Genomic DNA, 72089 nt, shown 5'->3' on the forward strand with positions numbered 1-72089 from the left:
AATATTTTCCAAGCATCAAAGTCTCCCAAAATCATAATACATAAACATGAGGATGTGTATGGTAATGCCTTTGCCTTCCCGTGGTCATCTGAAGTACCTAAAACAATAACCCAAAATTGTAAGACAACGCGTAGTGAGTTACCCAAAAGTACCAACACCTAGCAGATAACATATACAATAACAACATATACTGGGTCCACAGCTAAAGGATAGGATTAACCCTGAGCCCACAAACTAAGTATGGCTTTCCCTCCGGGCACACAACTTATATATAGCTTACTCCCTAACCCAAACAGTCATCGGACTGAAATACCCTCAAGCACTCAATATGAGTCTGACATACCACATATTCCTCAACTCGTATCTGGAATGCTCTTGAAACCTTAGTATGTGTCTGACATGCCCTACCCGACCCTCAGCTCATATCTGGAATGCTCCAGGGTTTGTTGGCTACAACACAAAGCAGTACAACCTCAACCCAACACAATATGTCGACATATAACTGATTACAAACATATATAGATAATCATGCAGATAATCACACCACATTTGGGACAAAAAGGACCAAAAATCATTCCAAAACAAGATCTAAATGAAACTTCACCAAGTTCAGAACTCTATACCTCAAAATGGTACCAAAAGGTGGTGTGATCCTGGATCTAAAGAGCTTCACTCTTCCTTGGTCGTCTCTCCTTCGTTCCTTCTTCTTCAACAACATAAAACACACACACACACAAGCTTAGAAATGCTTCACAAGATGGATTAGGGTTACAAAAACATTTCAAGAGGATGGAGGCTGATGAAGTAACGGTAAATGAGGCTATAATGGGGTTTAAATATTAGCCAAACCCTAAAAATTAAGGTTTGCATGCCTGGAATGTACGTCCTGTATACATATGTACGCCCTGCGTACTAGGGTGCGCCCTAGTACGCTCAACATACACATGTATGCATGGCGAACTCCCCAAACTCCTAAATTACGAAAATGCCACTAGGGCCTTCATTGCACTTATTCTTATACTTAGGGATCAAAATGCAATATAATAAAATTATATGGTCAAAATTAGAAGTGCCTTATCATGGGGATGTTACGATTCTCCCCCACTTCATATACACTTTGTCCTCGAAGTTGGCTGCAACGAATAACTCTAGATAATCCTCCTATATCTCGGCCTTCGACTCTCGCATCCACTCGGAGCCACTCCGATGCTGCAACTATACCTTTACCAAAGGTATCTCTATGTTGCATATGACCTCATATTTCTTTCCAAAATAGTTATCGGCCTCTCAACATAGTTCTGACGATCATCGAACTGAATATCCTCCAACGAAATCATTACATTGCTATCCAACACACACTTTCAAAACTGAAAGACATGGAAAGTGTTGTGGATCTCACTAAGATCAATCGACAAATCCAACTTGTAAGCTACCTTGACAACCCTGGAAATCACCCAAAAAGGTCTAATAAATAGGGGACCCAATTCCCCCGTCTTCCTAAACGGTACCACACCCTTCCAGGGCGAGACCTTCAGGAGCACCATATCGCCAACCTGAAACTCCAGCTCCGATCAGCGCCGGTTGGCATAGCTCTTTTGCTGAATTTGAGTTGTCTGCAGTCTCTGCGAGATCTGTAGAATAAGCTCCATGTTTGGAAGGAATACTTAGGTCCTTCCCATGATCTTACAACCAACCTCTCCCCAACAAACTGCGGTACGACATCTCCAACGATACAAGAGCTCAAATAGCGGAGCACCAATGATGGAGTGATAATTGTTGTTGTAGGAGAACTCCGCAAGAGGTAGGTAGGAATCCCAAATCCCACCAAGATTAATAACATAGGCCCGCAACATATCCTCAAGGGTCTCAATAGTCCGCTCACTCTGGCCGTGAGTCTGCAGATGACATGCAGTGCTAAAATGTAACCTCGTGCCTAGTTCCTCATGGATTTTGTACCTGAAATGGGAAGTGAACCGAACATCTCGGTCTGACACAATAGAGATCGGAAATCCATGACGACTGACAATCTCCCTGACATACACATCGGCCATCTTTTTGGCTGAGGAGCTCTCACGGATGGCAAAAAAGTGGGCACTCTTAGTCAGTCGATCCATGATGACCCATATTGCATCCAAATCCTTGTTCGTCTTCGACAACTTGGTGATAAAATTCTTGGTGATATGTTCTCACTTCCACATGGGAACCTCTAGAGGTTGCATCTTGCCATACGGCCTCTGATGATCGACCTTGACTATCCTACAGGTCAAGCACCTCTCGACTTACCAAGCTATCTCCCTTTTTATGCACGGCCACCAATAGCTCAATCTCAAATCCCGATACATCTTGGTGGCTCCCAGGTGTATAGAAAAATGAGACTTATGAGCCTCATCTATAATAATCTGCCTGATTGCACCAGAAACTGGAACCCAAACCCGACCACACCGGGTCAATAACCCCCTTCCACGGATGATAAAGGATCCCACAGTCATAGTCCTTGACTACGTCCAACCACCTGCACTGCCTCATGTTCAAGTTCGGCTGATCCATAAGATATCTCAAACTCTTGTGATCCGTGTAAACAGTACAACGAACCCCATAAAGATAATGCCTCCAAATCTTTAGGGAAAACACCACTGCCCCCAACTCCAGATCATGCGTGGGATATCGCATCTCGTGCGGCTTTAGCTCCCACGAAGCATAAGCGATCACTCGTTCTCTCTGCATAAGGACCGTTCCCAAACCGATGATGGATGCATCATAGAATACCATAAAATCCACAACTCCCTCCGGAAGGGTGAATATCGGGGCCTCACATGATCTTTGGCAAAGAGTCTCAAACACTGACTGCTACTCAAGGCCCTATTGGAAATCCATCCTCTTCCTCATCAGATGAGTGAAGGGTACTGTAATCTTGGAGAAATCCTGAAAGATCTCCGATAGTACCATGCCAAACCCAAGAAACTCTTGATCTATGAGGAAGATTTTGGAACCTCCCACTGCATCACTGCCTCGATCTTGGCCGGATTGATCAAAATCCCATCCTGGTTAATGAGCTACCCCAGGAACTGGACCTTTTGTAGCCAAAAGTCACATTTTGAGAACTTGGCATAAAGTCGATCCCGCCTCAAAACCCCTAAAATCTCTCGAAGGTGCTCCTCATGCTGCTCTTTGGTCATGGAATACACCAAGATATCATCAATAAATACAATGAAAGATCGGTCTAGCATCGGCCTATATACCTAATTCATCAAATCCATGAATACAGCAGGCGAATTAGTGAGCCCAAATGGCATTACTACGAATTTGTATCACCCATAACAAGTCTGGAACGCAGTATTCTCCATGTCCTCCTTTCTCACTCTCACATGATGATACCCAGACCCGAGATTGATCTTGTAGAACCAAGATGCACCCTGCAATTGATCAAAGAGGTCATCAATCCATGGAAGGGGATAACGGTTCTTTACCTTTAACTTGTTCAACTCCCGGTAATCAATGAACATCCAGTACAAACCATCCTTCTTCTTAACCAACAATATCAGCGCTCCCTACAGAGAATTGCTTGGTCTGATGAACTGCTTTCCTAACAGCTCCTAAAGTTGAGAGGACAACTCCTGCATCTCAGGTAGTGCCAAGCGGTACGACGCCTTGGCAATCAGAGCTGCACCTGGCACTAGATCAATCCTAAACTCAACCTGCCTCTCGGGAGGCACACCAAGTACGTCCTCAGGGAAAACATCAGCTAGGGAGATTATTCAAGAGGAGGTTGTTTCCATTGTTCGGGGTTGGGATTGACTGAGGAAAACTCTTGCATCTTTAGCATTCTCAAATACTGAGTCATCTAAGCTTGCTCTGAAGTAGCAAACTTAGGGAAAAACATGGCTCTCTCCGTAAACATCTTGATGATCTACATCACCGAATCAGTCCCCTGTCTCAAATTCAAGTACTCCTGGGCTAACCTCTCCCGCCCCACTGGAGAAATATATCTAGAATGGAACATCTCTAAGAACTGCTCCCAAGTCACTGTAGTCCTCTGCTCGGAGAATACAAGATAGTAACAAGTCTCTAGCAATCCTTTGTTCAGGACAACAGAGGGTTCAGAGTTCACTTGACCTTTTGGCCACCTGGACAAGAGAAACTGAAGAAGCATCCCTCGATGTTAGACAGCCAACTCATGGATATGATCATATCTTGAACTCTATCATATGTCAGGGGCTTCGTATTTTTAAAGTCCCGATACTAGAAGGCTCTCCTGACGCCAATCCCTGCAGTAGTAATGGTTGCGGTGGCTGCAACAGAAATAGTCTCCAAAAGTGCAACATATCGGTCGTCAAAGAAATACATCATAGCGGTCTTGATAGACCCAAAAAGCTCTGGTGTCTGACCCCGAACAATGCAAACAACCTCCTCTTGAATAATCTCCCTAACTTGATCCTCAGTCAATCCCGACCCATCTTGGCTACCTGTCCCGGCTCCTGATCCAGATCCCGTCTTGTAATCGCCATAGTGAAAATAAACTAGGGAGATATAAGATAAAATGCATATAACACCATGGGGACCAATTCAACAAAACCCTAGGGATTTTGACTTCCCTTTTACGCGTATAGGTCCTGCGCTTTCAGTAGTACGGGCCCGTACTACCTTCCACACCTACCCATATTTGTCTCAGAGTATTATCACAACATCCCTAACAATACACACTAGGATACATATACACTCTATCCTCAGTTCCTAGAGGAAAGCTAAACATTACGCGACTAGTCGGCTGACCCTACACAACTCACCCATGAAACTTCCACCAACCCTAAAACACTCGTGTATGCTAATCGCACATAGCACTACAGTCGAATACCTGATTCTACCCTAAGCCCTTCATCAAACAAGAACAGGAAATAAGGATAAATCAAGCATTCTCAGGCTATAAAATATTAGTTATGTAAAATTTTGATGCATACACTAAACAACTACAATAATGATGTCAATTTTATAGAAAGAAGAACCCTACGCAACCAGGCATCATATACTCAAGAAATTCTATCATGTAATTCCTGAAGATCCCTAGCCTATCACTAGTATTTTGTTCTAACATATCCACAATATCAAATAACACTATGGTAATTTGGGTTCTACTTACTGGTTTCGACTAATCGTACACATCACATCCTCTTTTTATAATTTTGACAAAACTTTAAAAATCATTTTTATAACCTTTTCATTAGTTTGAGACTATATTCACACGAGTGTTCCTCCAGTTCACTCAGACCAAGGCTCTGATACTAACTTCTAACATCCATAAAAATCACAAGAAACTTAAACTTTTAAAATCAACCCAAATTCATAATTGTTTTATAAATCATTGTTTTCAAAATATTTTCAAAACATCAGAGTCTCCAAAATCATAAGTTATAAACATGAGGATATGTACGGTCACGCCTTCACCTTCCCACGATCATCCAAACTACCTGAAACCATAACCCAAAACTATAAGTCAATGCTTAGTGAGTTACCCCAAAGTACCAACTCATAACAGATGACATAGACAATATCAACATGTACTGGGTCCACAACTAAAAGACTGGATTACCCCTAAGCCCACAACCTAAGCTTGGCTTGCCCTTGGGGTCCACCACTTATGTTTGTCTTGCTCCTTGACCCAATCAGTCATCAGACTGAAATACCCTCAAGCCCTCAGTACGTGTATACCATACCACCTGATCCTTAAATCGTATCTAGAATGCTTATGAGCCCTCAGTATGATTCTGCCATGCCCTACATGGCCCTCATGTCATATCTAGAATGCTCTAGGGTTTTTTTAGCTACAACACGAACAAGTACAACCTCAACCCAACACAATATGTCGACATATAACATATAACAAACATATATAGATAATCATCCAGATAGAATCACAGGTAGTCCCACATATCTAATAGACCAGTATATCAGCAACTAGCGTATAATCATGTAGATCTATTCCATACTCAACATATATGTGTATAGCAGGATATCAATCCAATGGGCCACCCTTGATGCCTTTGACCCATTAGTAAAGTGAGGAAAACTCACCTCACAGATGGGACAAAATTTGATGAGGTCTCGACTTCGAATCTCAGATCTAACCGTCACTTATCTAACCAAATGACCAATCATAATCAAAATCCAAAATACCCTTAGGTCAAACCTGGTCAAAGTCAAATTAAAACTGGTCAAATCAACTAAGTCAACTGAGTCAACCCATCCGAGTCAACTAAGCCAAGTCACCACAGAGTGAGTACGTGGAGCGTACTCTAAATGTACGTAGGGCGCACTCAAATGTTGACCACCATCGGGGTGGTTAACCTCGTACGTGGTGCGTACTTTAGGTACACGGGGCATAGTCCCAAATGCCCAATTCCTTTATTAAGAGCTTAATGGCTTAAACTTTTATGTCTATCTTTGAGATCCAAAGCTAAAATACCCTCTAGAGTCATAAAGTTTCCAACTTTATGACTTTGCATGCCCATTAAGCACTTAACTCAACTTCTTATCCATTAAGACCTTTTAAATGATGCATGGAGCAAAACTAACCGTTTGGAATCCATTTTTATGACTCAAGAGCCTTCCAAAGGTGTGAAAGAACAACTTAATGGGTCAAGAACATGCTATGTTCATGAATCTCCACAATTAGGACAAAAAGGACCAAAAATTATTCCAATACACGATCTAAATGAAACTTCACCAAGTCCATGACTTTATACCTCAAAATGGTGCCAAAAGGTGGTGTGATCCTGGATCTAAAGAGCTTCACTCCTCCAAGGTGGTCTCTCCTTCCTTCATTCCTCTTCAAGAGCACAAAACACACACACTCAAGCATAGAAATGCTTTACAAGATGGATTAGGATTGCGAAAGCATTTCAAGATGATGGAGGCTGGTGAAGTAAGGGGAAATGAGGCTATAATGGGGTTTAAATATGAGCCAAACCCTAAAAATTAGGTTTTGCATGCCTGGCACGTACGCTTAACGTACACACGTACGCATGGCGTACTCCCCCAACTCCCAAATTACGAAAATGCCACTCGGGCCTTCATTGCACTCATTCTTATACTTAGGGACCAAAATGCAATATAATAAAATTATAGGGTCAAATTTAAAAGTACCTTATCATCGGGATGTTACATTATTGAAGGGAGATAACAAATTGTGTAATGGAGATTTGTGTTTTGATGAAGAAATTACTATTCGAGTAATTGTCTCATAATAACTTCAATCTTATGTCTATTCCTTGTCCTCCAAAAATTTAAACTATTTATTTTGCTTGTGCAGGAATCAACATGGCATGGTTTTACGAAGGAAAATATTGAAGATAAGGGTTTAATATTTAGGGTTGATCCCGTCGATTGTGTGCGTGTCTAAATTTCTTCATCTTCATTAAACTTCATGTGTCTAGAATTTCCATTTTTATATATTAGTTTAATATTTCTCAGATTTTGAAAGTCGGATTTGCATTTTAATGGTGCGTATCTCGTTGTGGGGGTGATGTTCTTCATAAATGTATGATGACGATGGGATGTGTTCTTCATGAATGAAATGTAATTGCCACGTGGCTTTTGCAAAATATATATCTTAATTACTAAATGCCATGTCAGGAGGGGCAAATCGCTTCGAATCCATCAAAATGGTGTAATTGGCAGGTAAAATGTAACTTTAAGGACTAATTGCACAAAAATTTAATGACCAATCTGGGAAAAAGACAAAACTTTCTTGTGCATTTTCCCTTTCTACAAATTAGCGAAACAGTCCTTATTTTTTTCAACAGAAAATGAAAAATTATCGTATAAAATTAAATGATCGAGATTTTTCTATTCAAAAAATAAATATTGAGATTAAAACGTAAACTGACTTAAGATTTTAGAATTTTATCGAAAATTTTCTTTCTATATAATATGGAAGTTAGTTAAATACTTAATAATAATAAGATTAAACTAATGTTGCCAACTTGTAAATTTGGCAATGCAAGTATTCTTATGAAATTGGAAACACAAAAAATGATATGTTAATTTCGCAAGTTATTTGCACACTATAGCTATATTAAAATTTCTATTTTCGGACTTTTTTTAAACGGCTAATCCTAAACTACTCCTAAATTTGTATATGTTTCTAACGAGAATTAAACCCTCAACCTCAAGAAGAGAAAGCAACACCTCATATCGTTAGGCTAAAAATCCTTTGGTCGGACCCATTTCCAAATAATAAATAAGAAAGGATTTATTCTTATTTGTTTGTAAATGAATATTATTCATTCAAACTTCCGTTTCCCGTTTTTTTACACAGCCACCAAATATCATAAATCAAATAAGTAGAGAGCTAAACCAAACTACATGAAGTTTGTATCAAAAAAGAATTTTTTGCCAATCTTCCTAACCTAACATTCAAATTTTTTGCATCTTCAAAATATGCTAGCATAAAATATAATCAAAACAAACTCAAATAATAGTAGGGTAGTAAGTGTGGACAAAATAATCCATTTTTTTTTAAATAGCACTAGAGATACCTCTAAGATAACTTGTCTGCCCCTTGGTGGAACCACAACTTTAGTGCTTCAATCGGGTTCTTCGGCCCGTTATTTCCTCTCTCTTTGTATATTCTCTCTCTGTGTGTGTGTATGTGTGTGTGTGTGTGTGTATATATATATATATATATATATATATATATATATATATATATATATATATATATATATATCTTGAATATTGTGCTTCTTTACTTGTACCATATATTGGTTTGTATGTTTTTTAATTGAATGGGTTGAGAAAGATACTATTTTCATGTATTGTGGTTTCGGAAAGATGGAAAAAAAGGAAAAAAACCGATGTTAAGCTGATGTAGGAGTTGATTGAGTGGGTTGGAAGAGTTCCACTCCCTCTATCCTAAGAACCATGTTGTCTTGCCACTTTTTTTATGAAGTGATTTTAATGTTAAAGAGTATACGATAGAAATATGGCTAGACCACTGAAATGGATATTCCATCACAATCCAATTTTAAACAACTCAAACATACTCAAACTAAAATTTAGGGAAAATGACAATCACAATGTAACAACATAATCAATTTTTTTTTTTTTTTTTTCCGAATTTGGTTACTAAAGTTATATTTTGCGCATTAGTCACTAAACTTACACATTTATTGTAAATTACATTATTTTAAGACTTGTGAAGGTTCACGCGATTTCTTGGCTTATTGGAAATTAAATTAAATCAAGATTTTATTTTGTCATTGCTATGTATGCAATGTTATGAGATCCATAAAAATTAGTTCTTCTTCTCTCAAACTAGGTGCGTTCCGTATTTCGGTTTTGAATAACTCCACAATAGTACCCCTAAGGCTATAACAACTTCCACTGCAACCACCTCCATTGTGACGTATTGCCAATTTCACTTCATCCTCCTCATCCACTCTGCCAATCCACTTAAATGAAGAATGTAATCTAAGTACGCAACTAATGTGAACCTGCCTAAGTTGACCAGAAAAAGCTTTTCCACACAAAGAGATAGAAGACACCGAATTTAGGGTCAATTACCCAGGTTAAAAGCTTATTCCAACATAGAGATAGAAGACATAGATTCTTGTTGAGTTACTGTTATGAATTTTGGGCTATATTTTGGGCTATTTTCGGATCTTATAGAGGTTGGACAAAGAATACAAAAGAGAAAATAATATCAGGACGGAATAGGACGTGAGCATGTAAGTCAAACTTGCCAACCAGTCTATGCGACTCGTATAAAATTTACTCTTGGGCTCATGTATCCCACGTAAGCCACTCATGTGACCCACGTAACCAATCACAGGAGTAATTTTCTTTTCACATGTAGAGATGCTATATGTGGTATGGTTGGTGCCACTTTCACCGGATCTCAACTAGCAAGTTGTGGATAAGTTATTGAAGCTTGTTTATTTCATCATGTAATTTGAAACTCTTGATGTTTGGTACAATTAACTTTTTTTTGTTTTAATCTTCTGTGGCTATTTTTTTATTGATCAAATTTGGAAGTAGTCTATGAACATTTAGCTTATCTTTGAAGGATCTATGAACGTTTAGTTTCTTATCCATGAATGCATTGTAGTCATTCTTATGTTTTATTCAAGAGTTTAAATATTTAAATTATAATAGTTAGTTGTTTTCTTGATTACTTAATAGATCTTTAAAACAATTAGCAATAAATGGTTTTTGTGGATGTTTTCATCTCATTTTTAAACCACGAAATTTTGTTCTCCAAAGTATAAGTGTAAGTTTTTGACTTCCTTTGGATCTGGTGATTCTTAAAGAATAAAGCTAATCAAATTTCATAAAACACGTGCTAGTTTGGTTTATGAATTTGATTAAGATGTGTTAAGAAATTCTCTAGCCATCATATATTTATGAAGAATCTAGGTTACTCAAGCTTTTGAGATGTTATAACCAAATTATATTAAATTACAAGTATTACACCATAATGCCCAATGATAAGTTAGTTACTTTATTAATTAATATCACTTGTTATTTACTCACTTGCATCATTCACTTTTTTTTGGTCAAATTTAGATTTTTTAAACAAACAACTAAAACTCCCATATTTTTACTTAAACATTGTCACAAATTACTTTCACGAATAGTGTCACACCAAGTTCTAGTTAAATACTTCTTTTTTTGTTATGGGATTCAAGTTTAAAAATAAAGGCTTTTCGATCGCTACGACGTGGTGATGATAGCTCCAATGACGTGGTGTTAGTCATTAAAAACGTGCAGATGAGTGTGCACAATGATGTGGTAATTTATTGGCCACGATGTGGCAATCATTTTATGTGAAATCCTAATTTTGGGGTTTGTGCCACTATTTAAAGGAGGTGAGGGCTAAGGTTTGCACATCCTCATCCTCCATCACTCCCTTTCACTCTCAAGAAAACCTTATCCTCCTTGTTGACATTTGTGAGTTTGTGGGGTGTTTTGGTGCCTTAATAAAGAAGAAGGAAGAGCTTTTGGAGCATAGATCCAGCTTGCAAGACTCATCACCATCTTCTAGCACATACTCTAGACCTTTGTGAGTATTCAAGCTCCAAGCTTTATGATTCTATGTGCTTAGATCTAGACTTTCATGTATTATTATCCATATTTAGGCTAGTTGGAGTGTTGGGATTCTATAAAGTTGGCAAATTTATGGATCCTAAGTGTCCCTTTTGTAGTTAAAAATGCTAGATCTAAAATTTGGTAGAGTTTTGAATTATTGCATGAGGTTTTGACCTCTTTTCACCATTTATGCCCTAACTTGAGCTCAAGACTTTCATAGGACATGCATGTCCATTAGGCTTTGATTTCTATGACCCTTTAGGCGTAAGAAAGCCTTCTGAAAAGTATGGATGAATGTTGTAAAGGATTAAGAGCTTAATGAATTATACTGGCTAGAACGACTCCTACGATGTGGAGGACTGACCTCTACGATGGGGTGACAGATGACTTCGTGACTATTTTGTCCTATAGTCCTATAATGTGGCAGAATCCTGGCTATATCGTGGCGACCGACTGTGTGGCCTTTGACTAATAACTTTGACTTTGATCTTTGACTTTTGACCACATTGACTTTTAGGTCAACTTGGGAGATTTAGGACACTAGATTGAGGAATTGTCTCTATTTGATGAATATGTGACTTGTAGTACCGTTTCTTTTCTTCTAGTAAGTAGTGTGGATATCTGATAGCTGGGGAGGTAAGTTTTCTCCATATACTTTGTACTGCAGTATGTGTCCTTGCGCATAGAATGTTGTTGTGCTGTAATAATCTGCTAGACTAGTAGATCTACTATGATTACATGTGCTTGCTTGTTATTGTTTTGGTGCATATGTTGACATAGTGTGGATGGGTTGAGGCGGTACTACTTTGTACTATAGGCCAACATACCTGGGAGCGATCCAACTATATGCTACAGGCTCAGGAGTGGTCCAGCTTTATGTTGTAGGACCAGGGGGCGGTCCAGTCTTGTGATGTAGGCTCGATGTTCAGGCATTGTATATGTATTGTTGTATGAGTTATTTTGGGGAACTCATTAAGCTTTAACTTATACTTATGGATTTAAATGCTTTTACGTACTTTAGATGATCGGAGCAACGCGAAAGCATGATCATACACATCTTCCTGCTGATTTATGTCTTAAGAGATTATTTTAATACTCTAATTTCTAAGGATTTGTGTTGAAAAAAATGTTTATTTATCTTATGGTTTTATGAAAATGTCTTTTAAAAATGGAAACAAAAAATTGCAAGGTTTTTGGGATGTTTCAAATAGATCATATAGATTTATAAATTGAACCACCTTTTTGTATTGACCAGTCGCCACTATACACTTAAAAATGTGGTAGAACACATGGTTTACACTCTTATCTCAAGATGAAATGTCAAGGTGGTGATTATGGATGACTTTAATGGAGTTAGATTGATTCTTAAGGTTTTAGTCGATGTTTCGTAACAACCAAGCTGACATCTTCAATGACTTTATCCGAGATTTTGAGTAGGTTGATATTCCTTTAGGAGGTTATTATTTTACTTCAATAGATAAATGTGCTAACAAAATGAGTAAGCTCAATATGTTTTTTTTTTTTTTTTACTTTCCTCTGGTATTCTGGATGTTTTTCCTAATCTTTCTAGGCTAGATCCTCATCGACACCTCTCATATCATCGACCCAATATTCTCAGGGAGGTGAATACTAATAACTATGGTCCTTTGTCATTCTAGATGTTCCATTCTTGGTTGCTTGAAGATGACTTTTAGGGTCCTATTTACGATTCATGTAAGAATGATGGGTTTGTGCATGAAAATGGTATTTTTTACATTCAAAATTTAACTTAAAGTGCTAAAAAATAAGTTGAAGGTGTGGCATTTTCATAACATAAATTGTGTTGGTTCCGTAACACACCTTACTATGTTACTGTAACACCCTATTTCGAATTGTTTCATAATTTGTTCGTGACCGAGGACTAGTTATCATATGGCTTCGGGCCTTATGGTAAAAAGAGATTTAGACCACTTTGGATGTGGTTAATGTATATTAGGTGATTCGAGAGTTCGGTTGGTGCTATGGAGCCTAAGGGTATAACCGTAAAGTGATAGTTCAGGCCTTTTATGAATTTTGGATTTAAGTTCGAAAAGTTTTACGGAAAAGGAAAATTAATAGGGTTGAAGAGCATTTGATTACCTTTCCGTGGATACAAGGATTGTTGAATTCGGATTTGAAACGAAGAAGTTACGACCGTTTGAAATTTGGACGATTTTTGGTTAGGTATGTACGTTGGGCGTACAGGGAGTGTGCTAGGCATAAATTCAGTACGCTAGGCATACGCGATTAGTGCCCAAACCCTATTTTCGTGGATTGAGCCTTATTTTAGCTCCATAACTTCCCCAAACCCATTCTATTCTTAGTCTCCACCTCTCCAACACCATCCATTGAAACCATAACACTAGTTTGAGCCTTGTGAGCAAAAAAATGTGTTTTCAAGTGCTTTGGAGTGCTCTTGGTACACCTTCAAGAAGAAGGAACTCATTGAAGAATCCCTTGTTGCAATGGAGCTTGTAGATCCAGACCTTGTTCATCTTGATCTTTCTTCTGGAGGTATAAAGTTTGAATCTTGATGATGAAATTGTTAGATCTAGCTAGTTTTGGGTGTTATGAGCTTATCTAGGGTTTCCTGACTTCACTATAAATAGGGTTTTAACCCTAGAATTTTCGTCCATTGGTTTTTAGAAGACCTAGCCAAATTTTCGGAGCTTTTCTTCTCTTTTCTCAATCATCTTCCTTTTCTAGTGTTGTGTGTGAGCCATTAGAGGCGTGACATTTGTGGTGCTTGCTCTCAAGGCTTCAACAACACAAGGATTTACATTGTTATTACTATATAACAATCAATGTGTGATTCTTATAACCCTAATTGTGTATTTTTTATTATATACTAGTGTTCTAGGGTTTCTATTTTGTTGTTCAATTTGTATGTTCAATTAGAGAAAACATAGATCAATTTTTTAGGGTTGCATGCACACATAGGATTTATATGGTTTACATAATACCCGTCAATTTTTTCATAAAATCATAAGTTTTAATTAAGGATTTTCTAATAAAAGAAAAGGGCTTGGTGTGTGCAATCAACCGAACTCAATTAAGTGATTCCCAAAATACCCATACATACTTGTTATGTTATATGTTATGAGAATTGCATGCCAGATTAGGGATAAGGATCTGCTTAGGATTTCGTGCTAGGAGAGATGCCTTTATATACCTAATTGTTTAAGCTTTTAGAGTTGTATGCTAGTATGGATTTCATATGAGTGGATGGATTGGCCGGTATGTGATCCCTTGTAGCCTAAGAGGAATTGGATGTTATACTAGATTTGGAATCTTTCTTAGTAAGAAGTAAGTTTGAGATGTCCTATGTGTGGTTATGGCTTGGAGTGTTACTGCACAAATGTTGCTTGATTTGTGCTTTGTGGGACTCTTGATGACGTGAGTTAACTATTAAGTGAATATGTTAAGTCACATGTTGCATAGGTTAAATAATCTCAGAGTAACAGATTTGACCCTAATGCAAAGCTCGCGTTTGAGTCTAACCGTTTTGGGGATGAGTCTTTTACTCGAAGGATTATCTAAGATTTGTTACATATGATTGTAATCATGAAGTTGTTAACTAACATAATTGGGATTTCTTCAGCAGTTGATAGCAGGGTGAGGTTGGGAACCTAGGAGAGCCTAGGATTTGTTGTAGTGGATTGGTTGCGCTGCTTAGCGGGTATCTGAAGTATCAGTTTGAAAAGGTGATTTGGATGATTCAGGATGATTCTTGAGTAAAGTATGGATAAATGTGACGGTAGTATTGCGCCTATACTACAGAAAGCACATGATCCATCCTCGACTCGAGGAGAGTCACTAAGAATCTAGGAAGCCGGTGGGATAAGGATTATTTTGATATGTTTTTATGATGTGTATGATTGGTTTTCAAGATTGGTGATGATCACGCGTGGAGAAGGTTCAGGTTTTGGTTCAGGCTCAGGTGATGAGCCAGTTGGTGGGAGGATTGTATGCTTTTGAGTTTGTGTTGGATTACAGACCTAGAAGGTGCCTTCCACACTAGTCCTTATCCCATAGGAGCCAAGGTTAGGTTTCCCTTGGATCTCTTGCATCATGCTGCAAAGAGTTTTTAGGAATTGATTGTACAATCTATTACGCTTACTGAGTTGGAGACTATGTCTTGGAAGAGTTTGTGACCAAGTTCGGGGAAGAGGTTGTGCCAGCTATCATAGTACAGTTGTTGGAAAGGGAGTTTACGAGCATCTTAGGGTACAAGACCCTGAATGATGTGATTGTTGGCACCCATAAGCAGGAGATTGATTTGGAGCACCTCAGGAAGAAGAAGTCAGAGTAGGTTCAGACCACCGGGGGGAGGGGGGAGGGGGGCTAGGCAAAGAGGCCCAAGACTCAGGATCAACGGGTGAGGGGTAAGCAGGGCCGAAGTCGGTGCAACGGGTGTGGGAAGATGCATGGTGGGGTTTGTTAATCTAGGGGTATGGGTTGCTACAAGTGTGGAAGGATTGATCATGTCAGCACGGATTATCCCCAGGGGATGAGCCTATTATGTTTTCACTGCAACCAAGTGGGCCACAAGAAGGTAGATTGTCTGGAGTTAATAAGAGGAGCAGTAAGGGTACCTGCTCTAGCCACTCTAAGGATTATTGATGGTTTCGAGGACAGAGTGGAGGTTCTTGTGGTGATGAGTCGAGCATTGCATTCAAGGACTGAGGGTATCCGAGTTCCATCATTTGACTTTGCAGGCTATGTGTGATTTTATATATATATTTTTATTGCTCAATTTTTAAATTTATAAAACTGAATTTATCGTAACTAAGCTAAAACACACACTAGGCAGTGGACCTAATCGTGTAATAGTACAGTTGTGGTAAGAACATGTATCGAACACTAGGGGAATGGTGATGAATTAATTTGATGTGTTTGATTATAAGTTACATAAACACACGAAAATAATAGGAAATGTTTTATTACATACTCAAATACCCCTTAACATGAAGTATTGATAAACTGACTAGAAAACAAATCTCTTTAGGTACTTTGGTTTAGATCAATTACATCTCAAGTTAATGGTTAACTACCGATATAATAGATATTTATTCGTTATCACCGATTCCTAATATGACTTGTGTCATGGTCACGACTACTAATCCTTTGATTTCAACATAATTATTAATTCATTGATCAGGTGAACAAATAATCATGCAAACTAGTATTCAGTTCGTGTTAAGCATGATTTAATCTTATTTGACCCTAATGGTCATAAGAGTTAAATCATGCAGAGAACAGTCATTCTACTCATACACACACATTAAAGTTCACAACTTTATTTCCTAACCCTAGGTTACGGTCAAAACACTAGTCATAATCACCAATGATCATTGGACAACTCTGATTCAAATTAACACAGTCAGACAGACATGTAAACTATATCAATTCAGAAATAGGGTACAAAGTAATGACCTTTAACACATATGGATCTCCAATCAAACTTTGTAAAATAAATTGAACAAGACTAAATAATCCAAATAGCAATTAAACCATAAATTCAAAGGTTCATTCAATCATAGACACAAAGTAAAAGGTTTTTACACCTAAATCAGAAAGTAAACACATACTGGCATCACAATGTAATGCTAAACATGGTCACAATAACAAACCACATGATTACCGACACAAATCCGCTCTCCAATCCCTTAGATCTTCGCTCCTGTCAGCTTAACGGCCTTCTGGCTGCCTTCTAGACAATTTAAGGGCTAGCTTTGACAATTTAATAAAAGTAAGAGTTATCGATACATACCTTATTTCGGGGTGTTACAAACATACATTGATTTGGAGATTTAATTTCTCTCCAATGAGTACATTACTATGTTACTCATTTCTTGTACCATCATAGACATTGATTTAGATCCATAAATATAACAAATAATATTTATGGATCGATATGTCATTAACTCTTATTGTACATAATAAAGTTTATTATCCTTACATCTAATTAAACCTTATTACAAAATATAAGTGCGATTTATCATTATTTATAAATGTATTAGTATTTTCCAGGTAATATATACTTAGCACTCAAGTTAGTCAAACATACATGTTTTTAGTTATATAACAAACTAGATTTAAACCCATAGAAACCACGATTGATAAAGTAAAAAAAATAACATAGAAATTATTAACATTATTTTGTTTGCGAATAAAATAATATCTTATAAACATTAATCATTTTTAAAGTAAAATTTCAAAATAAATACGACCGAAATTATGAATACATAAGTACTTTAATTTATACTAATAAAAAAACTATTTTTTTAGAACACCAAAAAATTTAACGAAACCAAACTAGCAAGAAGCTAGAGTAACAAAACAAAGAAAAAACACATTACACAAAAATAGACATAGGACTATGAAGCCTACCCGACCAACTAAAAGACCCCTTAAACCTATTTTGACACAAAAAAATGAATGCAAAATAATATCATCAAAAATAACAAATTTCTTTGGTAACTTATTACCAAAGAATACCTTATTTATAAACGACCAAATATGCCACCAAGCAACTAAACAAACTGCTTCTAGAAACTCCTTTTGCAGTTTCTTAATCCGGAGACCCGACAACCAAAGTAACCAATCAGCATAACACAATAGAATAGGCACATCCAAGCCCTACCTAAGTAACAATGTATTATGAATCTCCATAGCCAAAGAACATGAGAAGAAGAGATGATTGACAGAATCAACTCCAGCTTGACAACTAGGCCATTGTAAGGAAGGAATATACATCCCTCTTCTCGTAAGGAATAAACATGTACTAATAAAGAACCTATTAGACATATTTTAAAAAATTGTCTTGAATCACAAATGTCCAAAAGCTTAATAAATACAAATATACAATATTAGATGTCATATTATTCGGTTTACATTCACCGTCTAAACTTAACATTTTTAATCTATTTTTGCGTTTAATTCCGTCTTGCAAGGGATAAAAGGTAGAAGTAATACAAAATAAGTTGAATGCTTGTATGATGCCTAGTATATACTGTAAATTGTTTTACAATTTATTTTTAACATTGTTTGATGTTATAAAAAGTATTCCATAACAATTACTGCCCAAATTCCATTTCTTGTCATCAATTCATTAACAACCATTTCTTGTTTTCTAAGCTTCTAATATAATATGACATCCTCCTTAATTTATAATCTGTAAACTCATTGACCAATATAGGAACATAAGGAATAAGGTGACAAATTTCATGATCACATAACATGAATAGATAAATGTTGTTATTTGGTAAGTTGTCGCCATATCCTTGCTGTTTCCCTAGCCGTAAATACTAACATCATAATTTTTTTACATTATACATAACCTCCAATGAGTTTGAGGTCTTAAATGAAAAATACAAACAATTACAAAAAGTTAGGAATGCCAAAAATGTGTTACAGATTTACATGTTACAGATTCACCTGTCCCACGAGGTGCTGTTTGATTTTCTGAAGCAAAAATTCATGAAGTCTGCGGACCACCTCTGCAACCCTCTGCAGTAGAAGAGGTGGACCAAACGGCTGCAGACTATAATAAGAAGCGTGTTTGTTTTTTTAACATCTGCATACTGCTGCAGATATTAAAAAATTAAAATAAAGTAATTTTATAAACCGAAAATAGTTTTTTAATACGTAAATTTTAATAATGTATAACATTTCGGTAAAAATTAATGATATTTCAGTAAAAAAGAATGATATTTCAACAAAAAATAAAGATATTTTCAGTAAAAAATAATGATATTTCATCAAGAAATTATCATTATTGAATATTAAAAAAATGAAAATAAAATTCAATAAGAATAAATGAAAAAAAAAGGGAAAAAATGTGAAATAAAATTTTAATAACATATAATCAAATTTTCAGCAATAAAAAGAAGAAGAAGAAGAGGTTGGAAGAGGTTGGAAGAGGCAGTACAAGCGCTGCGCCAAACAGAGTACACGCAGAGGTTTTTTACTCAGAAGACTTCTAAAAAACAAACAGCTACGAGATGAAAAGTGTTACGCGTGTGCTGCGTCGCGCAGCAGTAAGAGGTTTGAAGAGGTTTTTTCCAAAAAATAAACAGCACCGAAATGTGAGGGCCAATTCAGACGAATATAACATTTTGTAAAAACCTTGTGGAGTGAGGGACTAATATTTCAAAACCACGATAAAAATAATAATAATACTAACAATAATAAGTTATACATGTGCATGCTAAAATAAAATGCCCTTATAATCATGTGATCTGTAATTACTCATGCTTTAAACTCTTAGGTGCTGTTTGTTTTTTCGAAACGAAAATTCATGAAGTCTGCAGACCACCTCTGCAATCCTCTGTAGTAGAAGAGGTGGAACAAACGGCTGCAGCCTATAATAAGAAGTATGTTTGTTTTTTAACATCTGCAGACTGATGCAGTAAACTAAAATTTAAATAAACTAATTTTATAAACTGAAATAATTCTCAACATTGAAATTTAATAATTCTAATCTTAAAACATTGAAATAATAATAACAATAACATGTAAAAAACAAAAATATAAAACTTTTTTTAAAAAAAAAAACATAAAAAATGTAAAAGAAGCTAATAGTTTTATTCTAGAAAAAAAAAAACTAATTTAAAAAAAGCATTAAAAAAGGAAATAATAAAAAATTTAAGAAAGTATTGCAAACGTTATCTACAAAGTTCGTAAAAAATTGCACACGTTAAAAAAATGTAACTGGAATTGAAAATATTATTAATAAAACGGTAAAAAAATTTAAAAAAAAACAAATTAAAAAATCATGGAAATTATAAAAATAAATTGTATCACATCCGTAAATAAAAATTTAAGAAAATCAAAGTTTAAAAAAAAGAAATTAAAAAAAAGTTATACAAAAATTCTTAAAAAAAACACTTAGAAAAAATGAAAGTTGAAGAGGTTAGAAGAGGCAAGTCAAGTGTTGCGCCACGCAGCACACGCGCAGAGGTTTTGTAGTCTGAAGTCTTCCAAAAAACAAACTGCTGCGAGAGGGAAAGTGTTGCGCCGCACAGCAATAAGTGGTTTGAAGAGGTTTTTATAGAAAAGCAAACAGCACCTTAATATCTATATCAACATAAGTAAAAGGATAATTGGCAAGGTTCCTCACATACAATAAACACGAAAAAACAATAGGTTATAAACTAGCTAGTCACTTAACATGAAAAATGTCTTTTGAAACTTGATGCTCAATATCCAAAATAAAATAGAGTTACGAAGATCAAGTTTTGGGAGGGAATGCCATTCTTTGAATATGAGTTTGTGTTGGTAGCTTAACATCAACAGCCACCCGAATAATCTCAAGAAACCGAATCATATACCATGTCATATCGATCTGCCACCATTCTAATCCATGTTTTGCTGAGTATTCAAATGCATGGTGATTGTTGTGCCATCCTTCTCCAAATGCTAGTATTCCCACCCACCTTTCCATGTTCACGTTGCCATTATTTTTCATGTCATGTATATCTAAACAAAATGAAACTGATACCATTTTAATAGGTCATCACTCACCAATTGTTTCGCGAAAGGTCTCCAGTGTTCCATGCTTGTTGTCCCCATACATGACAAGCCGAGTTCACTAGCCATGTAATGTGGTACACCCAAACTATCCTCACACCCTGTATTCAAATCAATATATTGGTGATCTTAAAATGTTTCGCTTTCATGAAATACGATATAACATCATGATACATAACACACTTACATTATGCATGGTTATAAGTTCATCACAAACTTATGAAGTCATTCTACTACTTTGGGAAATTTAGATGGCTAAAAGCCTTAAAGTAAAAGCATACATGTGTGATGTGTCATACCATTCCCCATACAATAAAAGGAAATCCCCCGAGTGCATATAGAACAAGGGCGAGTGCTACTGGATGTACGACATAAGTTCTTCTAAGAAACCTATAAAATGGTTGTTTCTCTAAATCTCCAACATTGTTTGGCTCTCCACACTGAAACATGAAACATTGAAAGTAATCAAATGGTGAACCGTTGGAAATTAATTAACATGAGAAATCCGTACCCTTTTTGTAACGTTGTCGGTATCAAACAACCAACTCATATGACTGAACCAAAATCCTTCAATCGGGCTATGTGGATCTTTCTCCGAATCACAATATTGATGATGATACCTATGTGTGCTCACCCAATCTATTGGGTTTCCCTGATGAATTCATATTTTAGGTCAACAATGGGGAGTTTGATAAGAACAATTTGGAGTAAACAAAAATATATGTAGTTTATTTATATTTATAATTTGATTACTGTAATTTAAATCATGACATCTATAAGACTATAACCATCATCCTTTTCGAAATTGATTATTTTATGTGAAGCTCGATATAAATATCAGTTCAATCTTGATAACATTTCTATTATAAAGGTATTTTCAAAATCATTGGTTTAATAAATATGTCAAATAAGTTAATTTATAAACAAAAGAGTTGGCTATTGAATTTTTTTTTGGATTTTATATACTATGTCCAAAATAAAAATTAATGAACAAGAATGTTTAATTTTCACCTGAAGAGCATGGACCCCGCAATAAGCGAACGTGTATTCAAGCCATTTCGGGAGCTTGAAGCTTCTGTGAGAGAGATTTCTGTGGAAGGAGAGAGTAATACCCAAAAGCCCAGTCACCACGTACAACGCCACCGCTACCGATAAAGCTCCCCAACTGAATGTAAAGGGAGCGAAACCACATAGCAAATGCATCGCCACCACCACTCCCGCCGTCGTCAAGTCCATGGCATTCCATTTCCTACCCCTATACACCTCTTTCGGCCGCTTCACCACCACGTCCGACAACAAAATTCTTGCCTGCCCACCGCCTTCCACCGCCGCGTTGACAATTCGCAACGCATGTCTTTTGAGGTGGTGGTGGGCAGTTTTTATACTCGTTTTTGTCTGTATAACCCGCCGCTGTTCGGTGTAGAGGTGAGATGGTACGGATTTTGACCGGTGGATTAGTTTTGGAAAGAATTTGGCGGCAGGAGGTGGCGCTATCAGCGCCATTGGTGGTTCTGATTTATCCACCTTGATTTGTTTGATGGGTATATAAAGATGTGCTTCTATCTCTATTTTTGAATTTTATTTTTACGAAAACGACGACGGAATTCTGCAAATCTTACCCAGATCATCAAATACGTAGTCGATAAAGAACCCCACGTGGCAATGCCGATAAGGCTGTGAAGGTTTATTTGTATAGGAAATTTCATCCACAGATTTGTCAAAAGATCTTAACTTGTTGATATTCTTCAAGATTTCAATTCTGTGGATTGGTACTTTTATCCTGTGTTCACGCGCACCAGCTGTTTGTGAAAATGCGTACAAGAAGTGCTTCATTATGCCGCTCGTTGGCTCAGGTTGTATGGTCTCGTCGTGCTAATTCCAAACCTTCCATTACATTCACTCATGGTAAACAGCTCTGCTATTTGAGTTTGATTGCAACTTTTGGAAATAGTATTGTATTGTATGTGGGATTATCGATCTTTAACGTCGGTGATGGGAACTTTTATTTATAAATCTAGTGGTTAAAATCAAGACTTTCTGTTCTTCCCTTCATATATATAAAGCGATATATTCGTTCTACTTTAGAGCATAGAAAACACGCATAGTGAACTCGTAGTTCGGGACTTCTTGTCCATGGTTCATACGGCTCTTTCTGTTACTATCACTAAAATATAATGAGCAAAAATCTAGCGTAAAGAGTGGGTATAAACATGCATTTGTATACCCGTTTTATATTTATCCAAATAGGATGTGTCGTGGTTGAGTTGTACTAAAATGATTATATGATGGTTAAGTGTTGTTGGTACGTCATGTTACGACAAAAGTATACAATCAACAAATCTAATTGAAATAAAACAAACGAAATTTAAATATATATAAAATACAAGAATCAATATACAGAAAACATACTTGTATTATGATTACACATAAAATATAATTAGGAAATTGTACAGATTGAGGCCTGTTATGCAGTGTCTTAAGACAGAAATTTCCCTGGTAGGGATTTGTCAAGAGGATACAACAATCAATCCAAGAAGTGATCTTGAATCTGACGAAATTTCTATGTTTCTTTCATCTTCAGGAAGAATGAATTTGAAAGAGAATTTTGTGGTGTAAAATTGATTTATATAACCCCTCACAGATGAATGAAAACAGGTTTTTATAGGTATTATTTATGACAGTTGGAAACTGTCAAAACCGAAAATAACTGTCAAAACCTATCATTCAGTAATTACGAATTTAATAAAAATAAAAAATAAAAATTAATCAAGAAGACCCCCAAGGCCCAAGGCCCATCTTTTGACCATTAACTATTCTCTTGATATTAGCATGTTTTGAGTCCAATTAGGCTAATCCAACACCACAACCCAAGCACAATATGCTTGACCCATTTAATTAAATGAGTGGGACACGACATAAAAGGTGGGAGAAGGTTTTCTCTTCCACCGGTATGCGATAAGTCCCACATTGTAAAGCAAAGTTCCAACAATACCCCACATTTTCTATTAACTCCAAGAATACCCCACATTAGAATAGAAAATAAGTAAACTTTGATATTCAAATAAGGGAAGTTAGATATAACATGCATCTGAATAGGTGTTGTAAAACTTGAACCTTTCATAGTGACTGCTACTTGGATCTACTTTGTGGGTAGTGAACTAGAGTCTTGAACTAACCATTTTTTATAGTAGAATAAAATAAGAAGTATCGCACATATCATATCTAAGCATAGATCATTTCTCACCGTTGTGTTCATTTCGGTCGTGAACGATCCTTTCTTCATGAGACTTTTAGAGAGCTTAGTCATATCAGCTCCCAAAGATGTGACCTCACATCCATCTCACATAGGTAATGCTAATTTGGAACAATTCATACTTATTCCACTGTAAAAGTTATTGGTATTATTAAGAATAAAGAATTCATCCCTATATCATCAACAGAAAAACACAAAATAAATATCATAGGAGTGAGCATACCTTTGTGTTAGTGCTTCTTTGAGTCTTCCCCAATTAGTTGTCATATTGAACCTAGACCATGGGATCTCCAATGTTGCTAGGTTAGGTTTCCGCCAGGTGGTGACTTATTGTGTTGGCTTTAAGCCCATTCCCCTCGATGTGAAGAGAACTTGCTCTCTACTAAGGTCTTTTTGTCAAGGGATCAGCTATATTTTCCTTTGACTTTATGTAACTCATGGAAATGATTCCATTCTTCAGCAAGTCTCTTATTGTAATATGTATGCGCCTAATGTGTCTTGACTTGCCATTGTATATATGACTTTGTGCTCTAGTAAGAGCAGACATACTATCACAATGTATGCCAATGACAGTAACAGGTTGAGGCCATAGAGGAATACCTTTTAGGAAGCTTTTAAGCCATTCAGCTTCTTCAGCAGCTTTGTCTAAAGCAACAAACTCTGCTTCCATTGTAAAACAAGTATTCACAGTTTGCTTAGATGATTTCCAAGAGATAGCAGCTCCACCAAGAGTGAACACATATCTACTTGTGGATTTTGCCTCTGAGGTATTGGAAATCCAATTTGCATCACAATACCCTTCAAGAACAGGAGGATATCTCGTGTAATGCAATCCATAATTCATTGTATGCTTTAAATATCTAAGCACTCTCACTAATGCATACCAATGATCTTTCCCAGGATTGTGGGAGTAGTGGCTCAATCTACTTACACTATATGCTAAGTCTGGTCTTGTACAATTCATAATATACATTAAGCTACCAAGAACTTGAGTATATTCTAACTGGGCTACACTATCACCTTTATTCTTCTTTAGATGACTAAAAGCATCAAATGGGGTGACAACCGGCTTGTCATCATAGTGTCCAAACTTCTTGAGTACACTTTCAATATAATGGGACTGAATAAGAGTATGACCATCTGGTCTTCTTTGAACTCTTACACCAAGGATCACATCTACTACTCCTAAGTCTTTCATGGAGAAGGAAGAGTGTAGCATTTTCTTGGTTTGATTGATCACATCCAAATTAGTACTCATTATAAGCATATCATCCACATACAAGCATACGATGACACAAGCATTCTTGTATTGTTTGACATAAACACATTTATCACATTCATTTATTCTAAATCCATTAGAGAGTAATGTGTTGTCAAACATTTCATGTCATTGCTTTGGAGCCTGTTTTAGTCCATAAAGTGATCTAACTAACTTACAGACTTTGTTTTCTTGACCTTTAACCACAAACCCTTCAGGTTGATACATACATACATACATACATACATACATACATATATATATATATCTTCATCTAGTTCACCATACAAGAAGGCAATTTTCACATCCATTTGGTGTATTTCCAAATTGTGAATGGCTGCAATTACTACTAATGTATGAATTGATGTAATTCTTGTAACAGGTGAATAGGTGTCAAAGAAGTCTTGACCCTCTTTTTGACGGTACCCTTTAGCTACTAAACGAGCTTTGTACTTCTCAATGGTACCATCAGGTCTAAACTTTTTCTTGAATATCCATTTGTGCCCAATTGGTTTTTGCCCAGGTGGCAAAACTACCAATTTCCAAGTGTTATTTTGCACAATGGAGTCAATCTCACTTTTGATTGCCTCTTTCCAATAAGGAGCTTCAGAGGAGTCCATAGCTTCCTTATATGTTTGGGGTTCATTATTCACTACAAAGGTCATGTAATCAGGTCCAAAATCTTTGGCAATTTTGCCCCGTTTGCTTCTTCTGGGTTCTAAGTTCTCTTCTTGAACCTTAGAAGAACACTCTTCATTTGATTGTAAACCTTTGTCTAGAAAGGTATCATTTAGTCCATCATCTAGTCGATCATCTAGAGGTCTTTTCCTAGAGCAGGTAACCTCTTTCCCTTTATCCTTAAAAGGAAAAATATTTTCAAAGAATTCAGCCTCTGTTGATTCCATGATGGTTTGGTTGTGGATATCATCAACGTATGATTTAAACACAATAAACCTATAGGCTGCACTATTCATGGCAAGGCCAAGATAGATGCAATCTATGGTTTTTTGTCCAAGTTTAGTCCTCTCAAGAAGAGGTACTTGTACCTTAGCAAAGCAACCCCACACTTTCATCCTTTTATAAGAGGGTAACCTCCCTTTCCACTAATGATAGGGTGATTTATCACTCTTTTTATGAGGAATTCTATTAAGTCTTGATTTTGTTGCAAGACATGCTTCTCCCTACAGATTATGTGGTGCTCCATAAGTAATTAACATTGAATTAATCATGTTTTTTAATGTTCTATTCTTCCTTTCTGCCACTCCATTTTGTTGAGGAGTATATGGAGCAATTGTTTGATGTATAATACCATTTAAAGAACAAAATTCAGCAAAGTTTTTGGATTCATATTCTCCTCCTCGATCACACCTTAGAATTTTGATCTTTTTGTCAAGTTGATTTTCAACTCCAGCCTTGTAATTCTTATAAGAATTCAAGGCTTCATCCTTGGTATTTAACAAATAAATATAACAATACTTGCTGCAATCATCAATAAAAGAAATATAATAATTTTTTCCTCCTCTTGTAGGTGTTGCTCTAAAATCACATAAATCATAGTGGATTAAGCCAAGTATTTCATTAGATTTTTCAACTGATTTATGAGGATGTTGTGAAAATTTTGATTCCACACAAACCTCACATTTTATGTTTTTATCTAATGAACATTTTGGTAACATGCCGAGTTTTTCCATTCTTTGAATAGAGCGAAAATTGACATGTCCCAATCAAGAATGCCACAAAAATAAAGGATCATGCATATACATAGAAGAGGGGATAGTAGTGCCTATTATTGCATTAGCATTAACATTGGTTACATCCTTGTTTGGTGTTTCAACACCATAGTACAAAGGTAATACACTAACTTTGAAGAAACCCTCACTAAGGTATCCCTTTCCAACATACACCCCAACCTTGGTGAGAACAAACTTATCAGACTCAAATACAAGTTTGAAACCTTTGTTACTAAGAATAGGATTAGAAATCAGATTCTTAGTAATTTCAGGAACATGCAAGACATCACTTAAAACAAGTTCTTTTTCAGAAGTCAGTTGTGGCTTCACTTTTCCCTTTCCTTCAACTTTTGCAGTAGAGCCATTCCCCATAAACATTGGTTCAGAATCCGAGACTTTCTGGTATGTAGAAAATATAGTTCGGGAGTTGCAAATGTGCCTTGTGACTCTAGTATCAATCCACCAATCCACACAATTGCTAACCATCTTGGTTTGAATCACAACAACAAACTGATTTGGTGATTCAACCATGTTGGTTTGACCAGAATTTCCACCACCAAAATTACCACCATTGTTTCCATTGTTTCCTCCTTGGCCCCTCCTGAATCTGCAATCTTTGGCCTTGTGTCCAATTTTGCCACAAACATATCATGGACTAGAATTCTTCTTGTTAAGGCCATTATTTTTGCCATCTTTGGAAGAGTTTTTGGAGCCTTTTTTCCCTTTCTTGTTGTTGTGCTTTGTCCTTGAAGTACTTGCTTCTCCAACAAGTTTTGCACTTGGTTCCAAGGAATTTGCATCTGCCTTCTCATTCAATCTGTTATCTTCTTCCACACAAATTCTCAACACAAGTTGCTCAAAACTCATGTTATCAGTTAAGTGCTTAAGATATAATTTGAAATTCTTCCAAGAAGGAGGAAGTTTTTCAATGATTGAACCAACAAGAAAGTTAGAGTTTATACCCATATCTTCAACTTCAAGATCAGGTGAAATGGCTTGAATTTCCTCCCCTTGTTTGAGGACAGATTTGGTATCCACCATCTTGAAATTCATGAACTTTCCAATCACGAATTTCTTGGAACATGCCACTTCTGTTTTGTATTTCTTTTCCAATGATTCCCATATCTCTCTTACAGTAGTCATGGTAGAGTAGATATCATAGAGAGAATCATCCAGGGAATTCAGAATATAATTCCTACAATTATATTCATTTGTGTTCCAAGTTTCCACTGTCCTTTGATGTTCTGCCATTTGGGCTTCACTGGGTGGTGTTGTTCCTTCTGCAGTGGTTATACCAGTAGGATGAGAGGGAGAATCATCAGTGAGAACATTGGAAACATGAAGAGTTGTTAGATAAAACAACATCTTCTGTTGCCATCTCCGAAAATTTGAGCCTTTGAATTTCTCAGGGTTTTCCACATGTGTTTTGATGATGGATTGTTGATCCATTCTTCCACTTTTTGCTTTCTATCTTAGATTGTTATGACAGAAGTATACAATCAACAAATCTAATTGAAATAAAACAAACGAAATTTAAATATATATAAAATACAAGAATCAATATACAAAAAGGATACTTGTATTATGATTACATAGGAAATATAATCAAGAAATTGTACAGATTGAGGCTTGTTATGCAGTGTCCTAAGACAGAAATTTCCCTGGTAGGGATCTGTCAAGAGGATACAACAATCAATCCAAGAAGTGATCTTGAATCTGACGAAATTTCTATGTTTCCTTCATCTTCAGGAAGAATGAATTTGAAAGAGAATTTTGTGATGTAAAATTGATTTCTGTAACCCCTCACAGATGAATGAAAACAAGTATTTATAGGTATTAGTTATGACAGTTGAAAACTGTCAAAACCGAAAATAACTGTCAAAACTTGTCATTCATCAATTACGAATTTAATAAAAATAAAGAATAAAAATTAATCAAGAAGACCCTCGAGGCCCAAGGTCCATCTTTTGACCAGTAAATATTCTCTTGATATTAGCCTATTTTGAGTCCAATTAGGCTAATCCAACACCATAACCTAAGCCCGATATGCTTAACCCATTAGTTGACCCATTTAATTAAATGAGTGGGACAAGACATATAAGGTGGGAGAAGGTTTTCTCTTCCACCAATGTGGGATAAGTCCCACATTGTAAAGCAAAGTTTCAACACGTCAACCTTCACTAGAAGTTGAACTTGGCCTCTACTGAATGATCATATAACCTAAGATGGATAGACAAAGAGGGTTAGAAGCATTACTTGGAAAGCTTCAGGTTATACTCTCTCATGCCTAAGTTATAACAAAAGGGATTGTGTATTAAGGAGAGATGAGTGAGAGATGTGTATATGAAGTATTATATATTGTCTCATTGTGGGTGTTGTTGTTGATGACTTATACAAGGAGTGTTTGTAAAGTGTAATGTAGCGGTACCTTGGATAGTTTTTTTTGTTTTTTTGTTTTTTTTGTTTTTATTTTTTTTATGTTATTTTTTTTAATATCCAAGATAGTGTTGCAAAACTCGGCCTAGGTGGTCGAGTAATCGGACTCAGACATGTCCTGAAGCGTTTAGTTAGGAATCGATCAAAAATATTCAGAACTCGATCCAAATTGGTCAACCTCGGTGCTACTTGGTCAAGCTCAGCTCCAATTTGGTAAAACTCGGAGAAAATCAGTCCAACTCGGCCAACTCGGAAATACTCAGTCAAACCCGCTCATAAATTGACTTTTTTAGAACATAAAAATCTATAATTGTTATTTATATTCATCTATTTTGTTATAAATTTTAATAAACATGTGATATTTGTTATGTATTTTTTCCTAAAATTAATTTCATGTAATTATCCAATCTGAATACTCCCAACCTAGACCGAATACTCTGTTGTTATTTAAATGTTATCAACATATTTTGTTATAATTATTATTAATAATGAGATAGGCCGAGATCCATTTACCAACTGAGCTAGAAGGTGCGAGATGAACACTAGGAATGATAAATGTGAACTCAAGAATACAGGGGTCTAGGGACAGTGTCCCTTGGTGCAGGGTTCCAAAGGGTTGCGCTCCTTGTGGGGTCTAGGGGCAGCGCCCCTAGCGGGGTCCAAGGGGAGAGCCCCTAGCGGTGGTTCCAAATTTGGATGCAATCACCAATAACCAGATTTAGGGGGTGTTTGGATAGGAAAAAAAGAGGTGCTTATTGTTTATTCCCACAATAAGCTAATTTGAGTGTTTGGATAAAATCCAGCTTATTAAGCTAAATAAGCTAATTTTAATAAGCATCCCTCCCCATGTTTATTGCTTATTCCCACCGCAAATAAGCTGTAAGCAATAAGCTAAAAAGTTAATCCAAACACCCCCTTAGATTTTCCCTCTGGTATAAGAACATTCTCCATGTTCCAGAAAACGGGTTACAAAGTAAATACCCTCAAAATTTGATTATTAAGATTTGGTCTATCTCTCAAGAACACATAACAAGGTAGTATGTGTTTCACAATCTAAATTAGGCATATAATGCAGATTGGTTCATTCTTGGATTATCTCACTTCTGAATTTGTATACCCCAAGCAAAATGGACGACGTATAGATTTCAGAAAGTGTTTGAAAACACGATCCTTGAATATATCCAAGTTTGTATTTATTATTATTCTGATCCCTTAATATCTAGCATACTCACTTGTCAGCCGCCCCTAGGAACTCTTAATGAGTTTTGCAACAGTGTCTAAGATACCAAACATTGTGGGTTTATTATTTAATAAAGATAATTTTTGTCCTTGTTTTTGGATTTTAGGGATTACTTTATATTCATTGTATCGTTGGAACTGTTTATGTGAATCGAGTGAGATATCGTTCGAACAGTCGAGTCAAATTCAACGATCTATATCCAGGGTCCACCAACAAGCCTCCTCGTGAGAAGATACATGTCAAAATACTTTGTTATGCAAACTTTGATAGTTTTGACTTCATCATCCAAATTTTGAATGCTATGTACCACTTTTCTTAATTGGCAATGCACACACTCGTGTGACATCATTTCGTTTATTTTTTAAATGGTTGTCTAATCAGATTTATTAATGAGAGACGTGCCATGGTTATCCCACCCATTTTTCTTTCCCATAAAATACATGGTTCTTTGTTAAGGTTTCTTTTTGTCTTCCATTCATAATTGGAGACTCTCTCTTCTTCATTTTTGTTCTATAATAGCTATCAATCGATTTGGGGTAAGTTACTTCAACCATTATTCATGTTCCTTTACAACGAGTTATTCAATATTACGAATTGATCCTAGAAGCGGTGAAAATGTTTCGAGCAAGCACTTAAGTATTAATGAATTCCTCTTGGTAAGAAAGGGATTGAAGTAAATATCTTGGAAACGGGTCTTCATATTCCTCCTACTTCATTCTTTAATTGGGTAGTGGAGCATTATCGTATCCACATGATATAACTTAAGCCAAGTGTGGTTGTGAAGTTAATAGGTTTTGAACTTCTTTATTGTGTTATCGGGATTATGGCCAAGTTAGGATCGTTTTGTTGGTATTATCACATAACTAAAAATGGTGACCGATACACTTTTCACACTTATACCTATGGTTCTAGCGTTGACATTCTGCATAACTCTATACAGAATTGGAAGAGTCGGTTCTTATGGGTAAACTTCAATATGTTGGATTTTTTATGTCCTTCACAATCATGATCTTCTTCCTTGCGACAAGCCTTATTTCAGTGTCATGCTTTTGCTGGCACATATTCGTAACATCTGTATTATGATTATGTCTTTCCAAAAGCGGTGTTGGCTCTTGCATCAATGAGTTCTTAGTGACGTCGTCAATCGAGGAATGCAAAACTTTTTGTTTAAATGATAGGTACTGATTTTGGAACGTTCTTCATTAAATGTACGTTTACCTGTTTGGGTGATTTCCTCTTTTTTTCCTTATTATTGGCTTTAAATTTTGTATACTTCCTCTTATTGATGTTGAGCCTCTTTACACGAGGTTCATGTAACTCTACAAATGGAGTGGAATGCACTAACTGTGGAGTTGTTAGACCATGATCAACTTGTCAATACGTAAAATCATTATTCACAAAAATCGGAGATCATTTTCTAAACTTGTACAAAATTAAATATGAATATTAGCTCACCAAAAAGCTCATCGATACAAGAGCCATGGTCATTTAACTATGGGACTACGAATGATCTGAAAAACAGAAGAAAGAACACAATAAACTAACATTGGTTTATATAAGAGTAGTGAAAACCAACACCACATTTCTCACTTATAGCATCAATGAGAAGTGCATACATATGATTTCTTAATCACCAGAACCATCAAAACTTCAATACCTACCATGATAGATTGTTGTATCAGTGATATTGACCGATCTCTTCTTTTTGTCAAAACCAACTTCCAATTCCTATTTTAGTAAAAAAAAAACAATAGAGGATAGGACATATAAGGTCTAAAAAGTTCACTGATAACTTTTAACAAACACATGTTGAGAAAAAAATTCTAACATTTAATCAAACTTACCATCCCATTCGAAATTGTTCCTTCTGTGCTTCAAATCAGGATGTTTCAAACTTAAACAGAAGCACTGATCAAAGTTGATGATGCAACTGACAAACTATAAATCAAAAACCAAAGAGCCTAAAATGAACAAAGGTTGTAAATGAAAGAAGAGTTGGATCGATTCTTACCTTGCCTTAGCATCGATTGGAAGACATATGCCTTTCTTTTCTCATTCATTTTTCAAAATGGTGATCCCGTTAAGCATGACTGAAGAAAACAGATGATTAAAGAAATATAGTGAAGTAATGAATGAGTTAAAGTAAGGTGGAATCAATATTAACCCTATAAATGAAGTCTATAAATACGTAGATAGAATTTAGGGTACTAGAAGGACAGGGATGAAACAATTGAAAAAAACTGAAGAATTTTGAGAATACAAGATGCATGGAGTACCGACTATGATGTGAAACCGGAGAAAAAACATTGCCGATTAAAGAAACAACAATCGAAAACAAAGATGGACCAGAGAGACAAACATGGGAGGATACAAGATTTCACTCACTTGTATCCCTCTAATATCGACATAGTGAAAAATATAAAACCTTATTTTTGTGGCATAATCACGTGTAACAATGAAGAAGACGGTCGTCGAAACGTGTTGACATCTGATTGAAAGAAGTAGGCGCTGATACAAGTCAGGGACCAAAATTGTTAACTTGTAGAAAGTGTTGTGGCCAATGTATGAATCACACAAAAGTACTTTTTCATAAGGTCACCCACTTTTAATATTATATATAAATGAAAAAAATGGCTTAAGATTTGGGATGTTACAGTTTACGACTTTATTATGGTTTTGTTGTTATTGGTTGTAACACCCCGATGATTTTTTTAAACAAATCTAAACTGTTTTGCTTTTTGAGGGACCACTTTATGATAAAAATGATTGTATATCATTATTAAAAGCATAAAATTTTATTGTTTAAAAAGGTCGAAAAATGATTGTATATCATTATTAAAAGCATAAAATTTTATTGTTTAAAAAGGTCGAGTGTTACAGATGACTCCTCTATGAACTCACCAAAATTGGGATGGATGAATTTGTCAAGTTCATCATTGCATATATATATATATATATATATATATATATATATATATATATATATATATATATATATATATATATATATACATACATTAATAAGCATTTAGCCTAAAATGTTGAATTTTAAGAGGTACAAGTCTTATTGCATTATTTACAATGGGTTTATGCATTATAAAATAGACAAATCTTATCCGGTCGAACGCACATTCTGAAAAGTTCTCTGGCTCTGATCTTGAAATTGAACTGGTCAATAGTCAAAGATGAGCTGGTATTCCTCAAGTTATGTCAATTGACTCGGTCAAGTGGAAACACTCTATATCATACACTCTAAGTTCTGGCCCATCTTCTTCTGTATCATACGCTCTTAGTTTCCTTTGCTGAAATCATTTCCCTTTTCTCTCTGTTCTTCCTTTCTCAGTCAAGAAACCCTAACATGACTTACCGCCGCCGTTTACCCCTCCCATAACTGAACCAATAACCTACAAATGGATTTGCTGTCATTATCAGTTCCCGTTTTGCATTCTCTGTGACTATCCGTCTTCTCAATTGTTGACGAACACAACTCCCATTCGATATTTTTTATTTATGTAGTTTTTGAGTGTTTAATTTGTTTCTTCAAGGTTATCCTAATATTGATTTCAAGTTCAATTTTCTCTTACCGAGACGTGAGACATGAAAGATGAATCATTAGTGTTTCCATTCATACGATAGCCTCCTTGTAACTGTCATCTCTGCCACTGCCAAGTTGTTGATGTCTCCATCGCTGTTGGTGGTTCATCGAATCACCCATCCCCAAATCCAATTTATGATCTCACTTCCTCCCATGTATGTCTCATGGTGGTCAAGAAAATCCCCATCAATTAACGAATCACTTTATGTGTGTTTTAATTTGTTTCATTTATTTCATTACTAGACATAAGCTTCAAAGAACAAGGCTTTGGCGGATGACGAATCTCTCAAATCCCCTCATTTGAATTTTGAAATCACTCTCTAAACCCTACTGCCTCCTTCGACCACTATCCTGGTCTTGTCTCTTCTCTTTCTCTTTTGTTTTTTATATTTATATTTATATTTCTTTTCTTTCATATATGTTTCAATCATAATCACACTGTGTCATTAAATTATATTTTATTGGATTTTGGTTTGGTTTTTTTACTATGATTCATATGACGTCTCAATCCATTTCCTATGTATCTTCCCTATGGAAGGGCTCTAATTTGTTCTTATTTTTTTTATTAGGGCTTGATGAACACGAGTAAATTTTCCAGGTTTAATTTTTTTTTTATTTTACTTTTCATATGCACTCTAAGATGTAGAGTCTACAAACAGTTGTTATTTAAATGCCCAGGTTTGAAATGTACGATGTGTGAGGGTTGATTCTACCATGAAAGGTAAGAAGGATGTGGTATTCGTAGTTGCATCATTAATGAAAAAGCTAAAGATTTCATTATTCACGGGGCTCTCTTCATCATCATTCAAAGAAAGTGCTAATCTAGGAGAAGATTTAAGCATTCACAAACCAATAGAAAGTTGGGACAAAATAAAGAAGAAAAGAAAAGTAAAACATTTGGTGGAATTATATAGGGAGAAAAAATCCAAAGAATAGCAGGGTGGATGATATCAAGACAATGAAGAACCAAACTTTGTAGAGATGCTAAATTTTGATCAGCAGTTGCATTGAAGTTAATAGAGTCCACATTAGGTCACCACTTCATTATCTTTTTAAATTTTTGTGTTTTATTTAATCTTATATTCATATTGTTAATAGTTTAGACTTTGTTAATTATAACTGTTATGTTAATCAAATCATAGCTCTTTCTATTGAATACTGATGAAGCTAAATTTGGATTATAAAGCATAAGAAATAGTGTTTTGTCTTTCAAAAATTGAAAGTAATGTCTTTGTACCCATTTGTCATATACATCATGCGATTGTTGGAAAAAGTTGTAGATGGGATTCTTCTTTACTCTTTTGGTGCGAAAGAGTAAAGATTTCACATTTTACTTTTTAGTTCCTTGATTGTCTTTAAACTTCGTTTTGGAACAAAAGGCTTTTTAGCATGGGTTATTTTTAGTATAATAAAGTAGTATTTTCAAAGAATTTGAATAGTGATCATTTTATTTTTGTTTTGATAGCAGCCATTGTTCTGACATGAACTTTCCTAGCCTTATGTTGTTGAGGACTGTTCTTGGGGATTATAGAAATAGCAATCTACTTGTAGCTGATATACTTAAAAAACCTTGGACTACTGGTGAGGTGGAAAACTTTAAGCTAATGTTACTTTTAATTATGAACACTTCTTATTTGTTTTGGTTCTTTACACTTTGCTTCTTCTGTTCATGGATTACTCTTTAATTCAGAGTTTTATAGTACTACTTATAACTTGGTTAGGATTTAACTGTGGCATTATAATTTTCAGTGGTTTTTGAGTTGTTAAAGATTCAAATTGTTTCATTTTAGGTTGTGTTTGTGGGTGAGATTCATTTTTTTTCTTAATCATTTTATGGCTTTAGATGTTTACTTGATTTTTTTTTTTTGAGATGTAGTGTTGGACTTCATATCAGATATCATGAAATCGAAATGGTGGAATTGGAAACCCATGATCTCTTGCACAAGCAATAGCATAACATGAATCAGTTGGAGTTTAGGTGATCACTCCAATACAAGTTGTGTGGTTTCATATGAAGTAATTAATTGACTGTTTTTTTAACCATTTGTCACAGGTTTTTGTATACACATGGAGTCTAGCTGCCTATCTTTTTGCATTCAGGTGTGTGCATTCCTTTCTAAAAATAACATTACTTACCAACTTTCTTTTGGGTTTTTAACAAGAAAAGGATGACATTGTATTTAATATGATTTTCACACTTTTTAGCCCTGAATTCCACAGCTTGAATATTGACAATCGGTTTTTCATCTCTAGAGCATTTAGGCAACAACATGAAGCGAAGAAGAAATTTCCAACATGAAGGGGAAGTCAGAACTCATAAGCAAGGGCAAAATCGTCAACAAGGGCTTTCTAAAAGTCCCCATAGCAAACTCCAACAATATCTTCAATACTCACTACCTCCCAACATCAAGGGTAAAACCGTCCAAAACTAAAAAAAAACACTAAAAAAATCATTATTTTTAATGCAAGATTGTAGTTCTAGAAAAAAAAATGTAAACTAACAAAAACAACACTAAGCAAAACATGTTGAAAATGGAATATGACACTTTCAAAAAATTGGATTTTTAGCAATTTTCCAAAAATTAAGATTACCAATACAATTTTAAAAAGTCTCCCCAAAAAAAACTTTTTGATTTTATTAAAATTAGATTTTCTACATACTTTCCCCAAAAAAGGAAAATTAGCAAGAAAATCGATTTTGGTGGTCATCAATCTCCAGATGTTGCTTTGGATGCCTATAAGTATGTTGCTATAAGTGGTGTTACAATCTTACATGGTTGCCATTATTGGCTTTGGTGATGTTTTTTTTGCTTAGTTTGTACATTTGTTTTGTTTCTTAGTTTGTTTGTGTTATTTTTTTTGTACATTTTACATACTATGTAATTAAACGAGTAGTAGTGTTTATATTATAACTTTTAATTAAAATTGTATTATGGATAGTTTTTTATACATTATTAATTGTATTATGGAGAGTGTTTATGTGTAAATTTTAATAAGTTTTTAGAACGTTAATGTTATGTGTATGTATTTGGTGATATCATAGCAAACTAATGCCAAAAGAACATATTAATATTTGTATTAAAATTTTAAAGATTTTGAAGATTATGAATAATATTTTAATTTCTATTTGAAATTATTCAGATTTTTTTTTTTGAAAGGAAAACAACTTTAAAACCTCTTCCGCTATCAACAAAATTCAAAAATTATGATTACTTTCACTATCTTTTAAAAATTATTGTAAATATGCTATATATAATCAATAATAATTAGTTATCTTTTTATATTTTTCAAATATAGCTCCATTAAGTTTTGTATCATCATATTTTAAAAAACATATAAATAATAGACATAAACATTCAATACTATTCCATTTAATTTGGCAAATAAAATATAAATAATCAGGTAACTCTTCATATTTATTTGAATATATAATCATTTATTTGTTACAAGATTAAGTGAAACTGATTAAAAAACATTAAAATCAATATCATCGTCAACCAAATGTTTGTTAAATTAATCTTTGTAATTATTAAAGAAAATATAGATTATATCCTTGCACTTGAAAGCTATATCTCAAACCCCGTAAGTTTTAAACTCTAACCCATAAAACTTATTTCCTAAACCATAAACCATTATGCATAAACACTAAACATAAACATTAAACCCTAATCCTCAAAACAAAGCATTTTATTGAAATATATTTACTTGGTGTTGGCACGTTACATGTGTAAATTATTCATGCAATAATATAATGATGAGCATACATAAGGTCGTAACAAATCGAACAAACATGAACGATGGTTGTTCATGTTCGTTTGTTTATTAAATAAACGAACTTTCCAACCAACAGTTCATGAACAATTCGTTGAATCTTCGATTCGTTTACAGTCCAAATCGTCTCTACAACTAATTTCCGAAAAAAATTATTCACACCCGTCGTTTGGGGCGAGTAAACGGCTAGTGTGTGTGTGTGTGTGTGTATATATATATATATGTGTGTGTGTGTGTGTGTGTTTGGGACTATGAGAAAAAGCATGGATCAATAAAAGACATCTGCATGCCTATACAATTTCCTTTCGATATGAATTCTAGGTAGATCATGGAAACATAATTCATGTGGATGGTTTTTGAGGAGTTAGTGTTGAGACTTAAAAGGAGTACCTTTTGAGATTTTCATAATATGTAGATGTCTTAATATTGTATAATGTAGGATTAACGATTATAATTCTAAATGTAAAATAGTGTGTATGGATATATATCATGTATAGTAGAAGACATCATGTGTAAGACAATTCGGTGACCACGATACGGGGATGGTGTTTGGGAATAACAGTGACATCAGTTTAGACGTGGTCAGGTATAATGTGACTATTATTTCATGTATCGTTTGTTAATGGGTGTACATCTCCTATAATGACATTTTTCCGAATGTATAAGGATATGATATTGACATATACAATAATCCATAAGGCAAAAAATGGGATGTCATATCTTTAGTATGGAAAATAAAGATACCAAGATCATTTTTTAATCGAAATCATAAAGGTTATTCATATCAGTCAACATTGGTTGGCTCCATCAGTTTCAACCACTTAAATACTCACCATTATGTGAATGAAGGTTCATTAACAATTATAAGTAAAGTTGTATAAAATTTTTTATTTTAATGACAAACCAAAATCGATCCTATATAACTCAAAGTCAAAGATGGGGTAAAACATTCTAATAGAATAAAAGATCTTCAAGATTACCACCAAAAACACATCAAATCTTCACATCTACTTCACTAATACACCCACACACTACAAGAAAGGAAACCAATCCAATAACTCACTTCAAAGTAGAATGGAGGCTGAAAAATAGGGTTTGTTCCTAGATTTTTGGGTTAGCTACCTTAAATATGTGATAATTTTCAATTTAGTCGCTCAAAGTACAAGAAAACAAACCCATGACTCCTCCATATGATCAAGTATCCTTTTCTTGCACATTTAGCCCCCGAAACTGAACTTTAATCCAACATAAAGGTAACTTAATGGAAAGACATGACGGCACTAACATCGGTGATGTACTGGAAAATTTATGGTCGTTACATTCAGGCAACTAGATTGGTGATGGCGTGTGACTAGAATAATGTTGGTTATGTTCAAATAGTGAAGCTCAATGCAACACATGGTAGGAGTAGATGGTAGTTGGTGTTGGTGTTAAGTAGTAGTCGAAGATGATGATGTAAAGGTGTTGGTCGGGTTGTGTATGGTAGAGGAAACCAAAATATTGTGTTTATTTCCGTTTCTTTAGGCAATGTCTCCATACGTAGCTCTTGCTCTTGAGTCAACTCAACAGTCTCATTGGAAGTCCAAACGACTATAATCTGCTCCTCAAACCTGACAATTAGCAATTAGCATATCAATGATCCGCCCAATGACACCAAGCAACTTCTCCGGTAAGGTCTGTGAAACCTCAATGATAATACAACCACGCAGTTCGACATTGTTTGCATGAATCCCAGAGCTCTCTACTCCATGCCGAGTAGTCGGTATTTTTTGAACATAAAAGGAACTCAAAACCGCCTATCTAAAGAGTTATCATTACACTACTCTCTATTTACTCATCCTTCGGTGTCCTAGTTTTCCATTTTCAATTGAATGGAACACTGTTTCAATGATGTACAAGCACAGTATCTATATGTCCACTAGCTCACACTCAACCCCTTGGGGTCAACGTGAATTTTCCCCACTCGAGTGTGGAACATGTGTTTCTGATAGTAGGAGCTCTACTACTATCTTCCACACCTATCCATGCCCTTTTCGAGACCTATCCTAAAGTGACCAAGTTGCTTCTTGTTGACAATACTAGCACATATGTCCACACTAGCATGTGCAACTATAGTTATATACTTATCCAAGTGGGAGACTGTTGGACTAAGGTGTCTAAGATCATAAATAAATTGATATATATTTGAACTGAAAGCAAAGTCTTTTTTGGGTTGCCCTCAGAACTAGTAATTGTGTACAATCACTTTTAGTAAAAGAAATTGATTTATTGATTTATTATATGATTAATAAATAATAATAAATGATTTGTTAATGTGACAACCTGAAACTTCTAACAATATTAAACTCGACTCCATCACTTTTTAACACCGTTTATCTGACATCCCCAAAATCACGGCCAGAAAAGACCGATTTTCATTTATGCTATTAAAATAATTTCAGAGTAAATCCTTTTGATTTGAAAGAGTTGCGGAATTTGTTCCCAAAAACAAAACATGATAAAACAATGTTTACCAAAGCATTTCATAAGAGAAATGTATTTTTCATTATATAATCAAAACTCGGGGTGTCATGTTCCAATACAGACCAATAAGCATAAACGATAACATTACAAGTCATTCAACAAATATATAAATATACAGACTTGCAAACAAAATAATCTTGATGGTTCATCCATCTTACGCCCTTGTGACACTTCCTGTAATACAAATAAAACTGAGTGGGTCAGGCTTGGGAGCCTGGTGAGCATATAGGGTTTTCAACCCACAATAAATAAATTATATTTAATTTCACCAACCAATCACTATCCCGATTACCCATTCCCGTTATCCTCACTTTACGTCCCTAAAACAACATCTATCTCAAGGGACCTAATCTAGGATTTTTATCGGGACGGACATTACTGCTAAGGGGTTTCCTCAACAATAGATATCCTTAAGGCAACCATGAGGGGGATAGAGTACATCGGTGAACACATCATTCACAACACCTACAGGTTATGAACCTTCTAGCGTTCCATGAGACTGTCTAGAAGGAGTCTGTGGTCGTTATCCATACTCCGCTGAATAACTAGGTCAACAATAACAACATCGAGGCCTCTCATCTGTTTATTACACACCAACTATCTACCCATGTTCTACCCAACATATTAGTAGATAAAAAAATATATTTTTATACATAGTTTAAAATCTGTATAGCATTTTCATCCAATACATATTTCACATAACAGATGAGGCATACCCACATAACACGTATTTCATAGAAAACAATCAGATCTATGAGATGGAAGAGAGTGAATATACATTTACGTACATAACAACAAAAATATACACATAACATGTATTTAGTATAAAATACTTCATAATTATGCGTTAGAAGAAAGTAACTACACACTCACTTGATCAGAAGATGATCGGACAGCATTACAGCTAGTAGAAGTAGTAATCCTTAGCAGATCTGGAAGATCTCTACAAAAATCAAACTTCTCGCGGGTAGAGCTTCGGCTCGGAAACCGCACTTCTCGGGATCTCGGGACTTGCTTCGGGACTCGGTAATATTACCGGGGCTTCGGGGTATTTCTGGCATGCAAATCGAGGCAAAACGGGAGAGAGAATGGAGAAAAATAGCAAAGAAGCCGGCTGCCCTCGCATCCTATTTATAGGAGGCTGGAGCCTCGGAGTACGCGGGGCGTACGCCTGTACACGGGGCGTACAGGTCCGAAATCGTCACTGCGTTCGTCATCCGAAGCCACTTGATGCGAGTGTTGACATCCTCGGTGTACGCGGGGCGTACTTCGGATGAGTCCGATGACTCGTCCTCGGATAATACCGGATTTGTCAATTAAATTTAAATACAAATTATTTAATAAACTTCGGAAATTCATATATTCTTCATACGAACTCTGTTTTCGACGTTCTTTATATCCACGCGAAGGTGAGACTACGCTCTACAACTTTTGTTCAGACTCCGTCGGCTAATTTTGATTTTATTTTTATTATTTATTTTTAATAGGCCGGAACAGAAAATTTCGTTATAAATTCATAACTTCTTCGTTTGACGTCCGTTCTTGCCTAACTTTTTATCGCTTTGATACTAACAATGAGATCTTCGATTCTCGTTTAGATCACTAAGGCAAAATATCGCTCTAACGTAAATTTCACTTTTTACATCATTCAGCGTTGCCGGTTCTGTCGCGAAACTTCGACAGGTCATAACTTCCTCGTTATAACTCGGATTTCGGCATTCTTTATATCTTCGGAAACCTTGTTTCAATTACTACAACATTATCTAAATATATCAAGTTTATTTTACACTTAAATTTTAACGCTTATTTTTATTTTTAATTAATCAAACCACATAATTAAGCAATTAAGCACAAAACACATAATACTCAAATAATACACTTCTGTTATTTCAAAACGGGTTACAAAGGTTAACCTAGACTATTATATTGCTAAAAATGACAAGCCCAGAAACACAGGCGTTACAATTCTCCCTACCTTAGGATGATTCCGCCCCCGGCATCACACCTCAACAAACAAATGCGGATAGCGACCCATCATGTCACTCTCCGTTTCCCAGGTGAGATTCGGCCCATTCGTGTGTTTCCATCGGACAAGCACTAACTCGACCATCTTGCGTCACAACTTCTTAGTCTTTCGGTCAACAATTGCCTCTGGTTCTTCAATCAACCTTTTGTTATCATCGATTGTCAACTCCGAAAGTGGAATCATGTCGGGAACTTCCCCCGTGAACTTTCGTAAATAACACACATGAAAAGTGTTATGAATTCCATTCAGTTCTTCTGGTAGTTCGAGCTTGTAAGCTTGATTCCCAATCCTCTGAAGAACTTTAAACGGTCCAATAAACCTTGGACTTAGTTTTCCTCTTTTTCCAAATCTTATAAGTCCCTTCCACGGCGAGACTTTAAGCAAAACCGAATCCCCAACTTCAAAAGTCATCGTTCTTCGCTTTTTGTCAGCATAGCTCTTTTGACGATCCTGAGCCGCTAACATTCTTTCCCTAATTATTTTCAACTTTTCAGCAGTTTGATGAACCATCTCCGGTCCCATAAACAGCTTTTCCCCAACCTCAAGCCAACAAGACGGCGTACGATACTTTTGTCCATACAAAGCTTGGTAAGGTGCCATCTTAATGCTCGAGTGAAAACTATTGTTATAGGAAAATTCTACCAATGGTAAATGTTCATCCCAATTACCTAGGAATTCCAAGGTACATGCTCTCAGCATATCTTCAAGTGTTTGTATCGTTCTTTCACTCTGACCATCAGTTTGCGGATGGTAAGCTGTACTTAAAGATAACTTGGTACCCATTTCCTCTTGTAGACTTTTCCAAAACCTTGAGGTGAAACGGCTATCACGATCCGATACAATCGTTAACGGAACACCGTGAAGCCTCACAATTTCCTTCACATAAGAATTCGCAAGCTTTTCCATAGACCATTTCTCCCTGGCTGCTATGAAATGCGCACTCTTAGTGAATCGATCAACGACCACCCAAATCATGTCGTGACCATTCTTTATTCTGGGCAGTTTAGTGACAAAATCCATAGCAATGTCTTCCCACTTACCTATAGGCAGAGGCAATGGTTCTAAACTCCCGTACGGTTTCTAATGTTGTGTCTTGACTCTTGCACAAGTCACACGCTCAGCCACATACTTTGCAACATCAAGCTTCATCGTCGGCCACCAGTAGTAGGGTTTCAGGTCCTTATACATTTTAGTGCTACCGGGATGAATCGAGTACATGGTCTTTTGAGCTTCTTCCATCAGAAGATCTCTTATTCCTCCTATCTTAGGTATCCAAATCCGATCTTGGAACACCTTCAGTCCATGACTGTTTACACCGATCACCAACGTTTTGCCCAAACGTTCCTCCTTTCGGTCATTCTTCTCAGAAGCTTCGCTTTGAGCTTTCTTTATACTTTCTAAAATAGTCGAGACAACTTCAATTCTCAACGCTCTTGGCCTTTTCCTTTCAAGATTGACTTTCCGACTGAGAGCATCAGCAACAACATTAGCTTTACCGGGATGGTAAAGTATCTCACAGTCGTAGTCCTTGAGTAACTCTAGCCAGCGTCGTTGCCTCATATTTAACTCTTTCTGATTGAAGAGATATTGGAGACTCTTATGATCAGTGAAAAGTTTGCACTTCGTGCCATAGAGGTAATGCTTCCATATTTTTAGAGCGAAAACTACCGCTGCCAACTCCAAACCATGAGTCGGGTAGTTCTTTTCATGCTCTTTTGGTTGTCGAGACGCATATGCTATCACCTTTTCTCTTTGGGTTAAAACACAACCCAATCCAACCCCAGAAGCATCGCTATAAACAGCGAAGTCTTCAACTCCATCGGGTAGAGAAAGTATCGGTGCCTCGCATAGTTTCTTCTTTAGCTTCTTGAATGCTTCTTTATGCTTCTCACTCCAAGCATAAGTAGCTGCTTTGTGGGTCAAAGCTATCAATGGAGTAGCAATCGAAGAAAAGCCTTGGATAAACCTTCGGTAATATCCGGCTAATCCTAAAAAGCTTCGGATCTCCGTGGGACTTTTCGGTTGTTCCCACTTCATCACAGCTTCAATCTTCGCTGGATCAACCATTATCCCTTCTTGGTTGACCACGTGACCCAAGAATTGGACTTCACGAATCCAAAAATCACATTTGGAGAACTTAGCATACAGCTTCTCCTTCTTCAAGACTTCTAACACTTCTCGCAAGTGTCTGCCATGCTCCTCCTGGCTTTTCGAGTAAATCAGAATGTCGTCTATGAACACTATCATAAATTTATCAAGGAACGGATTACAAACTCTGTTCATTAAATCCATGAATGCTGTCGGAGCATTGGTTAGTCCAAACAACATAACCAAGAACTCGTAGTGTCCATATCTAGTTCTGAATGCAGTCTTTTCTATATCCTTCTCTCGTACTTTCAGCTGATGATATCCTGACCTTAGGTCGATCTTCGAGAAATAGCTCGAACCTTGTAGTTGATCGAATAGGTCATCAATCCTCGGCAACGGATATCTATTCTTTATTGCTGCCTTATTCAGCTCTCGGTAATCAATGCACATCCTCATGCTTCCATCTTTCTTCTTCACGAATAACACTGGAGCTCCCCAGGGTGATGAACTAGGTCTAATGAAACCTTTGTCCAATAACTCCTGAAGTTGCATCATCAGTTCCTTGATCTCCGTCGGTGCTAATCGATAAGGTGCTTTTGCAATTGGCGTTGTTCCTGGTAACAAGTCTATTCGGAACTCTACTTGTCTATCAGGTGGTAATCCAGGAAGATCTTCGAGAAATACTTCCGGATAATCACACACCACAGGAATACTCTGCATCACCTTCTTCTCCTTCTTAGCATCAATCATGCATGCTAAATATGATGTACATCCCTTGGTCAAACATTTTCTGGCTTTCATTAGAGAAATGATTCCAGAATTTACTCTACGTTTATCTCCATACACCATAAACGATTCCTTCCCTGGCGGGTTTACCTTCACTATCTTCTTCTTGCACAACATTTCGGCATCATTGGCGCTAAGCCAATCCATTCCCAACACGATGTCAAAACCATTAAGTTCGATAGGCAATAATTCCTCGTGGAACTTATTCCCATTAAGGTCGATTAAGATGTTTTTCATACGATAGCTAACAGGTACAAACTTTCCACTAGCAACTTCGACTAATAAGGCATTATCTAGTCTACCAACAGGCAAAGCTAGTTTTCTACCAAATTCATGCGATATAAAGGAGTAGTTGGCTCCAGAATCAAATAAAATTTGGGCAGGCAAATTGTTAACGAGAAAGGTACCTGAAGCGACATCAACTTCATCTTTAGCAGCTTCCAGTGTCATCTGAATGCTCTCGCCTTTGGCTTTGGCGAAATGTTGGGTCTAGTTGCCTCCTTCTTCTTCGGGCAGTCCCTCGACATGTGTCCCTCCTCACCACAACCATAACAAACTTTCTTAGTGAGGGTAAATTCATTGGTATAGTGACCTGGGTTTCCACACTTGTAGCATGTGGCCACTACCTCACATTTTCCATGATGCTTCTTCTTACATTTGTCGCACCATTTCGCTTCGCCCCCACTTCCCCTCGAACCAGACTTCGAGAACTTGTTTTTCTTATTAGTCCCTGAAGTTCCATCGAACTTCCTCTTTTCACCAACTTCTATCCTTTCCAGACCCTTTTCCTTCTGTTGGGCCTCCACATTCTTAGCTGCACGAACAGCCGTTTTCAGAGTAGTTGCCATCTTGTCTGTCGGACCAAAGTCGGCAGGCAGTCCATTAGCAAACCTCTCAATCTTGGAGAGTTCCGTGGGCACTAGGTACGGAAATAATTTCATTTTCTTAGTGAATGCCGTAGCATAGTCGTCTACGCTCATCCTCCCCTTCTTCAAGATTTGGAACTCATTGTTTAGATCAATCAGATCTATCTCTGAACAATATTGCACCCTTAATTGTTCCAAGAACTCTTCCCATGACATTTTCAGGGCTTCTCCTTGTGGCATAGTATCTGCCAACAACTTCCACCAACTTAACACTCCAGTCTTCAGTTGTCTGACCGCAAAGACAGTCTTCTGTTTGTTGCTATAGTCGTAACTTTCAAATACCATCTCCATTTCGGAGATCCAATCCATTATTTCAACAGGCTTTGGGCTCCCAGAAAGACTTGGCGGTTTGGCGCCCAAGAAATTCTTGTACATTCGCCGATCGTTGTTGTTTCTCCTTTCCGGATTGTGCCTTCGTTCTTCTTGAGTCCCAACTTGACTCATAATGCGACTATTGTTCCCTTCCTCCGATTGCTCGGGAATCAATTCAGGTTCCTCAATAGGTATGATAGGTTCGTCCCTATTATTATGCAACATTTGTCGCATCTCCTCCCTTTGTTCGGCTAACATAGCCCGAATCATGGCTTGCACTCCAGCCATGGTGATCTGTTCTGGTGTTGCTGCTACAACAGGTATTTGCTCAATCACTTGTGGTTGATTCCTGTTTTCATCCGCGTTTCCAACGCCACTCCTTGTTCTCACCATTTTTGATCTACACACCGAATAAGGTGAAATTTAGATCTTCGATCATGATAGATTTTCAAATCATCCTGATCACTCCGAAACGATTACATGCTAGTTCTAATATCGTATACATATGCTTAGAATCCTAAACACATAAACCTTCAGATCCGGTTGGCAACAAACCGTAGATCCGAACAAATAATATCATATATGGAAACATATAACATTTAGCACATAAAAGCATTTTAGGCAACGTTCCTAAAATAAACTAATGCTTGTGTCTAAAATCCAACAGACACGCATCTCAAATTCCACTTAGCATTCTAAGTTTAAGTTTAAAAATCCTACAAATTCCTAGTTCGCTTAAACTAATGCTCTGATACCAACTGTGACATCCCCAAAATCACGGCCAGAAAAGACCGATTTTCATTTATGCTATTAAAATAATTTCAGAGTAAATCCTTTTGATTTGAAAGAGTTGCGGAATTTGTTCCCAAAAACAAAACATGATAAAACAATGTTTACCAAAGCATTTCATAAGAGAAATGTATTTTTCATTATATAATCAAAACTCGGGGTGTCATGTTCCGATACAGACCAATAAGCATAAACGATAACATTACAAGTCATTCAACAAATATATACATATACAGACTTGCAAACAAAACAATCTTGATGATTCATCCATCTTACGCCCTTGTGCCACTTCCTGTAATACAAATAAAACTGAGTGGGTCAGGCTTGGGAGCATGGTGAGCATATAGGGTTTTCAACCCACAATAAATAAATTATATTTAATTTCACCAACCAATCACTATCCCGATTACCCATTCCCGTTATCCTCACTTTACGTCTCTAAAACAACATCTATCTCAAGGGACCTAATCTAGGATTTTCATCGGGACGGACATTACTGCTAAGGGGTTTCCTCAACAATAGATATCCTTAAGGCAACCATGAGGGGGATAGAGTACACCGGTGAACACATCGTTCACAACACCTACAGGTTATGAACCTGCTAGCGTTCCACGAGACTGTCTAGAAGGAGTCTGTGGTCGTTATCCATACTCCGCTGAATAACTAGGTCAACAACAACAACATCGAGGCCTCTCATCTGTTTATTACACACCAACTATCTACCCATGTTCTACCCCACATATTAGTAGATAAAAATATATATTTTTATACATAGTTTAAAACCTGTATAACATTTTCATCCAATACATATTTCACATAACAGATGAGGCATACCCACATAACACGTATTTCATAGAAAACAAATCAGATCTATGAGATTGAAGAGAGTGAATATACATTCACGTACATAACAACAAAAAATACACATAACACGTATTTCGTATAAAATACTTCATAATTATGCGTTAGAAGAAAGTAACTACACACTCACTTGATCAGAAGATGATCGGACAACACTACGGCTCGTAGAAGTAGTAATCCTCAGCAGATCTGGAAGATCTCTACAAAAATCGAACTTCTCGCGGGCAGAGCTTCGGCTCGGAAACCGCACTTCTCGGGATCTCGGGACTTGCTTCGGAACTCGGGAATATTACCGGGGCTTCGGGGTATTTCTGGCACGCAAATCAAGGAAAAACGGGAGAGAGAATGGAGAAAAATAGCAAAGAAGCTGGCTGCCCTCACATCCTATTTATAGGAAGCTGGAGCCTCGGAGTACGCGGGGCGTACAGGTCCGAAATCGTCACTGCGTTCGTCATCCGAAGCCACTTGATGCGAGTGTCGACATCCTCGGTGTACGCGGGGCGTACACGAGTGCGCGGGGCGTACTTTGGATGAGTCCGATGACTCGTCCTCGGATAATACCGGATTTTTCAATTAAATATAAATACAAATTATTTAATAAACTTTGGAAATTCATATCTTCTTCATACGAACTCCGTTTTCGACGTTCTTTATATCCACGTGAAGGTGAGACTACGCTCTACAACTTTTGTTTAGACTCTATCGGCTAATTATGACTTTATTTTTATTATTTATTTTTAATAGGCCAGGATATAAAATTTCGTTATAAATTCATAACTTCTTCGTTTGACGTCCGTTCTTGCCTAAATTTTTATCGCTTAGATACTAACAACGAGATCTTCGATTCTCGTTTAGATCACTAAGGCTAAATATCGCTCTAACGTAAATTTCACTTTTTACGTCATTCAGCGTTGTCGGTTCTGTCGCGAAACTTCGACAGGTCATAACTTCCTCGTTATAACTCGGATTTCGGCATTCTTTATATCTTCGAAAACCTTGTTTCAATTACTACAACATTATCTAAAGATATCAAGTTTATTTTACACTTAAATTTTGATGCTTATTTTTATTCTTAATTAATCATACCACATAATTAAGCAATTAAGCACAAAACACATAATACTCAAATAATACACTTCTATTATTTCAAAACGGGTTACAAAGGTTAACCTAGACTATTACATTGCTAAAAATGGCAAGCCCAGAAACACAGGCGTTACAGTTTAAGGGTTTGTTTAAGTGTTCTAAGCTTAAGTACAACCAAGGTTGAGATTAGGGATGAACCATAAAGTAGCAAAGTAATAAAATCGGGCCATACACCCTCTTAGGAGGTGTGTACGGCCGTACACATGGGTGTGCGGCCGCACACCCACCCCTCAACCGCACACCCGAGGTGGTGGGTCACCCACCCTTATAAATATGAGGAGACCCCTCTCATCTATTATTTTCTTCCTGTGGCTGCACACTACTACCTTCTCTCTCTAAAATCTTCATCCAAGAAACCTCTAAATGCATCAAAAACATAATTGATTCATCCCATATCTCGTTATACTTGAAAGATCCTTTGATTCTTCATGTTTTTAGGCCTTGTTCTTCATCATTTGAAGGTGTACGGCCGCACACCTTTATAAGGTCGTCCATACACACCTTAAAGGCCCTCCAAAGTGAGATTTTTGCCCCTATCTTCTAGTTGGACACGACCCTAGCCTTGATTCTCTTAAAAAACGACATTTTGGGCATAGATGAAGAGTATACGGTCGTACACCCCTCTGTACGACTGCACACCCCTCTGTACGGCCGCACGCACACCCTCAGGGTGGTACACCCACTTTGATGTTCATATTTGGCCTTAAACTTGCAAAACCACTAAGTATGGGACCTAGAACACTCATTGGATTCTTGTAGAACCTTGGAAACACCTCAAAAACACTCCCCATCATGAGTGTACGCCCGTACACTCATGGGCCGTACACCCATTGTCGTACACACCCAAAGGGTGGCCGTACACCTCCCTTATTTGATCGTATATGGTTCCGACACTTAGTTCAAGTGATTCCAAGTCCTTAGAGTGGTTTCCTATCATGTCTAGTTGTAAAATACCCTAATTTGAATCATATGTGTGTCATTACATGTTAAATAGGGTCCAATTGTGTTCGAGGGTTCAGTTGACACTCAGCACCCATACCGATCTTACATTTAAATCCTATGTCAAAACGGTGAGTTCATACCGCTAACCATTTTCCGAGTTTTTCATGTTTTTAGGGCGAATACAAACAAAAGTACAAGGAAACTTGTGCTACAAGTATATTATTTTGTATAAGATAATTATATTTTCAGTATGCTTTTAAGACGGAAAACAGTTTTACCACACAATTAAGAAATCAACTCGTAGAAACAGTTTTCAAAACTAGAGCAATGAACTTATAAATCATGTAGTAAAATGTATCATTTTATAAAGGATTCATGTTAATCATAAAAGGATTTTCTATATTATTACTTGTAAATTTGTTAGTCTAAGTTGGAGACACGTCCTTGGTAACACTCCCACGGAATCTGAGTGTAGGACTAGCACTTATGCCAGAATCTCTTGTAGGGAGAGCGTAACTATTGTGTATAGATCTATACGGGACTGACTATCCTGCACCTCGCTGCTAGCTACAGTGGAACCGGCAGGTTTATGGGTGACAAAGTCATAAAGGATACTGGCCCCGATACGTGCTATATCAAGTTAATGTATGGTTATAAAACTCGCAACCTAGATAGCAGAGATTTACTTTTGTAATAATGAATCAAGTGAACTAACCTCAAAGTAATAATTGTTTTGATTACTAGAGGGTATTAATAATACCTTCAGGATTTAGTTCACCACAAAAAAGTAACACCCTTCCTGGTCATTCTGGTGAGAGGAATAGCAATCTTGGAGAAATCTTTGATAAACCTTTGATAATAACCCGCTAAGCCCAGAAAACTCCTCATCTCGGATGGGGATCTCAGTACCTCCCATCGCATAACCGCCTCAATCTTGGCCGGGTCGACCAAAATCTCATTCTGGTTAACGAGGTGTCCCAAGAACTGGACGTCTCATAACTAGAAATCACACTTGGAGAATTTGGCATAAAGCCTCTCTATCCTCAATACCCCATGAATCTACCGAAGATGCTCCTCGTGCTGCTCCCTAGACCTCGAGTACACAATAATGTCATCGATGAACACATTCACCGACCAATCCAGGAAGGGCTTACACACCCGGTTCATGAGGTCCATGAACGTTGCCGGTGCATTGGTGAACCCGAAGGGCATCACCACAAACTCGTAGTGCCCATAACGAGTCTAAAAGGTCGTTTTCTAAATATCCTCCCCGCAGACTCTCATCTAATGATGCCCTGATCTCAAATCAATCTTGGAAAACAAAGAAGCCCCCTGCAACTGATCAAAAACATCGTCGATCCTCGGTAGTGGATAACGGTTCTTGACCGTTAACTTGTTCAACTCCCGATAATCGATGCAGATCCGATATGAACCATCCTTTTTCTTGACAAAAAGGATCGATGCTCCCCACGGTGAGCTACTCGGTCTAATAAAACCCTCCCCCAGCAGGTCCTAAAGCTACAAGGACAACTCTTGTATCTCGGTTGGCGCAAGGCAATAAGATGCCTTGGCAATAGGCGTTGCCCCCAGAATCATATCGACCTGGGACTCCACCTGTCTCTCAAGAGGCACACCCGACAATTCCTCAGGCAAAACATCCGGGAACTCACACACTACTGGAACATTGGAAATAAAACTCGGCCTCTCAGTGGCAACTCATGTATCGATCATGTATGTTAAAAAGCCCATGCACCCTTGTTGTAGACTCTGCCTCATCCTGGCGGCAGAGCAGAAAGTTGATCCTAATCTAGTTCCCTCACCATACACGGTAAGCACTCCCCCACTAGGGTCTTGTATGGTCACCATCTAACGCTCACAATCAATCATGGCTCCAAACCGGCTCAACCAATCCATGCCCACTATGACACAAACATTACCAATCGCTATCGGCACCAGAGCTATCGGAAAATCAACACCAAAAATCTATAATACACGTCCCCAGAATCTTGTTCCTACTAAGAAGGTTGCCAAAACACCTCATGAGATGTGGATAGGGAAAGTACCCTCGCTCGTGCATATGAAGGTATGAGGTTGTGAGGCTCTCATAAGACGATAAACTCATGAAAAACTAAAACCCATAACCGAGAGGAGTATTTTTCATTAGCCACCCACAAAAGTCTTTTGGATACTTGTTCTTCAAACCTAGTGAGAACGTGGTCATTGTAGCTCAAATGGGAGTCTTTAGCGAAAGAGAGATCATATTTAAATAGGACAATGTGAGTGCAATTAAAGGATATTTAAGAATATGTGTTTTTATAATTATTTAGGGGGTATATTTGGAAAATTATAAATAAATAAATAAATTTTAAAAAAACTTCTAAAAACTAGTCTAAGTAGTTTTTCAAAAAACTAGCTTATAAGCTACTTTTTTGCTTGCCAAAAATAACAACAGGAAAAAAAAAAAAAAAAAAAAAAACCCTCGAAAAATAAGCTAGCTTATCAGCTAGTTGTAGCGCGTCAAATACAACCTTATAGTCGTTTTTTGACTTGGTCTTCCGGGTCTTTTGCATGGTCATGATGAATATTCGTTGAGAATAAATCTTTAGCTGACTACTTCTGCACATGTGGGAAAAATAACAAAGTTTAACCGTTATAAATGTTATGAGAATATACGATAACAATCAGGATCCTGAAGTATTCTTAAAGATCCCGATGTTTGAGGATTATAGATGTAATCAGGGCCGGCCCAATACATGGGCGAAGTGGGCTTAGGCCTAGGGCAGCAACATTTTGAGGGCATAAAATTAGTCCAACAATCTATATTATTTATAATAGTGGCCCAAAATAAATAGTTTTGTTATCTGATTTCGGAAGTCCATGACATGAAAAAGCTAGAAAGGACATCGAGACTTGGGCGTGAAACAACTATCAGTCGACGATTAGAGAACTCGATGTCTCAATTGCGCATAAAAAATGAAACGATGCCTAGAAGCACGTTGTTGTGATGCTGTCGATTGGTGAACTTGATGTCTCAAATGCCTAGAATCCATTGCTACACGATCTGATAAATAAAAAGTAAGAATCATAACTCTGATTTGAATATTTCTCTGATTTTCTATAAATTTATATTCTGCTTTGGGTACCTTCAAGTTTCTTAGTGATTACATAGCTCCAAATTTCTCTAATTTCTCTGATTTCTCTAATCTGGCTCTGTTCTGATTTTAAGTTCTCTAATATGGTCTGGTGGATGAAGACTTAATCTCGTGGCTCTATCCTTCTAGCTCTGGAGATATACTATATTGATACAATGAGTGATTATGATTTGGGTGAGTTTAAGTTCTTTTATTCTGATTTCTCTTCTCTGTTCTCATTCTAATTTCTGATTTATTTTAACTGTTCATTGTAATTTCTGATTAATGTTCACTGACAGTGTTTTTATTATTGTTTCAGAAATTGAATTGTTTCTTGTTGGTGCTGTGACACGTTTATAACTTCCTGCGATTTCTTTCTAAACTTTTGTTTTATCTTTATGTGATTCTTCATGAGGCGTACCATATAGTTTTTCTATTGAACATGAACTCTTGATTATTTTGAATATTTGAAATTCTGGACAAAAAATTGATTATTGTGGGTGCACCAGGGGCAGTGGTCAACCACCATTGTACTCCGTTGTAGTGTATAGGTTAAAATACAAACTTCGTTACCAAATATAATAAAAACTTAGATGATGTTTGAAATTACGAATCTAACAAGGAATGGAATGGTGTGGTTTATTTTATTGGACTATTCGTGAAGGAATCAGATTCCTTTCATGTGACTTTAATTATTTCGTCATGGAATGGAGTAAAAATTGTACAATACGAAGTATAACCTATTTTTATTTCATAAGTTTTTGATTTAGATTTGATCACATTTTATTTTCTAAATAAACTTATGCCACAATAGTGAATTTTAGCAGAATGTCAACTTCATACAAATCTTCTTCTTGGAAATGGAATTAAGAAATAAGTTAGCATGTACATTAATTTAGTAGTGAAAAGCATGAATTAAGCACAAATATTCTTATAGATTGAACAAACATTAAAAAGATTTATGACTTATAACAGAAACAAAAGGTGTTTCACATGATAAAAAAACATTTTGTTTCAACTTTCATCTTTTGATTTTTGAAAAATTATGAGAAATAGCAATGTCCTTTACTTTCTTTAGAGCAACGTACATAACCTTTTATCCATTATAGCAATGTACTTATAATAGAAATATAGCAACGCATTTACGAAACATATATAAAGGCATAAAATTCGTATTTCACCTCGGGTATCAAAAACAATTGGACCGGCCTTGGATGTAATTGTAGGATCTTGGCCCTAAAAATAATAAATTTTATTAAATAATGTGTTTTAAAATATAGTTTGAGTCGATCTCAATAAATCTAAATTGTTGAAATACACACACACACACACACACACACACACACATATATATATATATATATATATATATATATATATATATATATATATATATATATATATATATATATATATATATATATATATATAGGGAAAAGTGAATATACCCTTAAAGGTATAGAAGCTTAGGTACCCAAACATACCATAATACGTCGTTTTATTTGATATATTTAATTATAATGTTCTTAAACTTTAACCCTAACTTGATTTACTTTCAAGATTTTCAAAATTCCACTATTATCTCCCTCTTACATCACATCTTTTTGCCTACCACCTACTTGGCAGTATATATTGTAGTTGAAAATGAAAATTATGTAAGACGAAGATAAATGTGTAATTTATAAAAATTATGGAAGTAAATCAAGTTAGAAGCTAAATTATAAGAACATTGGACAATTAGAATGTATTATATGATACAAAACGACGTGGTGGGGTGACTTTGGGTACCTAAGCTTATATACCCTTAAGGGTATATTCACTTTTCCCATATATATATATATATATATATATATATATATATATATATATATATATATATATATATATATATATATATATATATATATATATATATATATATTAACAAAGATATTTCTTCATTACTTGTTAGCATATCTTATTGTCTAAGACACGCTAATCACTGAACGAAGATACTCATAATGCAAATAAAGACAGTCGATGGCTTAGTGGCTAACACACTCTCCCCCTTAAGGAGAAGTCTCGACCATTAGTAACTTTTTTATTTTTTAAGTGTTATGTTTTGAAATATTTGTTGGTGACCGTCAAACTTTACAAAATGAATAGTTTCATACTTTTATGAGAAAAATCATAACAAATAGGGAAAATTTGACATGGCTAATTGCAAAGTGGGCATAAAATTCAAGATGAGATTTTGTCGAGTATAGACATTTTTGGGGGTTGAATTCCAAAATATAGAAAAAAAAAATTCAGATATAAACATGGATTCCGCGGTGGTGAAATACACGTGTTCTGCGGAATTAACTATAGCTCCAAGGAATCAATCCTTAAAAAAATTCCAAAAACAGTTTCATGAAACTACCTCCGAGGAATGAACGCTAAAAAATAGTTTGTCGAAGCTCCCTCCGAGGAATCAACCCGTCAAAAAAAACTGAAGAACAATTATGTGGAGCTCCCTCCGAGGAACAAATGCCGAAGAACAATTATGCGGAGCTCCCTCTGAGGAATTGTTCTTCAGATTATTATTTTTGCCACATCGATTCCTCAGAACAACAGTTAATTTTCCGAAGTCCTCGAAGCCCACCTCCGTAGAATCTATGTCTATACCTGAAAATTTGATTTCTTGTGTTTATGTTTTAGAATTCAACCCCAAAAATATCTATATCAGACAAAATCTCATTTAAGATTCAAAACTAAAGCTTATCAGTTTCCTAACTAGGAACAACTGAAAATGAATGTTAATCATTAAGCCAATTAGGCTATAGGGAGTGGTAGGAAGCTGTAGCATATACTAAAGCATTTCTACATTATATTTTTTTATGGATATCTAAGTATAGTTTTATAATATGGAGTGATGATGTGTTTAAAAGGTAAATATTTTTTTTAATAAAATAATTTTTATTTAAATATTTAATTAACATAAACTTTAACAATGTATAAATTGTTAAGCTGAAGTTACAAGTATTTAAAACGCAAACAATGAAATGGTCAAGTGGACATCACATATGTTCCTTGCCATATTCCCTCTTATCTCGTCAAGCATTTCGCGAAGCAATCTTGACACATGCACTTAGCAACGGTAGTGAGGAAGCCACATAAAAATAGCAAGGAAGATGGCGAGTTCACTCCCTAGAGCCTTGCCCCTACTTTGAACGAATAAAATATAATGATTAATATTCCAATTAGTTGTTATTTTTTGTAATGTAATTTTTTTAATGAAGTTAGGCGTACCCACTATTCATTAATACCAAACATGTCTTGTTTATTTTCTTTTTATGTATAATCTTAAACACCTAATCAAGGTTTCGTATGACTCGTATCATCACATCGATTTAAAATTCATGTGGTTTAACTAGTAAGTTAATATAATCTTTGCATAGATCTAATAATTTAACTTTAGAGATGACATTTCTATTTTATATATGTAAAATAGTTGTCTAGAATTGGTAATACAAACACATATTATATATATATATATATATATATATATATATATATATATATATATATATATATATATATATATATATATATATATATATATATATATATATATATATTCCAAATCATGATTACAATGCTCAAGATTGAAAATCAAATGATTAATCATAAGAAAATGATTAAAGTTATCAACTTTTCTTTATATTATTTTTTAATATGGTTCTTAAGATGTGAATCAAAAAATTAGAAATGCAAATTAGAATCATTTTTGACCAATGTTGCAAAACGTTTTCTGTAAAGGAGCAAAAATAGAGGATATCTTACGGACCAGAATAGTATGGACTATGGATAAAGTCGACTTGGATGACTTTCGGCTATTTTGTTTCAAGTGACTTTCTGTCCATCTGATTCGTTTTTTTATTTTTTTTTTTATTTTTTTATTTTTTTTTTTTTTTTATTCTTTTTCTTTTGATAGAAAATGACATAGAAAAATTGTTATTTATTTGATTTGTCACTAAACTATTTTTTTACGGTATATTATTAAGTTATCTGTCAATTAAGTCAATTACATTAATTTTTAACGGATAACCCTTTATCGAGCCTACGACGAAGTGTGATATGTTGAAGAAGTTTAATGAATTTTTACGTAAAAAAATTAGTTTAGTGAAAAAATCAGATAAATGATAATAGTTACAGTTATATTTTTTATGTTTTATCTTTTTATTAGCATTATATAGAGCATAACCACCAACATAATTGTAACATTTCTTCTCTTTCTCATGAAAGAGACCTTCAACATGAGTAGAACCAACAACATTTTCCTATTTTCTTTTATCCATTCTTTCCTTCTAACCGATGGTATAGGAATGGAGAGATATTTCTCGTCATCAGTAGGAGTGAAGTACACCGCCGATGTTACTGGCGTGAACAAATACGTTTTTCTCTCTTTTCCCTTCTCTAGCAATACATCACAACCCTTCACAGAAACCCTTGTACGCATCGATTTCAATTTCCATTCAATAGTTAAATGGATGATTTAACTTTGACATCGTCTACGTAAAAGGTGTAAGCCACGACCTATTCCACTCAACCCCAACGTTAGTGCCCTAATCCAATTGTCGGACCTTGGTTCCAATTTGTAGAACTCATTTGTCCAAAATTTAATTTAACATTTTCGGAGTATGATAATGTATGTGAGAGCGATAGAGATAGGTTGAACAAGTGGTCCATATTTTTGTTTAATAAATTTAAATTAAATAGAAAAAAATATATAAAAAAGGTAGACAACTAATGTCAAGGCCCACTGCTACATAAGTTTCACCGGTGTGTCACACTTTTATTTAGGCTCGGTAATCGGGTTCAGTTAAAAAAATTAATAAAAATGACTAAATTGATAAGTAACTTGTAGGTTTAAAGACCTATTGTGGAAAAAAAATAATATATTGGTCAAACCGGATAAATGACAATAATTGATTGTGTTACAGTAATATTTTCTCTAAGAAAAAAATACGACTTGGTCACAGTGGTAAAAGTTAGCCAACCATGTTGGCTCGTTAACCAGGGATCCATTGAAAATTAACTAAAATGACTTAATTGACATGTAACTCGTAAGTTTAATAATTTATTGCGCAAAAATAAAATAGTTTAGTGATCAATTCGGATAAATGACAATAATTGATTGTGCTACAGTTACATTTTCATCTTTTCTAATTATTGAATGACAAAGCATGGCTATAAGATGTGTCTTATTCAAAAAAATTGTTAGCTTGGTACTTCCCTACTAATCCTTACTCGCACTAAGAAAATACTCACTACTCCACATCTAAATTGTATTAATTTTTATTTATTTTAAACACTCAACTTTAATAAAACCATGAGATTTCTAAAACAAAATAAAAATTCCATTAAACCAAATAAAAGTTGCATTAATAAACTGAAAATAAAAATTACATTAAAAAACTTTAAAAAAACATAAAATTAAAAAAATATGTTGGACGTAAATTACAATTTTCTTTGAAACCTAAAAATTATAACCCTTATACTTATCTTTCATCTTGCAATGGAGCTTCTTAAAAGCTCAAGTTAGTGAAAGACCCCAACTTTCATATTTTTGAAACACCCAAACTTTCATACTTCACAATATCATTACTCTAAAACATGCTACTTGCATATTCATAAAAGCAATATTTTACATTGATAAAGGGATTACAAACTTTTGGATACAAACCGACTATTACAAAGTATTATATATAGCATAACTACCCAGGATATTGTAATTTATACAAACATAAACTGAAGTACAAAAGTACTATTACAAACTATTCTAAATCTTTCAACAGTATGTGAACATACTAGTTACTTATCACCTGCAATTGTTAAACATTGATAGGGTAAGCGGTGACGCTTAGTGACTTCAATAATAGATACAATGTAACGTTATGCCATATATATACTTCAATGTGGCAAAAGCAAAGAGGAACAACTAGACATATGTGAAATCATGTGACAAGCGTTCATATCAATCAAAGACTTTATTCAAAGATATACTTTTCAATGAGACATAACGATTTCAATACTTGATACGCATCAATAAAGCTTTGGCCCAAATGGTACAGAAGACATATAATTTTTGATTATCAATATGATAGGTTTCAGGTTTTCGCGCTCTGCTTAACCATTTGCCAATACCATAGAATAAAGTTCAAATCCCTTACGGAGTCATGCTCTACATGGTCGGAGGCTACATACCATTCCTATCTAACTTTCTACCAATGCCATAGAATAAAAGTCATTCTCTTACGGAGACATGCTCTCCATGGCCAGAGGCTACGTACCAGTACCAATGTGAATCTAAGTCCTTTCACTGATCACATGGTCAAAGGTATTATATTTTCTATAAACATAGCAAATAAAATAACACGGAAAAATAACTCAGAATAATAACACTGAGAAGCACATAGCACATATAACACATAACATACAATTGTTCGTATATATTGAACTCACCTTAAGTTAACCGGGGGTTAAAATAGTAATTTGGACGGCACTTCGGCTTTAAATATGACTTTCTATGTTGAAAACCAGGCTCTGCGAAGATAGGGCTTCAAAACCGAAAAGATAATTTTTCCCGGGCTTCTCGGGGGTCTCGGGGCGTGTTTCGGGTGCTAAAAATGATATCGGGGCTTCGGGGGATGTCGAGATAGTAAAAATATCAAAAAGTGGGGTGAAAGTGGCAACTTTCTCAAACTACACGGGAAGTCTCGCAGGCCCTCTATTTATAGGGGGGAGGCTCGGATCCGAGGGCTGAGAAGGCTGCATGTGGCAGCAGATGCGAGGGTCGGCCAAGAATGGTGACTCAGCGAAGACATGCGGCAGCTGCGCAGGGCTCCAGCGAGGCTTGGTTCGGACAGCGAGGATGGCGCGGTGGAGGAGCGAGCTTCAGACGCGTAAGGAGGGCACGCGTCAGACCGCGGTTGGACCTACACATCAGATGCGAGGGTTGCGACACGCCTTGCCAGCTAGCCTTAATGACTCAACAGTTTGAACACGTGGCGTGCATAGAGCGAAGGTGACGTGGCTGAAGCCACCTATGCGAAATTTCTCGATTTTTGTGCAAAGACTTCTAAAATCAATAACTTTCGCATACGAGCTTCGTTTTTGACGTTCTTTATATGCATGCGTAGCTAAAATTACGCTCTACAACTTTCGTTTAGATTTCGTTGGCTAATTTTGACTTTATTTTTAATATTATTATTTTTAACTGACCGGGACAGGAAAATCCGTTAAAAATTCATAACTTCTTCATCCGGCATCCGTTTTCGTCAGACTTTTTACCGTTGTACTACAAATGAGAGACCTTCGATTCTCGTTTAGGATGTATCGGCCAAATATCGCTCGATCTAAAATTCGAGTTTTTAGTTGTCTACTGCTAAGTTGAAACTTCGAAAAATCATAACTTCCTCATACGAAGTCAGATTTTGGCATTCTTTTTATCGAATTTCTCGATTTAATGAATACTACGACTTTCATTTAGATTACTATGGCTAAAAAGTAGTTTATCAAAAACTCACTTTTTAGGTCATTCGGCGCCGTGCCGATTTTGTCGCGGATCTTTGATTGGTCATAACTTCTTCGTTATAACTCGGATTTCGACGAGGTTTTCGCCTACAAGTTTCTAACGAGATTCTATACAACATCAAATAACAAAATTTTGCTTATTTAAAATTTTATATTTTCGCTAAATTTCACTATTTAGCTTTTAATTGGAATCTCATAAGACTTCCAATATTTTTTGAGTGATTCTAAACATAGTTTTACTTCATTTCTAGTAAAAACCATTTGTTAGAACTCAACACTCAATTTCACATAGTATTTTACAGTTTTATTCATTACAAAACACGATTTCAAAACGTGTATGTTACAAATACCTCATCCTTTTGAGGATTTCGTCCCCGAAATCATAACGATTAAAACAATTAGGGATACTTCACTCTTATTTCATTCTTATTTTTCCCAAGTATAATTTGAGCCTCAATGGTGTTTCCACTTGAGAAGCACCCACTTCAGTTCTTTATTATGTTGATTAGTCGTTCTTTCATTTACGATCTCTTCTACTTAACTTATTATCCAGTTTCACCTCGGATAATAGAACCATTAATTTCATCATATATGCTTAACCCTTACACAGATAGCTCACATGAAACACTTCATGAATATCTGTCAAATCTTCAGGCAATTCCAAGCAGTATGCTTGCTTACCAACCGTTCTTTCTTCCAAAGTAGTATAATGCCTTTTCATGAAATACCTTCAGTATTACTAAATCATCCACCCGGAATTCTACGAATCGTCTCCTCTTTTCTGCATAGGAAATTTATCAATCCTGGGCCGCTTTCATTCTTTCTTGGAAAATTTGTATCTTGTCAGTGATGTCTTGAATCATTTTAGATCCTCCAAAGATCTTCCGTCTTACGTCACGCCAACATATTTGAGTATGACATTTACGTTCATACAGTACTTTATATACCTTCAGTATATTGTCTACTGTTTGGATTGCTCTCTTCTTACCATTTTTCAAAGGATGATAAGTTGTACTAAGAGCAACTCGAGATCCTAATTCATGCTTCATTCTCGCCCAAAAGTGAGGAGTGAAACGACTATCACAGTTGGAAATAATCTTTAGTGGTGCACCATGACTTGCCACAATTTCGTCTAAGTAACTTACGCGTATTTCTCCAATGGAGTCGTTTCACATGTGGCGAGAATATATGCATTCTTCATCAGTCGATCAATAATTATCCAAAGGTTATCATTCACAGTTTCCTTCTCCTCTTTCAAGGTACTAACTGTATAAGCCGGATAAGTAAAATATCCCTTCGACATAGTTTACGAGTTTTTAAGAAAGAAGTTATTATTTTTAACGTAGACATGAATAGAATCTTCCCTTTCGATATGGATGCATATCATCTCTTTGTAGCACAAGAGCTTTGTGTGGTTCTTGAACAACCAATCCATGTCGAGAATAATATCAAAGATAGGAATTAGGTTAGCAGGAAGATTATAACTTTCAATTCCTATAACACTAACTCTATAGGCTTTATCAGCAAGTAATGATATATTTCCTATGTTATCTATATGAAATGATTGGACAATTGCGTAACAAGCAATTTGAAAAGAATATGAGAATTTATAAGGCACGAAAGAATCTGAGGCATTTGAATCAAATAAGATGTGAGTAGATCTAGTGTTTACAAGACAATTACTAGTCACAACATTCGAGTTTTAACTTACTTCCTTTGTGGTAATCTAAAATGTACGATATTTAACTTTTAGTTTGCCAAATGATTGTCAAATTCTTCAAACTTCCTAACTACTGGCGGTGTTCAAATTTGCACCTGCTCTTCATTCTCTATTGAACATTCGATCCTAATTTTTGAGTTAAAACTCAATTCTCATTGCAGACTCCTGCTCCTTCTTGGTTCATAGACTAAACCCAAGATAAGGTCTTTACTTTTGCTATAACAACAACTCGAATGATCATATTCTAATGACCTTTGATTTTATCTCGCACAAGACACATAACGATCCAAACTCTTGTATTAGAATCAGATCGAATAAATCGAGCTGATAGAATAGCGAAAACAAAATGAGTTTTATCAACACGTGGATGCTTAAGAATAGGAAGAATAGCATTACGTATCTCTAATTCATGCTTTCGGATATACACATCTTTTAGCTTTTGACACCTCCTCCGTTTTAGTTGGAGTACTCTTTGATTGTTGAACGGCAACTTGACTCCCCGTCATTTGACTAGTAAGAGTAGGGCGGATACATTTCTTGTGGCTAGTAACACCACATGGCAAGTCACATCTCTGGCTAATGATTGCTCAATTCTTTAATGAAGATTGTTATATTTCTATCGACTACCTTAACCATTTACTTCTTCAGTATTCCCACTGAAGTTTTTTCACTATATAAAACATGGTTCTCTGAATCAATTAACTCCTTTCGTGGATTTGTACTAATCAGACTCGATTATTTAAGAGTTGAACAATGCTTGTCTTCTTAGTCATTACCGAATCGAAGGTAACAACATATATGAATAAAACGGAATCATTTACTAGCTTCTTGGTAACCTTGTGACTTTTCCTGATCCAAGTGTGAGTCATGTGCTTCTAGTAGTATAGGCCTCTACTACTATTCATACCTACTACTCGTCCCAAGTATTGTCTCGTAGTTCCCGATTCACCGTTCAAAAGTTTTCACAAAGCAACGTATCACACATGAATGTGTTCAAACAAATACGTACAACAGTTTCTCCTAGACTCAACTAGGGTTTTCACGTTTCTATCAAACATATATTGGATTACTTATACTCGCTTTTTGGGATTCTTCTCATGCATATGCTCGATTTAATATATCCTAATAATTTTCCATAGGTCGATAGAAATTTTACTTCCATTTCTTCATATTAATTCTTTCTTGAGTAGTGTCTACTCTACAAGACACACTACTCCAAAATTTACTTTAGCAACATGGAGACAAACAGTCTTCTACTACCTGCATCATCTTCTAAGTCATGCAATCCATCATGCACTTTTGTTCATTTCATTATTCTTCCTTGACATCGTTATTCTTGTATCTGAGTAAGTCTAAGTCTACTTCATAGGAGTCTATCCTAAGAAGTCTGCATCTTAGCTGCATCTCAGCAAGCTCTACTAGCTTTAACTTGGTTCTCTATCATTCCTGACTACAACATCTCTTCTCATACGATACTATGTGTGTATTTCTTCTTTAATTAAGCATTCTACCCTACTTAAACAAGTAAGTTGCTTAACCATTTACCACTAAATGACTCAATTCACCATCCCAATCTTGTATGTTAAAGTCGGCTTAACACACAATGGAACTTCTGTAAGGATGGGATAGAAGTCAATCATCACTTAGTATTATTAAATACTAAGTTTGAACATCTTTTATAGGGTTACTACTCGAACTACATACTACATCACAAAGTCTTGGCCTATTGAGTCTGAAAACTTCATTAGCCTTTCTTTTGATCTTCATTTAATTCTTCTAAATCTTGCACAACATTCATTGTGATACTGCCGAAGTACTGATCACCATCTTCGGTTCTTTCGACTCTATTAAACAATCACTTCTTCAATCTGAACAGCGGTAGAACAACTTCGTGGATTTGTACCAACACATTTATCTTGTCCAAACGTGTTTCAAACGCACATCTTTCTTCCAAAGATGTTATTATATATCAAACATACTTTAAATGTATATTACCACTCTATTAGTATTTATACACTTATTACGATAACAATTCATATTTATTATTTTACGATATCTCGCGATTGTTTATTTATAAACTTATCGATGTCAACTATCATAAGTCTCTTTATCTTTTCGAAAAATTCTATTATGAAAATTCTTAAAATCTTCTAAACCATGATCGGCAACAAACCTTAAGCTTTCTCACATAATAGAATATAAGGCATATCTCTTCTCGATATTCATTTATCATTTAGCACTTAATAGAATATAAGGCATATCTCCTCTTAATATTCTAGTGCTTGCCTCCATTAGGAATTCAACCTAAAATATATCATATCATCTTTACTTAACAATTCTTGTTTAAGTTTAGAAATTCTTAAAATTTCTCGTTTACTTAAACTAATTTTCTTAAAATTCTGAAGTAACTTAAAATCTTAGAATACTAGGGTTGATCACTACCCAATCCCCCACTTAAATATTTCCTATGGTTTGTATCCATATACTTATTATGAATCAGCTCATATATTGAGCTTCCAACAGTTTAAGTCTAAATACCAATCCGTGATATTTAGTTAACTTAAACCATTGCTCTGATACCATGATTGAAAGACCCCAACTTTCGTATTTTTGAAAGACCCAAACTTTCATACTTCACAATACCATTACTCCAAAACATGCTACTTGCATATTCATAAAAGCAATATTTTACATTGATAAAGGGATTACAAACTATTGGATACAAACCGACTGTTACAAATTAAGTATTATATATAACATAACTACTCAGGATATTGTAATTTATACAAACATAAACTGAAGTACAAAAGTACTATTACAAACTATTCTAAATCTTTCAACAGTATGTGAACATACTAGTTACTTATCACCTGCAATTGTTAAACATTGATAGGGTAAGCGGTGACGCTTAGTGACTTCAATAATAGATACAATGTAACGTTATGCCATATATATACTTCAATGTGGCAAAAGCAAAGAGGAACAACAAGACATATGTAAAATCATGTGACAAGCGTTCATATCAATCAAAGACTTTATTCAAAGATATACTTTTCAATGAGACATAACGATTTCAATACTTGATACGCATCAATAAAGCTTTGACCCAAATGGCATAGAAGACATATAATTTTTGATTATCAATATGATAGATTTCAGGTTTTCGCGCCCTGCTTAACCATTTGCCAATACCATAGAATAAAGTTCAAATCCCTTACGGAGTCATGCTGTACATGGTCGGAGGCTACATACCATTCCTATCTAACTTTCTGCCAATGCCATAGAATAAAAGTCATTCTCTTACGGAGACATGCTCTCCATGGCCAGAGGCTACGTACCAGTACCAATGTGAATCTAAGTCCTTTCACTGATCACATGGTCAAAGGTATTATATTTTCTATAAACATAGCGAATAAAATAACACGGGAAAATAACTCAAAATAATAACACTGAGAAGCACATAGCACATATAACACATAACATACAATTGTTCCTATATATTCAACTCACCTTAAGTTAACCAGGGGTTAAAATATTAATTTGAGCAACACTTCGGCTTTAAATATGACTTTCTATGTTGAAAACCGGGAACTTAATTGAAAACCGGACTTTGCGAAGGTAGGGCTTCAAAACCAAAAAGATAAAATTTTTGGGCTTCTCGGGAGTCTCGGGGTGTGTTTCAGGTGCTAAAAATGATATCGGGGCTTCGGGGATGTCGAGATAGTAAAAATATCAAAAAGGGTGGTGAAAGTGGCAAATTTCTCAAACTACCCGGGAAGTCTCGCAGGCCCTCTATTTATAGGGGAGAGGCTCGGATCCGAGGGCTGAGAAGGCTGCACGCGGCAGCAGATGTGAGGGTCGGCCGAGAATGGTGACTCAGCGAAGACACGCGGCAGCTGCGCAGGGCTCCAACGAGGCTCGGTCCGGACAGCGAGGATGGCGCGGTGGAGGAGCGAGCTTCGGACGCGTAAGGAGGGCACACGTCGGACCGCAGTTGGACCAACACATCGGATGTGAGGGTTGCAACACGCCTCGCTAGCTGGCCTTAATGACTCAGTAGTTCGAACACGAGGCGCGCATAGAGCGAAGGTGACGTGGCCGAAGCCACCTACGCGAAATTTCTTGATTTTTGTGCAAAAACTTCTAAAATCCATAACTTTCGCATACGAGCTCCATTTTTGACGTTCTTTATATGCATGTGTAGCTAAAATTACGCTCTAAAACTTTCATTTAGATTTCATCGGCTAATTTTGACTTTATTTTTAATATTTATATTTTTAACAGACCGGGACAGGAAAATCCGCTAAAAATTCATAACTTCTTCATCCAACATCCGTTTTCGTCAGACTTTTTACCGTTGTACTACAAATGACGAGACCTTCGATTCTCGTTTAGGATGTGTCGGCCAAATATCGCTCGATCTAAAATTTGTGTTTTTAGTTGTCTACTGCTAAGTTGAAACTTCGAAAAAATCATAACTTCCTCATACGAAGTCAGATTTTGGCGTTCTTTTTATCGAATTTGTCGGTTTAACGAATACTACGACTTTCATTTAGATTACTAAGGCTAAAAAGTAGTTTATCAAAAACTCACTTTTTACATCATTCGGCGTCGTGCCGGTTTTGTCGCGGATCTTCGGTTGGTCATAACTTCTTCGTTATAAATCGGATTTCAATGAGGTTTTCACCTACAAGTTTCTAACGAGATTCTCTACAAAATCAAAATAATAAAATATTACTTATTTAAAATTTTATATTTTTGCTAAATTTCACTATTTGGCTTTTAATTAGAATTTCATAAGACTTCTAATATTTTCTGAGTGATTCTAAACATAGTTTTACTTCATTTCTAGTAAAAAACCATTTGTTAGAACTCAACACTCAATTTCACATAGTATTTTACAGTTTTATTCATTACAAAACACGATTTCAAAACGTGTATGTTACAGTTAGTCAGGTAAAAAGCTCAAGTTAGTCAGGTGGGAGATCTGTATGAGAAGACATGTTTATCATTTCAAAGTCGATGAGCATTTGTTTCTCATCGCGAGTTGCAGTTTTGATGTCTAAATTCTTTGAAGAAAGACAAGATGATCATCAAGTTTTTGTGAAACAATTTGTACATAATTTGTTTCCAGTTCAATGACTTTTTTCCTTTGTCCCTTCTCGATGAAGATGACTCCTTTTTCACCTTGTCCCTTCCCATCGGACATCGAAGGATGACCTCTAGCGACTCATCGTCGTCATCATCATCATCATCATCATCATTAAGGTCCATTCCAAAACTCATGTTCGACTTCGAAGGTATTGCTTGTTTGTGTGGAGTCGGTGGATTGTGTTAGCAATTGACTAAACAAGCTCGAATCAAGGACCCATTTTGGATCGGCTAACATAACTCTCCAAGATTTTTTTTGGCTAAAGGTTTTTCCAGTAGGGGTGGTTTTGTATTCTTCAAGAGTGGTGCTTAAAAGGTCGAAATCATTACACCCACTATAACCCATGTTTGTGAGGTTGAGGTAGATTCCATTTTAACTTGTACAAGTAGATCTTAGCTCACGCCATTTGTTGTTAACACTATCATGTAAGTCTGATATTCACCTTTTCCCCTTTGCGAGTGGAAGTGTACTAGATGTAACACATGTGATCCTTATTTGTTTAGCTTACTATTTATCAGTGACTAAAGATGGAGTTTTAGGAAAAACTTCATGCCACGACATGGTGCAAGGATGCCCACAACGTGGCAAGGATTAAATGGAACATGTGTTACTGATGAGTGTCACGACGTGGGAGTAGGTTGGCCACGACATGGCAGCTTTTCTAGCCCAAGCCTATAATTTTAGGGTTTCCTCTGATATTTAAACAACATTTCTAGATGATTAAGGTATCAACTTCAGCCTCCAGCCATGTACTTCAAAACCTTAGCCTCCTTTAAAGAGTTTTGGTTCGTTTTAGTATTCTTGGTGCCTTGAAGAAGAAGAAAACGAAGGTGTTTTAGTGCATTAACCCAACAAGCAAATTTCATCATCACCATCTTGAGCATATTTTGGACCCTTGTGAGTAGTCAGTCCCAAGCTTTCTAGTTTGTGCTTCTAAATCTAGGCTTCTTGTAACAACCTAAAACTATGAGGTAAAAATTTCATTATTAATTCAACCAAAACATTAATTATCTTTAAGTCAACATTCAATATCTTTTTATCCAAATATTCAAAAGTACTTTTATTAATAAGAAACAGTTATCGTAGTACAATCCAAAAATCTTTAGGATGTGGAAACACGGGTGGATGCACTACGATCAAATCGGGTCCTTCCCTTTCGAACCGGAAGTACCTAAAACGATAACCATAAAAATCATGAGCACAAAGCTTAGTGAGTTCCCCAAAATACCACATACCATACATACCATTGGGGCCTAGCCTGCATATTGGGCCCATCCCACCATAATCAGCCTAGCCCTGCCAAACCGTTGGGTCTAACCCGATTGTAACATCCATAAAAATCAGGACAATTTTAAACATTTTTAAAACATTTAGAAACCAACAGTTATTACCAATTTGTTTTCAAAACAATTCTATATCAGAGTATCTCAGAAACATAGTCATAAAAGGTGAGGAGCTGTACAATCACGCCTTTGCCTTCCTGCAATCATCTAATGTACCTGAAACAGTAAACTGAAGTTGTAAGCTCGAGGCTTAGTGAGTTCCCCCAAAATACCAACGCCATACAAATATAACCATATCATATAACAAATATAGAACAACATATACAATGAGCCTTCAGCCTGACTGAACCGCCTCGCAGGGCCTACATCCTATCTGGACCGCTCCCGAGTCTTTAGCATGACTGGATCGCCTTGCAGGGCCTACAGCCTATCCGGACCACTCACCGGGTGTGTTGGCCTACAACACAAAGCAGGATTACCTCAACCCAACCCCCAATCAAACCAACATGTACACATAAATATCATACGCTAGCTCATATCATATAATAGTCAAATCGATCTAATAGGTCACTAATCATAGCAACATCCCAAAGACTGGGATACAGACCTAACCGGTCACTATCATAGCATCATTCTATAATCAGGATACTGACCTAACCAGGTCACTAACATAAGCATATCATCATCCTAACTACCAGGATGTAAACCAATAACTTATCATACCATAATCTGGATAAAATCATAAAGGGCTAGCCTTGGGTCCTTAGACCTTATTGATATAGTGAGGATAACTCACCTCAAAATGCTAAAGTCCCGTAGACATAATCCCAGCTGCTGGATGACAGATTCCCAAACTATCAATATCAAAACACCACCCAACTAATAATTGGGTCCCAACACATAACCACAAATTCTTGGAGTAACAGGCTACATTACCCCATCTTGGCTTGATTCAAGCTCAAGGCCCAATCCAAATACCCAAAAGTAAAACTAGGAATCAAAGCCTACATATGGCCTAATTTTCCCAATTGGGCCCAAACATTTACATGGTCATAATCAAAGTCCCAATTACTAAGTCTAGTCCAAAATTTTGGCATTTCCAATAGCACAATATCATATAATCATCAAGTCCCAAACTATGGTTAATCCACGACCCAATTTTCCAAATTGGGCGCACACCCTCATATGGGCCTTACCCTAAGCTCATCAACATATTCTAATCCATATGATTATTCTTGGATGGCCCGTTAAAATCCAATTACCAAAGCCCAAAGGAAAGGCCACACTCAAGGACCAAGTGAAATAGGGTTTTCACATGAAATGACTGTAATGACCCGTCTCTGGTATGTTGTTTCCATGTTATTTATTTAGAAGTTTTCAAGAGGGACTCGACGAGTCTATAGCCCGACTCGTCAAGTAGAGACGGGGATTTCGAGCACGTGTAAGTCGGCGACTCGACGAGTCCATATTCGGGACTCGGCGAGTCTGCCTTCTAGGAAGAAACCCTAAATCCCCGGGTTTGCTCACTATTTAAGCAATGTTTTGTGCCCCCAACTCGCCTCCTTCACCCTCAGAGAGCTTGTGAGAAACCCTAAACCATTCCTTGTATGATTAAAGTGTTTTTGTGTGAATTTTGAAGGATTGAAGAAGAAGAAGAAGAAGAAAGGATCAAAAAGAGAAAGTGTAGAGCAAAGATCCAAGGCTAAAGTCAGAGTTCATAGAGGTATATCTCGGAATTATTCTGTTTTGTGCTTAAAACCTCCATTAGAACACCTCTAAGGCTAGTTTAATGTATTTTCCAAGCTTTATAGTTGTATGGATGCCTTGTGGGATCGAGATATCCCTAGATCTGTTCATTTAGGAGCTTTAGAGCCCTGATCTATTTCCTTTTTCGAGTTGCCTTGCATGAGAACCCTAGATCTAGCCTTTATTATGCCTTTTGAGCCTTTTAATCTTCATGGATGCTTATGGACACGTAAAGATAGAATCTTTACGTGTTAATCGAGTATAAGAAGCCCAGATCTACAAGTTATATGCGCTGGATTCAAGCAGAATCGAGTTTTTAGTAACTGCATGCATGCGACTTGGCGAGTCGTTCTTCGGACTCGGCGAGTCGAGCCGCAAGTCCCCGATTCTTCCCCTTTTGAGTGATTTCGAGTGGGGATCAGTGAGTAGTAGAATGGACTCAGTGAGCCGGAGGTCAGACTCAGTAATGGAGGGACTCGACGAGTTGTTCATACAACTCGGCGAGTCTAAGGCAATCTTCATAGATTCAAGAACAACTCGTCGAGTTGTTCATACAACTCGGCGAGTCGGGTGCAGATAGTCTGAGTTTTAGAATCGAAAGGGAACTCGTCAAGTTGATGCCATACTCGACGAGTAGCAGCGAACAGTTTTGAGAAGTGAGAGTATGGACTCGACGAGTTGGCGACCCAACTCGGCGAGTCAGGTCAACTATAAGTTGACTTTGACCGGGAGAGTTGACTTTAGCCAGGGGTAAAAGAGTCATTTTACCCCAATGCAGTTATTAGTATTTGGTTGAGTATGTTTGTGGAATTATAGCCGGGGAGATACCGAAGCAGCAGCACATAGCTTCCAGAGCCATACACTCAGCAGCCAGTTCACGAGGTGAGTTTCCTTCCAGTAGGAACGGGTCTAAGGCCATAATGTCGGCCCGTTTAGCTAGCAGTAGTTTCCAGACCTCGGTCCGATGCAGTAGTTAGTATATTTGATGCCTTCATGGCTCAGATAGGTTTGCGTGCTATGTGTTGTTGTGTTAGTTGATATGTTTATGCTATGCTATGTTCAGTAGTTCCGGACTTCTGTCCGATGCAATCAGTTCCGGACTTCGGTCTGATGCAGTCAGTTCTGGACTTCGGTCTGATGCACTTAGTTTCGGATTTCGATCCGATGCAGGAGGCAAGGCCTCA

The 72089-nt window shown here is 36.2% G+C and overlaps 1 protein-coding gene and 1 long non-coding RNA gene across 5 annotated transcripts; one reads left to right on the forward strand and one right to left on the reverse strand.

Moving 5' to 3' along the window:
- Positions 1-20196: 20196 nt before the first annotated feature.
- On the reverse strand, positions 20197-22137 carry LOC145046191 (palmitoyl-monogalactosyldiacylglycerol delta-7 desaturase, chloroplastic-like). The gene is made up of 5 exons (XM_078994491.1): positions 21646-22137; positions 21146-21286; positions 20934-21074; positions 20629-20735; positions 20197-20540 (listed from the first exon to the last, which is right to left on the reverse strand). The coding sequence occupies exons 1-5, from the start codon at positions 22135-22137 to the stop codon at positions 20336-20338; spliced, it is 1086 nt and encodes a 361-aa protein (XP_078850617.1). The 3' UTR covers positions 20197-20335.
- Positions 22138-22333: 196 nt separating this feature from the next.
- Positions 22334-37076, forward strand: LOC145046192 (uncharacterized). Of its 4 annotated transcripts, XR_013681981.1 has the most exons (6): positions 22334-22539; positions 34716-34744; positions 34825-35178; positions 35615-35727; positions 36023-36246; positions 36400-37076. It is a non-coding gene; the product is annotated as an uncharacterized LOC145046192 (long non-coding RNA). The 4 variants fall into 4 exon arrangements; XR_013681978.1 differs by having other exon boundaries at positions 34716-35178; XR_013681979.1 differs by lacking the exon at positions 35615-35727 and having other exon boundaries at positions 34716-35178.
- Positions 37077-72089: the final 35013 nt, after the last annotated feature.

Source organism: Lactuca saligna, chromosome 5, assembly GCF_052625555.1.
Source record: "Lactuca saligna cultivar CGN05327 chromosome 5, ASM5262555v1, whole genome shotgun sequence".
Taxonomy (NCBI): domain Eukaryota; kingdom Viridiplantae; phylum Streptophyta; class Magnoliopsida; order Asterales; family Asteraceae; genus Lactuca; species Lactuca saligna.

Coding starts and splice junctions, on each gene's coding strand:
- LOC145046191 (XM_078994491.1), bottom strand. CDS start 22,137: ATGGCGCTGATAGCGCCACCTCCTGCCGCCAAATTCTTTCCAAAACTA. Junction 21,287..21,645: donor GCGGGGTCCATGCTCTTCAG/GTGAAAATTAAA, acceptor TGAATTCATCAG/GGAAACCCAATAGATTGGGT. Junction 20,736..20,933: donor CTTTTATTGTATGGGGAATG/GTATGACACATC, acceptor ATTTGAATACAG/GGTGTGAGGATAGTTTGGGT.